Source organism: Rutidosis leptorrhynchoides, chromosome 6 (genome assembly GCF_046630445.1).
Source record: "Rutidosis leptorrhynchoides isolate AG116_Rl617_1_P2 chromosome 6, CSIRO_AGI_Rlap_v1, whole genome shotgun sequence".
Lineage (NCBI taxonomy): Eukaryota > Viridiplantae > Streptophyta > Magnoliopsida > Asterales > Asteraceae > Rutidosis > Rutidosis leptorrhynchoides.
In genome coordinates, this window is record NC_092338.1 from 54,019,842 (window position 1) to 54,091,930 (window position 72,089).

Sequence of the window (72,089 nt, forward strand, 5' to 3'; positions counted from 1 at the left end):
TGTCGTTTTTATCTTTCATTTATGAAACTATAAATAATATAAATACAAATAAATAAAACATAAAAAATAAAATGTCACCCTAGAATTTCACTCAAAAGCACAAACGTTAAAAATAGTCTTAGAAATATGTTTGTAATTTAATATTGAAACACTGATTAATTAGTGGTACAAATAGATATTGTCATGTTGATACGGAGTACATAAGTTTATCATCCCTCATGACAACACAACTTGACAAAAGACAACCACCACGATTACTTAAAATTTGAAACCATTGCTTTTAATTTGAACCACTAGCTACATATCTAAAACAACTAATGCTGGCTGGCTGACTGGCTGTTGCATTCATCAGATCATATCATATCATATTCTCCGTTATATTAATATTAATATTAATATTAATTATTAATACACTATTTAAAAGACAAAACCCTGTAGCACTATTCATCAATAGTAATCAGGGGTATTTCGTCATTTCACCTTTTTTTTTGTCTCTAACGATAAAAGAAGCAACTTTCGTAAAAGAACCAACCCTTCAATATTACCAATAGATGTCGAAAAAAATTCTTTTTTACAAAAAAATCAACTATATTTTTTTTTTTTCATCAACGATAAAAGGGGCAACTTTAATCAAAGGAACAACCCTTCAATGCTACCAAAAGATGTCGAAAAACATTCTTTTTTACAAAATAGATCAACTAACTTAAAAAAAAGGAACGCTAAAAGAAGCAAATTTCGCAAAAGGAACAACCCTTCAATGTTAGATGTCGAAAAAAAATTCTTTTTTTTACAAAATAGATTAATACTTTTTTTTTTACTCTCATTCAAAACGGAGCCCCGAAGCGAAGCAAGGGCTCCACAACTAGTTGATTCTGTGTAGGATCCAGCAAATCGTTTTTTATCTTTCAAATTACTATATTTTTATTTTAGAAGAATATGATATTTTTTATTGACATTTAACTATGAATCTTTAAATAAACACGTTTTCTTTTTTATTCTCTGAGAGAATATATTAAAACTTAAGTACAAAGTATTTGTTAACGACAATTCAAATTGTTGGTTACTAAAATGTTTATGTCTGTATTTTTAATACTCGTTAATTTAATTAACTAGAAAGACTAACAAAGACTAATTTTGATAAAATTACGAGATCATTAAATGCATATGAGCATATCAAAACTTATAATTTATTTACTTTTTTGACAACGTGAATGTATAAATAAACAAGCGAAGCTTTCATCATTTTGATGAATGAGCCCCAACAATTAGAACAATTAGAAGGTGAAACATATACACCAACCTACAACATTGATGTCAACCAAAAAACGAACAAGCTAAATTGCTTAACAAATGCATCAAACCATTATGCATCTCGAATCAAAAGTCAAGGTTGTCTCAAGTTAGTAATATACCAATTGTCACAATCATCAAAGCCTCTATATGAACATCCATAATCAGTGGTGAGTTTAGCATGTAAGAGTGTGGTCCTACGAACCCACTAGTGTAATTTTTTTTATTTAAAGAATGTATACTTCAAATTGTGTAGGAGACCACCAATTTTAAGGATATGACCCCATATATTTTGAAAATTTATGATTTTTTAGATAAACAACCACTAAAGTGCCCTTAAAATATAATTAGCTTTGTAAATAATTTCGGAGACCCCATTGGATTTTCATCCTAGATTTGCCGGTGTCCATAATCATAAATAAATCCTCAAAATTATTTTTTTTTCGAAAAGCAAATTTAATTAACACAAGCCCACTTAGGGGGGAAACCCGTACAATAATTCACAATCGACAATCAACTAGAGAGAGCCATCGCATATACAACATGACAAAGACAAGTTGCGGAGAAAACAACTACTAAAGCTATGCTACACTAGACAATACCACGGATCCGAGATCCAACCTAGCCAATCAAGCTTTCGACTTTTAATCCGATTAGAGATTCATTCAAAGGACTTAAGTTGAATTTCCATTAACCCCGTAGAACCGCACCATGAGGAATTAGAGAACACCTTTTGATTGCGATTCTTCCAAATCAAATAACCGCACGTCCACTCGATAGATTGCCATATGCCCGCCCATAGTGGAGATAAGGAACGATTACAATTACCACGAAATAATTCGCTTATGCTCAAGTTAGAAACCGCTCCTAGGCCCCACCATTTGAAAACTCGAACCCAAATATCCATTGCATGACGACAAAAGATCAAAGTATGCTCAATAGTTTCGACATCATCATCACATAAAGGACACCTAACGGAATCCAAGTCTATGCCTCTTTTATCAAGTTCAACACGTACCAGAATCCGTCTTTTTAGCACCCTCCATATGAAGATTGCCACTTTGCTAGGGACCAAACGATTTTTTAAAAATTCTTCAACACGCGCATTCGACCCAATATTAAGAATTTTCTCATCGATGAAACTTGCTAACTTTTTCGTTGTAAATAACCCGTTCCCCGCTAGGTTCCAAGTCCACGAATCTATAGCCTTATCTTGTTTCACATAAGCATTTAGCATTGCATGAAGAGAGTCAAGCTCATTACAAGCACGTCGCGAAACAACCCGTCTCCATCTAAAATTACAAACCACGTATCGATTGCTCCAAGTTACTCTATCATGAACCGTAGCACCCGAATCTTCTTCCAAGTGAAAAAGCCTCGTGAATTTTTGCCTCAAAGGTAAACCGCCAAGCCATGAGTCATCCCAAAATGATGTGTCCGATCCATCACCAATAACTTTCGAAAACGAGGAGGCAAATTCAATGCCCATCTTCTCAATCATAACACCTGCACGTAAAATATTGGACCACACACTACTCGCCCCTACCGACCCGGAAGGGTTAGTAGGGGGAAGTAGCCCGTTAGAACCATAAATGCTCTTAATAAAAGAAACCCAAAGTGATTTAGGCTCGGTTTTAGCACGCCAAAACCACTTCCCCAAAAGTGCAAGATTTTTCGCTCGCAACGACCCAATGTTTAATCCCCCCTCATCATAAGGTAGAAGACACTCATCCCATTTAACCCAAGATAATTTAGAACGCTCACCCGTCCCTCCCCAAAAGAAATTTTTCCTAATCCTCTCAAGACTTTTAATAACACTCAAAGGGGCACGAAATAGGGAGAAATAGTATAGAGGTAAACTACTAAGAACCGACTTAACAAGCGTTAATCTTCCACCATAAGAAATTGATCTTGCTTTCTAATTGGCGAGCTTTGAATTGAATTTTTCAATCACCGTTTTCCAGTTATGCTCTTTGTTCATGTTTTTACCAACCGGGAGACCAAGGTATATGAATGGAAGTTCACCAACTTTGCAACCAACCCTGGAGGCTAAATTAGCAACATCACTGCAAGAAACCCCCAACCTGTAAAGCACACTCTTATGAAAGTTGATCTTAAGACCCGAAAGATTTTCAAAACACTTAAGAGTCTTCATTAGATTGCAGAAATTTTGACGTTGCCAATCACCAAAAAATATCGTATCTTCCGCAAACTGAAGGTGCGATAGATTTATCTTGTCATCCCCAATTTCTACACCTTTAAAAAGACCTTCACAACATGTTCTTTTGACAAAAAGATTTAAACCCTCCGCCGCAATGAGAAAAAGGAAGGGTGAAAGCGGATCCCCTTGCCGTACTCCTCTCTCAATAAGAAATTCATTAGTAGGTGCACCATTAACCAGGATCGAGATCGAAGCCGACTTAAGGCAAGCATGTATCCATTTCCTCCAACGCGAACCAAACCCCATCATACTCATCATATCAAGCAGAAAATCCCAACTTAAACTGTCGAAAGCCTTCTCAAAGTCAACTTTAAAAATAAGGCTTTTCTTCTTTTTTCGCTTTAGAAATTCGATCGCTTCATTTGCAATTAGGGATCCATCAAGAATAAACCTTCCTTTAAGGTAAGCACTTTGCTCGAAACCAATCACCGATGGAAGTACCTTTCTAATACGAATGGAAAGAATCTTCGCGAGGATCTTATAATAACATCCAATAAGGCTTATGGGACGGTACTCATGTAAACCGAGGGGATCAATCTTCTTAGGCACCAACGTAATAAACGAAGCGTTGCAACCTCTCGAAATTTCGCAGTTTTCCCAGAACCAATGGAGTGCCATCATAAGATCATTCTTGATTAGGTCCCAATGTATATTAAAGAATTTGAATTTGAAACCATCGGGACCGGGCGCCTTTGAACAATCACATTCTTTTATTGCATCAAGAACCTCCTTTTCAGTGAATGGTATCTCAATAGCAGCAGCAGATTCAGCACTAATTTTCGAGACATATACCTGATCAGACTCACGGAAGGCAGGAGCATCATTGGGCATAGCAGCCGCGACCCTAGCTTCTGTACCAGCACCCGTTGAATTCACTGTTGGCGTCGAATAGGCAGGAGAATGAAGCTCAAAAACTGGTGTTGTGGGGGCTGTTACACCAGCCTCTGAGCTAACCGTAGCAGCAGGCTGAACAGCAGCAAAATTCCTTGTGGCCGAATTAAGAGGGGCCAAGACGTTGGGGCGTGCAAAACACATTTTGTTAACGTTTCTTTTTTCGTATTGCAGCTTAAAGTGATCGTGAACCGCTTTTTTAACCTCTATAGGGTCTTCACACCAAGTACCATTGATAACTAAACCCCGAATATTCCTCTTCGAGTGTCTTCTTTTGAAAACCAAGTGAAAATATTTGGAGTTTTCGTCCCCGTCTTGAATCCATTTAACCCTCGCTTTTTCTTTTGCCATAATTACCTTGACCTTCTCTTTTTCTATCCATTGTTTCCTAGAATCAATCCACCTTAATCTCTCATCATCACTTAAGACTCTATCCTCCGCAACTAGTTCCCATTCACAAGCTTTCTTTTTGAGGATTTCAATTTCGGCATCTAGACTACCAAAAGTATTCTTGCTCCACTCTTTCGCTTGCTTGACATTTTTTAACTTGTTTCGGAAGACACAATCAAGCCTATTACCATCTACAATGAGATTCCATGCGTCTTCTACAACTTTCTTAGACTCCTCTCCAATTAACCATTCATCAAAGATTTTTGTCGGTTTTGGTCCATAATCAATTACTCTATCTCTTAAAACAAGAGGACAATGATCCGACATCTTCCTTTCAAGGGCTAAAACCGACACATTACCCCACATGTTGACAAATCCTTCGGAGACAAGGAACCTATCTAATTTGCTAAACTTCAACCCATTATCACAAATTCTCGTGAATTTCTTACCTCCTATCGGAACATCAATTAGGTGTGTGTTGTCAATAAATTCGTTGAACCATTTAGCCCGTCTCTCGATGAACTCACAATTTTTCCTCTCGCTTTCATCTCTTACTTCATTAAAATCTCCGCATAGCACCCATTCCGCGTCATGAGAACCTAGAAAAGTTTCGAGACTCGACCACATAATCAACTTGTTAGCATCATCATGAGGGCCATAAATGTTGACAATAAAGGTGAGATCATCCCGCCCTCTCCATCTACCCGCAATCGCAATAAAAAAATCATTAAAGAATTATTGTTCCACCACAAATTCGTTTTTATTCCATATTGTCAAAACCCACCCGAATTCCCGATTTTTTCCTTCTGAATGTAATCAAAATCATTAGAACCACATAAAACACTAATCCACTTGTTATCCACATTATTTAGTCTAGTTTCTTGGAGGGCCACAATACATGGGTTCTCGCGAGATAAAAGTCTCCAACATTCACCAATTTTGCTATGTTTACCCGTCCCAAACCCACGAATATTAAGACATAGAATCTTCATAAGAAAATGATCAAAAACGATAAACACAAACAGGAGATGAAACTTAAACCTGATGGTTGTCGTCCCACACTAAGCCTATGCGATTGCCAAATTCTCCAAGTTCCACACTTCTTTCTGAGCTTTGAGAGTTATCGCCACAACCATCTAAATTCACCGATCTTGTATGCTTCGATTTTACCTTAGAGACTTTAGGACCATTTTTCTTTGAATCTGCTTTTTTCCTCTTTTCCTCTTTGTGTTGGGATCGTGCTAAACACTTAGCTCTCATGATCATGGATGAAGCCCTCCAATTCCCGATTATTGAAGGTTTATCATTAGCCTTGAACTTACTCCTATTAGGTGCCTCAATGTTGATCCCGTCTTCTCTGACTCCCACATAATCATTATCAGAATAGTAGGCTTCTTCGTCACTCGTTACAAATTTTTTCGCCTTCTTTTTCTTTTTCCTGCTTTTAACCGAGTCAACGCTTTGAGTTGAAGAATTTTCATAGATCGATTCTTTTGAATCAGGCACCACTTCAACCTTACTCGTGTCAGTTGTATTGAAAGTGTTTTCTATTGATTTGCTCGATACCCCCTGGAAGTCGAATACGGAATCATTCTCTTCTTCCCTATTACTTTTACCCTTGGCCCTAACCCGTTTAATCTCCCCTGGCCCATTATCGTTCAGTCCACATCCTCCATATGATTTTGAAACTGCAGGCCCAATATCATTTTCAACCAAAGTGTTGTTACAATTGCCTTTGGGCTTTATCTGGCCATTACGGCCCAAACTTGCCCCGTCTGATTCCAAATTCACAGGCCCAGTACTGTTATTAGCCTTTTTATCTGACATTGAATCCACGTATACCCCATCTTCACGGCCGTTACTTTTTAATTTACTAGGGTTTGGGGATTCCAACTTTTGAGCATTGGAACTGCACTCGACAGTTGGCATCCCAAAAACCTTTTGCACGTCTTCACTGCAGAAAACTTTGGAACCTGTGTGAACCTCATGATTACGCCTGTTTTTCCCACTGCTCTCCACGTGAACCGATGCATCCACTTCTCTTGGTTTTTCCGGTGACCCCTGGTCTGCTACCTCCTCCCTCACCGGAATGTTTTCCGGAATATCTTCTTCATTCACATCGGTATCATTATTGATCGAAACAGAAAAGTCAGAACCTTTATCATCTTCATCGTCGTCAACCGACTCACCATCTTCACTCCATTCACTTTCTTGATCGCCATCCATGTCAATTTCAATATAATCACTAATCTCTTCAATGACTTTGACATAGAAGATGCTTCTACCTATTCTGAGTTTTACTGTTTCATTAATCGGACTAATGCCCCACGATTTTATCATGACCCTTCCAGCAATCAAATTCTGATGTCCTTCAAAGGAGCAGTTGCTAGTTTCAAGTATTTGGCCCCACCATCCAGCAATCTTGCGAAAAATTTTCTCCTTCCAATGCTTGACAGGAACTCCTAGGATGTTTAACCATGTAAGCCTGCTTGACACAAGATAGTTACTATCTCCCCCAAATTTTATGTTACTCATCCATTTAGATAAGCAATGGTTTTCGCCATGGACGAATCCATCCACCTTGGCCTTATCGTTGAGCACTATCATCATACTGAGACCCCCCAGATACTTTAGTACAAAGTTTTGTAGCCCTTCACCTTCACAAATCGATCTAAAATTGGCCAAATATTCTAGTTTCTTTACTTCCCCTACGAATGAGTTTTTTAATAAGGAGTTATTGTCTTCTTCATCGAAATCAATAATGACCTCTCTTTCCTTGTCTCTAACAGATTCTTCAGGCTTCCTTTCTTCATTGAATTCCTTATTTTTATTTAGGAATTCACGAAGGTCCTTGCCTTTCATCTTAGAGTTTGCTTCGTTTACCTTGGGCCATTCATCTCTGTTCAAACCATCACCTGAACGACGTTCATCCTTCTCTTTCCAAGCGAATGTTGGTGCAAATCTGCTACTTTGCCCTCTTCCATTCGAGCCATTACCCGTCCCTTTCTTTGAGTGGTTACATCTTGTATCAACCTCCTGACCCCCTATCTTATTCTTCCTGTCAATAGCCTTGAATACCCTAAGCATAATCCCATCGATTCGAATCTCCCTTAGCTTGTTCAACATTCTTTCATCGTCTTCAACACCCCCAAACCTTACGAAAGCGAATCTCCTCCCATTCTTTAGTCGTTTCCTAACCATATACACATCCCTCACTTGGCCATAATTTTTGAACATCCTCCATAATTCTTCAACTTTCCACTCATCCGGGAAATTGAAAAACATGAAAGATTTGAGATGATTTCCGATTGACCTCTTGTTGTTGTCGAGCCCGTTGTAGTTACCACTATAAAAATCTCTAACCCTATTCGTGCCCTTAGATCTTTTTTTCCTCACCTCTTGCCACACTCCCTCACCACTCTCATTTTCTCTCTCCAGACACACTCTCTCTCACACACACACACATAGTTGCCAAGTATTGCATATTGACAAATCCTCAAAATTATACTGAATATTAGTATATATTTTACATTTGTGTTGATTTTACGTTATATTCATTTGTTTTAGATAGCTTATATTGCAAGCTAGAATTTCGATCTAAAGTTGCGATTTACAACGATGTAGTATTATATTTGAGAATTTTGCAATATAAATTTTGCGATATCTACCACACATTCGAAATAATATTATAATTTCGCTAATTTCTTAACTCTTGTGAAACTATGTTACGGAGTATATAGTTTGTGAATTAGGTTGATAACATATAAGAAAAAAATAAAATAATGTTAACCTTATAAAAGTAATTATTATCCCTCATACTAATATGAGCCGGCTCGGTTTTTCTTTGTGTCGGTAACGATTTGGGATTTTCATTATTCGATAAAGATCTCGTTATAGTATTCGTTAATTTTGTGAAAAAAAGAGTTGTAACTGGCATTTATTTTTATTTCTTATTGAATAATAAATAAAAGTAAGTATGGTGATTACTGATTAGGTGGCTAACAGCTGCTTTTGATCTCTTGTTCCACCAACTTGCAACAATTGTAAGTTAACAAAGCGATATGATTGAGGGAGAGAAATTCAATCATATCCTTCCTTTTAATATGGAAATCAGTGACACCTTAACATCCCAAACCATGATTTTTCAGAAAGACAGAAACATAAAATATTCATATGATTTACAATATTTAATTAATATATATCCAACTGGACTCTAACTCTAAGTTGATGGGCCGTATTGTTTGGTAGGATTAAGGATTTCCTCTCTTTTTTTTTTCTTTTTTCTTTTGACATGTTAAATTTTACTGTACTATCGATAATTAGCCTGATTCACGTTCAAAAGATAAATTCATTAATGGACGAGTTTCATTCCGGTCAAGATTCTTCAGGACACCAACATCGGCAACGATGGTTAACCAAAGTGTAAATGAGGTGAAGAATAAAGAGGATTAAAGATGTTTAGTTCAATCTATTGTTATTTACCTGCTGCGAAAATGGAGTCAAGGAGCTGAATTTTAAAAGAAGATAAAAAATGACAATGTTTATGAATGATGGTGTAAAAAGCGTCAGTTGGTTCTGAGCCTGTATCCTTGAAAAAATAGGTGCAAGTTTAAATTTTTGGGAGAGTTTTCTCCAAGGTTGTGCCTCTGGTATCCTTCACTCTGTGCGGGCCAAGCATTCCGAATACGCTTTGCTCGATGAATGCGAGAAGTTTCTTCCTAACAGGGTGTGTGGGTGATAAATGAGAGGATTCAATGCCACAATTGCCGTCGTAAAAAATAGCTAAATTGAACAAATAAAAAAAAAGGAAATAAGGAAATAGTGGGACACGTACGCTAGACGATTTTTTTGATGTTAAAAATAGGATGGATAAAAGAGAAAGAGGGAATGATATGTAAAGCGACCAATTAACCCTCACGTGCGATGCACATATACTAAGTTTTAACGGGCGTTAGTGATAGGCACTACCGGTGTACCAAGTGAAAACACGAGGACCATCCACGTTAAAAGAAAGTATATGGGCAATACTAGTAAATCTGATACAAATTCGCAACAAATCTAGAAGTTTAGGACTTAGAGATCTCAAATATTGTTTCCCAAGGAGATGTTACATGACAGTCATATACTGATACAACCTTAATTTTGGTTACCATAAAATTCATATATGCATAAAACTTCATAACCAAAGTTAATATTGACTCAAAACTTTCGTACAGTTGTACAAAGTATAATACCAGTATCTTCACTAGTTCCTCATATAAACCTCCATGTTAGAAAAATTACAAAAATAGTTTCTCTGTATCTCAAAACCTCATTTTTGTATAGCAATGGTACTACTACTATATTTGTGTATGCATCGAAATTAACCAATCAATCAATAGCAATGATAAGGAAACCGACAGATACATACATGAGCAGAACAGGGTAAAGTGCAAGAGCTTTTCTTCTCGGGTTAACTGCCATGCTTATGAAAGGATATGCAGCCCAAGAGCTCCAAGCCAATGTCACACACACTACAACTATTTTCAGAATCACGTTGTCCTTCAACATGCAAATTAGTGCGCCCACGTCCAGAGGGAATAAACAGTAACCCAGTAGACTCAAACTTTGGAAGAAAATTATATGGCCACCCTACAAAGCAATCAAATTTCATAGTGCTTAGTAACCCAGTTACCCAATATGTCATGTATATGTATGCATACATTATAACATTAATATGTGTTTGTACACTATACAAGAGAGTTAAAAGAAAACTTACCAGCAGTAAGACGTTAAGTGTCAGAATAACAGCACCTGTAGCGAGAAGTGCGAAGGCAACAGCAAAAACTTCAGACTGTATGAAGACAAATACAAGCATATGTAACTACTAACTAGCTTCAATCCAGTAACTTCACTACTAATGAACTTGTTAACACTAGACAGCATAGACTGAAACGCCTTCCTTATTTGCGTATTACAACAATACAAAGCTGAGACTATAATTTATAGTTACTAAATTGGTTTTATAACTGAAAAGAGGAACATATTGTCTGGTTGAAATTGGAGTATTGGGGGGTATTTTCTTAAATCTAAAAAGTGTACAATGAAAAGATCACTTACCCTAAATCATAAAATATGATTATTGGCACATTCTTCTGATAATTTAAAAAAAGGGCAAACAAACAAGTCCTATGACAGATTGGGAGCGATTAATAGAACATAATTTCAACATTTCTATGGAACATGCTTTTGTACTACCCGTCTACCCCTTGATCCTTTTTTTTTTTTTTATCTAGACAACCAAAACTTAACACCCTATAAACTCATAAAGATCATATATGAAAACAAAAGGGTCAAATACTAGTCCTTCAACACATACACCTTGAACTCCCCCTCAGTACTAAAAACCAAAATGGCATCTTTTGCAACATATTTTTTTTTTATACCTAGAATAACATTCGTCCCTAAGTATATGGTAAAGATATCCAGTCGCAATAATGAATTTATATTCACCTAGGTTATTTGATCTGCTTAAAAATAGCTCTACATCAGGTGTCAAGAGGGCCATCAAAGCTTTCTGTATTGATAAAGCACGTAAGATGTATGGGAGAAGCACCACCGTTACAGGATTCTGTTAGCTATAATATACGGAGTATAAATATAAACAAGATATTATGTAAAATGACAATGTAAGTTAAACATAAGTTTTCGTCTTTCAAAGAAGAAAAAGGTTGCACATAAGCAGGCCCGGCCACCGAAAATTACCAAGCCTAACGTAAATAGTAAGACTAGTAGATATAGGCCCAGCTTTTATATTTTGTACATAACAGTCCACGTCTTTAATTTATATATCGTATTTATTTACATCACCACCGATGTGGGATGCATAGATCAACATTAGCTTTTGCTGATATGCGGACCAAACTTCACACATTATTATAAATTGTCTCATAGATTATATTATTCTTTTCTTTTTGTTGAAAAGCAAAATGGTTTCATTAGATAAAACTCAATGACAGTACGCAACCATATACACAAAGATGCATAGGGCCATAGGGGGATTAAGCCAACCCATCATGCACTAGTACACAATGGCGCATGTAGCTTAACAAAAACAAATGGAAACTGGAAAAAAACAGTAGAGATGAGCTGCAGAGGAGGCAACCCAACCCACTGCAATTACACAACATAAATAAAAGGATTCGTAAGTAGTTGATTATTTTGGTTAGTTGTCACATGGATTATAAATATTTTTTTCTCATATATATAATATAATATGGGGTTTAATCGTGACTTGAACTCGTAATATTATTGTTTTTTGTTTAATCCTACTTTTATATATGACATTGGTTGTCGTCATGTAAATAGTTTTTATTATTCGTTAGTGCCTAAAGGTCTTTTTCTTTTACCTCGTTTTAGGTACGAATTGTTAGGGCCTTTTTTTCCGCTTCGTTCAAGGCACTCAATTTCTCGGGACCGGCCCTGCAAATAAGTTTTTATATTTTGATAACAGAAAACCAGCACAACATAGAGTATACATATATGGCTCAAGCATTATTTGTTAAAACTTCACTAAAATACACATTGCATACACAGCACCTTCAAATGGCAATCATGTAGACTACCTTCAGGCTTCAGTAACTCTCAAAGTAAACACCTTCAATTCTGTTCCGTCTTATATCAGCAATGTGCCCATACAACCCCCTAACTAAACTTACGTAATTCAACATTCCAACTGAATGTACAGTCCCGATTCTCAATTATAATGCAAAAATCAAATTGCATTCATTAAAAATTAATAACATGTGCTGCTTACAGCCTACCCCCTTTCTCCCTATTCTTTCTTTTTCAAGATTTCAAGCTACTTACTACATTTCATCAAATTGATAATATGTACATCCTCATTTCAAATACACTTTCCTATTAAATTGAACCCTAACTTCACCTAAGCTATAACTACAAGCTTATAGAATTTTAAGTTTATAATCATAGATACTTAAAAATAATACAATTACAGTTAGAAATTGCAATGTAGTAATATAACATAATAACATAACATATGATTCATTGATAGAAATAAATGCAAATACCTTCTTCACAGAAGCAGACCATGACAATGTGAGTCCTAAAAACACAATAAAGAAAAACGGGCCCCACAGATCCCAATCTCTCAACGCTTTTCCCGGATCTTCACGGTACGGATTCGGAAAAACAACTAGTTTCAAATTACTAACAATTCTCGATAAATCTCGTTTCACCGTATCCCAAACAGGTTCCGTCAACGTATTCGGAGCTGATCCGAAACCGTTCATATTCGAACCTGCATTTGCAGTACGGTTAGGGTTTGATGACGGTGCTGGTGCGGCAGGTACAACAGCTGGTTTCGGCACCGGTGGAGGGAGGTTTGATGATATGAATGGTGACGTAGATACAGGAATTGAAGCAGGTGTCGGTGATGGTGGACGTGCAGGTTGGACTGTGGATGGACCGAATTGAACGCTGGCGGTGATTAGATTTTCGATTTCATCGATGTCGGATTGTGATGAGTTGTGCAGTGGTACGGTGTCTCGTTCGTCGTGAGACATGGTGGTTTGTGACGGTTGCGGTAGATCTGTTGTTTGATACGGTGGCGATATTAGATTTATTGTAAGCAAGGAGGAGGCTGAACGTGATTGTTACAAAACTTGTAAATGTGAAAGAGACAGGAAGTTTAATTTGTTATTTTTGGCGGAAATGGCCCTTTTAATTTGTTACTCCCTCCTCTCTATATCTATGTAAAGTATGTGATATACTTTTTTCCATTATCAATGTTTGTTGTTCACTTTTATAAATTGATACAAATAATATAATATAAAGTTTTTTTATTCTCATATATTATGCATATATAAAATAACAAATTGTGTAAAAAGTAAAAAGGAAGACTTGAAAATAACAAAATGTACATATCACAAACACTTTTTCTTAAACTATGTAGGAGAGTGTAATACGGAATAAAAGTTTATCAAATGACTTAATTGATGCTTCTTGTATTCTTTTTAGCGATAGGGATTGATAGGGATTGACACGCGTATAAATTAGTGAACCTTTTTTTATTTTAAAATTTTCATATTTTGGGTGAGGATTGCTTGGAGGGTGACAATGATGGTGGTGTTTTTTCTTCCGCGACGAGCGTGTTCGGGTCTTCTAAGGCGGTCCGAGGTTTGATAATGAAGAACGTGATGTTTCGTTTAAGTATGTGGAAGGAAAATTTATTAATCCGAAAGAAATAAGTAAAAAAATCATTATTCCGGGTTCGAAGTTGAAGCAGTTTTGTTCCTACATGAATGGGTTGAAAGAGGGCGACACAAATGCTTCTTTTTAGGTGTTCTTCTATGTTCATTGTGATTTTCTAGGTGTTTTGATGGTGGTCTCATTTGGCCTTTATATTTGTTGGCTTTATTTTGTGTTGTTTCTTTAGGTTATGTTTGATCCTTTTGTTTCGTGTGTTGTTTCGGTCTTATCCGTGTAATCGTTTGTTCTCCATTTTGGAATCTCATCGTTTTGATGAGTTGCTTTTTAATATATGTTCGGTTTTTACTAAAAAAAAGAACTTTCACATTTCTTGAATCCATTCTAACTTATTTATAAAAACATCGACTCCAATAAATTATTAACATGTGCCACAGGTTTACGTTGTAGCAAAGCCCTTACTAAATAACATCTGAAATATCAAATTAATCAGTTGGTCAATACTCTACGATGATGTATCTAATGTGGCATTCGACGCGTGACGTGGCATTCGACGCTTGACATTGTCCATGTTTATTAATCATTCGAAACTTTATCTATCAACTCATTTTGACTTCAAAGCAATGTCATTTACCATTTTAGCAACAATGTTCGCTAGTAAAATTATTAAAGTCTCCGCCACCGCTCCTTGTGCGAACAAAGATTAAAACTGTGACAATGAACTACATAACACACATATGTGTGTATGTGTTTAGGGATAGAAAAGTGAAATTCATATTCTTTTCTAGCAGCATTCAAAAATTGAAAAACTTATGTGAACGCAAAACAGATAATTCTTATTTCACATGGTCACAAGACACCTTTGCCACTTGTGTAGTCAATTACACACATTTCTTTTTTCAGGGGTTTATATTCATACATGTTCCGACTCGTCGATCATTATGGATTTATTGGCCATGGCAGGGCAAAAGATAAAGGGGAAGGAGGAGCACCTACGAAGCTTTGTAGACTCGACAAGTCTATAGTTCATTCGAAAAATGAGTGTTTTCGTTAATAACTTAATTTACCTGTATAGCCACAAAGTCTTCATATTAAAAGGTCAACATTTGACCAAAACGTTCATATATTGGCCTTGAATAACAAGCAGATGGATCTGGACGACTAAGCTCAACTACGGTGCACGGTAGCTTTCCACACCGCCAACGAATATCGAGAGTGCCACTGGCACCAGAGATACATGTATCTTCAATTTCACACAAAACGAACACCCTATTTCGAAAGAGACCTCATCCGCGCATCTGTCTCAACAAATAATCTGCGCATTTCTTCATATTAATTCTTGTTGTTCATCTCCCGCTGTCTTCCGTGTGTCTATGTGAGTAAATTTCTTCATTATATATATCATATATATATAGTTAGTAGTTTTAATTCGGTGTGATTACTAGACGCATGTTCATATGATATATGCGTTGTTGAAATACGGTGATTGAATTGAGTAGTCTGAATATTATAATTAACTTATTGCTGGTTTTTAGGTATTGTTCGATTTATTTCGTAATTACTTCGATGATAGTGATGATAACAATGCTTGTTGAGTGGTCTAGGTTAGCCTCAGAAGTGCTAGGGTTTGAAAGGAAGAAAATGCATATTGTTAATTGTAGTATAACACTTTGGGTGTTTGAATAATGTAAACTACATCACACTGATTTTGTTAGATTAGTGCGCACATATCTGAAAAGGACATCCCACTCTAAAGATCATGTACAGACCTCCTCATTGTTTCAGCATACATACATGACACATGTATTTTAAATTGTTATTATTTATGAAGTAGGAAAAACATTTTAAATGCGGTTTAGTTGCATCAGCTCGATTCTTGTTTTCGGGAACATATGACTTGACCTGTCTCTTGGTTATTTATTATTCTGTTAAAGTTTTGGTTTTCAAGCTTCAATGTTCGAGTTTCAAGAGTAAAACAATGTGTACAATAATTAGGATATATTGCGGAGAGTGTGGGTTTAAGACAAGACATTTACATTCCGACTATCTAAGATTACATTGTTCTTTTTTTACCTATCTTAAAGTTATGATTGATCGGACTTACTTATCCCTTCTGCTTTTTTTTTTTATGTATCTCCTTGTTGTTTCGGTTGTTTTTCTTTTTTATATTTTTATTTTGTTTCTGCTGATTTTTTATCAATTTCTTTTGATCATGTCTGTGTTGTTTGTAGTGTGTGGGTCAGTGTAGAGTTTCATGGATTGTTTGCAATCAGTTGTCATACTCGATTAGTTGATTATGTGTGTTTTGTATTCCCAATTTATCATCCAACTGCATAAAACATCAGCGCATTGCATCTGTATTTCTCTTTTATTTTATGATGTTGAACCTAATCCCTGTACAAGCCTTCTGCTTCCATAGTCCCATGCATCCTTGGTGCTCATCGGCTCATTGCTCTATGGATTACGACTCGTTCTTTAGTGCCTTTGTTTCTTCGAGATCATAAAATGCTATTAATCATGCATATGTGGATGTAGTTACAGCTATGTTGCATTAACTTATTTGCATGCACTTTTTATATCCAAAACTTGTCTTCAATCATGAATCATGCGTAAAAGGTTGAATACTCTTGACAGTTTTGCTTTTAAGATAGTTTTTTTTATTTTTATCAAATGTTTGCGTGATGGTCCATTGACGCGTGGTGTGCTTCTCAGGCTGTGATTGGATGCTGGGAGTTGTAAGCTGTATTATAGTTCAGTAATATACAATGGGTAACGGTCCAGCACCCTTCTCAGACATTGGCAAAAGAGCCAAAGGTAAGTTTCATTCATCTAGTTATACGGTTAGCTTAATGATGTTACATATGTGATACTCTCTATAGAAAATGACTAGCGTTGCTCTTGATAAACTATCTCTTTCCAGAGCTGCCAAAATGCCCAAAGAAATACATTTTGCTATAAACTGAAACTAGCAATGCCATGAGGTTTATCTTATAGAACTATTGAAAAACCCAACTCTGTAGTGGTTGATGTTACAATAATGGTTCACAGGTAGATAATGCTGTCAATGATACGAACTACTGAAAAAGGAGGTCTGTGTGGTATGCATTTAGGGACATTATAATAGATCCGTAAGATTTGTGTGAAATGTGAACTTCCATTTAGACGATATATGAAGTTGTCCACGGATCAGCCATTCCAATGCACGTGGATTCTTATTTCTATTTAATGCCCTTCCTAGAATGGTTATTATGCTTTATCGAAGGCTAAAAGTTACCTTCTAGTTACTATAACTGCAAATTTAGCAATTTTATTGTTCTTTGGTTTATGTAGATCCGGTGCTTTATGTTTTATGTAAACTTTGTATGTAAATATGCATGAAAGTTATAGAACTTGTGTTCCTGTAAACATGATGTCTGATGTAGTGCCTATGCTTATATCTATTTATGTAAAGTGGAGTTACTAGTTGCTCTAGATAAAAGTGATGGTGACCATTGTTCTTGCTTAATGCAGATCTGTTGACCAAAGATTACAACTATGACCACAAGTTTGTATTGTCAGTTCCTGGATCAACTCCTATGGTATGGGCATGGTTATTTTATCTAATTCATATCTATCTCATCGTACATGGTTCATCTAATGTATATAGTTTGTATCTTGATTAAGTATGGAGGTAAGCTTGGAAACATGTTTAATGATATGTTTAATTTAAGAACTTTTACTATGCAGTTATCTACTAAATGTCTGTACTTAAAATTTTTCCTGTTACTTAATAACTGTTGTTAGTTTAGACACCTTAACTTTTTGGTAGTGATTCTTACACTTACCTTTTTGATACTTGCACCACATAACCTGCACTACATGTTTTTTTGCATTGATGGAGTAATTTTGTAGTTTAAGCATAAAAAATGGGAGTGTAAGAATCAACCGACTTAATTTATATGGAATGCAATTTAAGCATAAAAGACTTAGGTTATTTAATACTTTTGAAACGATAACCTAAATTTTTACTGGTCATAATATGCTACCTGTATTCACCTTGTAGGCTCATCGTTGTGACATGGTGAATTAATTATAACTGTGCTTCTTATCTAAGCATAAAATCTGGCTCCATATCATTCGTCATTCTGAGTAGGCTTTAAATGTGAAACGGAAAGGCTGCAGTAATTTTGCTCATACTCAATGGAAACCTCATTAATTTCATATACTCCGTAGTTCATATTTCAACTAGCTTTTGGTGTGATTCACATGTGTTTTTTTTAACTAAAACTTTTTACAGGGGCTGATGGCTACTGGTTTGAAAAAAGATCAAATCTTTCTTGGGGATATATGTGCTCAGTACAAGAGTGGCAGGACCATTGTAGATGTAAAAGTTGATACATATTCAAATGTAAGAACTGATGGGTTTTCTGCCAGAATGTAGTGCTACGTTTCTTTTTGTATTGCTTCTGATAGAAAATATTGGTCGACTGTATTAAGAAGTCCAACCTTTTTAAATTACTTAATTAGATGGTGTGTCAGACTTTTGAGTTTTTATCATTTTGCAGGTGTCAACCAAAGTAACTGTTAATGATGTAATGCCATGTGCAATAGCAGTATTAAGCTTTGATGTTCCTGATCATAAGTCTGGAAAGGTAAGTGGTTTTCAATTGTAAAGTATAATCCTTTGTATAATTTTTATGCTGTATTTGGTGACTTACTTTTCCAGTTACCATTGAAGTAAAATACTATAGTAATTCAATTCGTGTTTCAGACTTTTGAATTTTATAATGAGACTTTCGATGGATTGAAAAATAACGTTAACTTGCGTGTAAACTAGAGGTGCAGTTCTTATATCAAACATTCTAGAGGGTCTTTATTATTTTTGCGCTATTTGGTGATTTTAAGGGAATTTTTATTTCTTCAACATGATCAACTGGGCTATACTGTTATACACGTTTTGTAGTGTTTGCGTTCACATAATGCTTCTTGAATGGGTTTGTTTACAAGTATTTATTGGCTGGAAAATTTATTTTATAAGTTCACTAAGTCAGTTATACATATGAGTGATATCTTCTTTGTTGTTGATAATACCCCAACTTGTAAATTTCAGGTATTCATCATATAAGCATATAAAAATACTAATATGAGCTGTTTCTACTTGCTTTCAGCTTGATGTTCAGTACCTTCATCCTCGAGTTGTCATTGATTCGAGTATCGGACTGAACCCGTCTCCACTTTTAAATGTTGCTGCAGCAGTTGGTCATGAGGACATACTTATCGGTGGTAAAGTTGGGTTTGATACCGCCTCGGCTTCTTTTACCAAATACACTGCTGGGATAAGCTTTAACAAACCGGACCTCTCTGTTGCCCTTATACTGTATGTATAACCAAACTCAATTTTGCTTGGTAAATTCACATCAGTTGTGTTGCTTTCCATTGATGATGCCATGATGGTCTTGTTTATTGTTCATGTGAATGAGTATCTGTATATTTACAAGATGTAGAGCTATTCGAAATCAAATTCTCAAATTTTCACTAAATTAGCACATATGAATTGAGTTTTTGGAATTGGCTTGTTTGAGGTACATGCAATCTGGATTGAGTCTTTTTTTAAATGAATCTGTTGAAATTGCTACCCGTACCATTTCTTTTTGATGTAATTAGCCTTTTAATGATACAAATGCAGGGCAGATAAAGGGCAAACATTGAAAGCATCATATGTACACTCTGTGGATGCCTCAAACAATACTCAAGTTGTTGCTGAAATGACACGTGGATTATCTACATTACAAAACAGTTTTACAATTGGAAGTGCTCATGTTCTTGACCGTTACAACACAGTCAAAACCAGGTTCTCTGACAATGGAAAAGTAGCCATGCTGTGCCAACGAGAATGGCGACCAAAATCATTGATTACCTTTTCAGTAGAATCCGACACCAAGAAAACTGATCCGGCTCCCAAGTGGGGTCTGGCACTTGTTCTGAAGCCTTGATACTTTCCTCAGGTGGATCACTTTAATTTGTTAAATAAAATCTTGGATATATTGTTAGAAGCCCACATTTTACATAAGGCTTGATAAAATGATTTTGGAATATTCTGACATTCAAAAGCATATATTGATGATAAATTTCATTTGGGGAAATTTACCCAATTTTGTTAACATTCATGTTCATGTAATGGGGAACCCATGCAATATGTTAGATTGTATAATGGGGAGTTGGGGACACATAAGTTGTCCCATAAATCATACTTTTCAGCTTAATAATCCAATGATCATTTTCTTTTATTCCCCACATGCATTTTTCTCTTTGCAAAATTGCGTTTGTGCTATATGATTACTTTCTTCACTGTTTTTTGGTAATGTTCTTATTGATAATTGCATAATTGTCTCATCTGACGATTGATTGCTGCAAATAATTGACTTAACTCTCTGTGATGGTGTGAATGTGTTTTAAGATTTGAGACCAACGCGCTAACATGCTTACTTTGATCATTTGATGTTCTTTAACCCCCTCTTGTTGTACCAGTCTAAAGAAAACAAATTTCATATGTAATGTGGGCATCATGATTGTACACATTTACATGTATGTTTTGAAATTTCATTGTTAAAATTCCATGTATTTTGGGATCCAAATTACACATATAATAGATTATAGTACTCTTATTGTTTATATCAAAAAAATTATCAAAAAATGTATTATATATCACCATCATTAACTAAGGTATATGATACAATTTTGAAGGTTTCAGATCTCGCGTAACATTGAAATACTCCAATGTTCGAATCCACTTCTCTTGAGTCTTCAAACGGTGTACTGCTACTGTCTCCGGCCAAAGCTCGTGTGTAGATCTTGTAGGCGGGTCAGGATAGTCATACATATATCCCTTAGCATCATACCTATTTTTCGCACGTCGTCCGTCTCTAAGCCACTCTCCAAAAATTTTATCTTCGGGCCCCACAAAATGTTCTTTCGGAATATCCGAATCTTTAATCCACTCGACTATATCCCACGATACCAAATATCCCATTCCGGACATGTAATGCACACAACGGTCCTTATTAGGACACGGAACTAAATACCCAAAGTACAAGTCTTCTCTCGGTAATGGCCTCAACGTCTCCACCAGTTTCGGTAACCGGAAATAAGTATCATCGTCACCCTTTATAACATAATGGTACGGCGGGTTGACCGAGTCAAACTCATCTTTCATCATATCGGGTAAGCTTGAGAAGTATGTGTAAGTTTTGCCTTTATCCATGTTCTCTTGACAGTTCAATATTATGATATCGTTGTATTGCATTATCTCGAGTGCTATTAAAATCCTTTGGTCTTCTTTTGTTAGGTTGCAGAAGACAAACTTTAAGTCGATTTTTGCGCCGACGACTGGCTGGGTCCCATAAATGAGGCGGAGGAAGTGGCGACGTTGGTAGTTGTCTGCCATTGTTGGTATTCCAAGGAGGATTCGTATTTCGTCTTCTGCTGATGTGATTTTAAGTGAAGAGATGTTTGAAGAAGGTGAGGAGATGGCACATTTGCCGAAGTTTGATACATTTTCGAATCGAATTTCGTTTACGGAAGCTAAAGTGATCAAGAACACGATGAATATGAAAGATGTGATGATGATTTTGATTCGATTTCCAGGATTTGATGCATTCTTCATATTGAATAAGGTTGATTAAGAAAATGAGGTATGAGATTTGTTTAGATATAAAGACTTTGTGATGTCAATTTCGCATTCATGAAGATTAGTGTTGGATGAAAAAGTCGCATTTGCCCCCTTGGGATGTATGGAGATGCAGCCTGAGTTGACTATTTTCTGGGGTATTATTGGTATTTTGCAAGGGGAAACAAATGTGGTGATCTTGAGCCTAACTTGAAGTATACACAAGGTGGTATTAGTAATACATAGTTGCTTGACTAGTGCCTAAAGGTAAACTCACTTTTTGAATTATACACTTAGCGTGCTAATGGACGATTGTGCCCTTGGGTCTAATAGATATATGAGCTTGAGCTGACCAGTTTTTTATATAATTATAGTTGAAGATTTTTTGTACAAATTAATGATGCAGGGGTGGTGGTTTTGACTCTTTTTTTTTTTTTTGTGAGCCTAACTTTATTTCCAAACTAATTTAGGGTATGAAAAGACGATTGTGTCCTTGGAATTTAAAGATAAAAATTTGATAAAACCTGAGTTGACCTGCTTCTGATAACCAAAGATATATTATTATTTGCTTAAAGTAAACTCAAATTTGTCTAAGACCTTTGAGTAATTATCAGGCATATATGCAAGAACATGTGTAGACTGCTTGAGTTACACATTACATTACAGACCTTTTTAAGTTTATATTACCTTAAATTTTGTATTTCCTGTCAAATAATACTGCGATGCCCTATTGACAATTGGCGTTGCTATCAGGCTGTGACCAGAGTCGAATGAGCAAAACTGCAACATGTAAGACTTATTCATCATCTTATAATATTGGTGTCCAAAGATTTTTGTTTATGGTATAACTGATGCTAGCAGTTATAAGAGGTTGAGCCTCTCATCCTGATATCTAATTAATTTTATGGTGTATTAGCGTCTTTTTACTTCCCTCTTATAATCTATTTCTGTACAACTCTTAATTCAGTAAGTAAAATTACTGAATATTTTTTCGACAGTTCTGAAATTGTGTATTCCTTTCTAACTATACCGACATAAAGCTGTGTAATGATGCATGTTTGGAGATTTTAAACTTATTTCGCAGTCAAGTGTATGTACCGGATCACTTGATGCTTCTCTTACACTTCCTTTTCTTACATTAATCTCATTCAAACACATTTCATTTGTAGTGTGTAGATTATGAATAGCCATTTTCAATATTCATGTGCACATTTTGAAAGTTCATTGTTATAATTTTCATTTAGTTTAGGATAAACAAATGACAAAAATCCAAATTAAGCCATACATCCGAATAGAGTACTAATTGTACCAAAATCATACTATATATAGGGTCAAGATCCTCATAGAACTTTGCATAGGAGAGAATCCAAAGAACTCATTGTATTTTACACAGGCTCAGTCTACCACAGACTAAGCTTCAATCTGCCGACTGATGTCTGTATGTGGTTCTTTGAGTTCTCTACTATGAAAAGTTCTGTATGTATCCTCTCACTATATATATAATAACTAATATGGATAGTATGTATGTATTAAGGAAATCATAAACGGATCGATCGAGTGAAACCCTAGCTAGGGTATATGATAGAGTTTTGAAGGTTTCAGATCTCGTGTTACATTGAAAAACTCCAATGCCCGAATCCACCTGTCTTGTGTCTTGAGATTATGTACTAGCATTGTATGATTATCTGGCCGAAGATCAGGATAATCATACATATAACCCGTATCATTATACCATAATTTCGATCGGTGTCCTTCTCTAATCCAGTCTCCAAAAGTTATATCTTCAGGTCCTGTAAGATGTTTTTTTGGAATATCCGAATCTTTAATCCACTCGACTATATCCCACGATACCAAATATCCCATTCCGGTCATGAAATCCACACAATACTCCGGAACAGGACACGAGACAAAGAGCCCAAAGTATAAGCCTTGTCTCGGTAATGGTCTTAAGATCTCCACCAGTTTAGGAAACCGTAAATAAGAATCATCATCACACTTCATAACATAATCGTACGGTGGGTTGACCGAGTCAAACTCATTTTTCAGCATATCTGGCAAGCTTGAGAAATAGGCGTAAGTCTTGCCTTCGTTCATGTTCTCTTGACAGTTCAATATTATGGTATCGTTGTATTGCATTATCTCGAGTGATATTAAAATCCTCTGTTCTTCGTTTGTTAGGTTGCAGATGACAAACTTATAATCGATTTTTGCACCTACGACAACTGGCTGGGTCCCATAAATGAGGCGGAGCAAGTGGCGACGTTCGTATTTGTCTGCCACTGTTGGTATTCCAATGAAGATTCGTATGTCGATTTCTTCTGCTGATGGTATAATGGGAAGTGAATAGGTGATGTTTGAAGAAGGTGAAGAGATAGCACATTTGCTGAAGTTTGATATATTTTCGAAACGAATTTCATATACGTAAGCTAAAGTGAACAAGGATACAATGAATATGATAGATGTAACGATGACTATGATTCGATTTCCAGGAAATGATACGTTATCCATATTGAATCATATGGTTTACGAGGTTGATTAAACAAAAGGAGGTATGAGATTTGTTAAATATAAAGACACTTTGATGTACGTTAATTTCACATTAATGAAGATAAGTGTACTGTTGGATGAAAACTTGGTTATCGTAATTAAGGATGTTTTGCTTAAAGTAAACTCAAATTGGTCTAATTAACCTTTAAAGTCGATTAACGTAAGGAGATTTATTTTGCTTAAGCTTAATTAAGGATAATAATAATAATTTGGTTAACGTAAGGATATTTTGTTTAAGTGATCATTACTTTATTAGACATATATGTAAGAACATGTACGTGTAGACTGCTTCAGTACTTACACATTATTGACCTTTTAAAGTTTATACTACTTGTAAAGTTTATACTATCAGGCTGTGACTGGAATCGAACGAGGAAAAGGTAAGACTTATTTTGTTTTTTTTTTTTCTTTTTTTAACTGCAAATATATTAAAGCACAAAATTTACAAGATTCGTTACAAGATGCCTAGCACTATGATACCGAGCTAGAATCGGATGCTATCACCTAGTAACTACTCAATATAGACTCGAGACCATTATGATTACAAAATACAAAAGGTAAGACTTATTCATCATCTTCGACAGTAAAGTGGAAAGTTGCACTAGCACGTGGCTTCCTTTCTAGTTATGTAGCTAATTCAGGAATAATCAGAATGGGTGGACACATTAATTGAATAAACAATTAAAATGTTTAGGCTCCGTTTGACTCACGGAATCCAATGAGATTCCGGCGGAATTAGAATTGAATTTAAACATGCGTCGTGTCTAAATTCAATTCAGATTCCGCCGGAATCCCATTGAATTCCGTCAGCCAAACGGGGCCTTAGGGTTTAGGCCTCAACACTCGATTCACCATTCTTTCCGTTCTGCTCCAAAAGTTAGTTTAGTCCATTCACTATTAATATGTGAGTTGTAAAGTCAAGCTTCCTTGCTATCCAAAGTTGCCTTGCTTTAGACTTGAACTAGCTACCTTATTTACTTATGTTAGATGTGTCATATAGGCATGCAAAAATTAAAATGCACTTAATGTGATGAGGTACAGAAAGCGAATGCATGCAACTAAAGAATCCTCTCTAGCAATTTTTTAACATGATTGGTCATGTTATAGAGGAAAAATAGGAAGTCACCATTTATTATAATTATTTATTTAATTTAATTCTTATATATTTACGCATAAAAAGTACTCCGTAACTTGATCAATTATGGTTTTTTATCATATAAGTTCATGAATTTCACGGTACTCTAAAATCAATTGGTGATAGAGAGAGGTTCCCTAACTTATAAACATACATTTATCTCTTTCATTTTCTGATATAGAAAACAATTAACCAATTAGCTCGAACGTTGACCACTTAAAATTATGCCTATTGTTGGCCTTACTAAATGTTTTTTAAGATTATTCGAATCTTTAAACCGCTTGAATATATCCCTCGATACTAAAAGTATCCCATTCGAGAGGTAGGTGTAATGGACAAACATATCCATATATACTAGGACAAGAGGCTACACATACCCAAAGTACAAGTCACTTTGAATTACACATTACCAGGTGTGAATAGACAATTGTGCCCTTGGTGGACGGTTCTAAAGAAATGTATGCAGCATGAGTTGAAGATCAGTTTTGCAAATTGTCAACAGAAAGGATGCATAGGTGGTGGTTCTTAGCCTAATTTGTAGTACTATTCCACAATAAGATTATAAATAGACCATTATGTCCTTGGAATTTATGAAATAAAGCCTGAGTTGACCAGCTTGGTCAAGGATACTTTGGTCAATTGCTATTTGTAGCGGTATAGACATTTTCCTTCTTCACAGACTCATTGCCCGAGCTCGTCATGACCTTAACACGTAGATGATCAAGATGGGTACGAGCTTGACTTGTACCTCAATGCGGTGCGTTAGCTAGGATGACTTTGGTCACTTTTACTTACGAAACCGATTTCCCGACATAAATGATCATAGGTAATTAACGACTTCAACAAGAAACAAATTGAGGTTTAGGTTAAAAACTTAGAACAATATTGCAAGTGTGTCATTATATATTTAGCAAAGTTCAGAAATGCTATAGAGAGATGATTCATTTTATGTTGAAAGTTGTGGTACTAAAGTAGTGATGGTTATTTGTTAATTAGTTGATGCATATTTTGTCCATTTTTATGACATTCTTTAAGAGTTGTCGTTAACAAGTCGAGAAGTATCTAAGTTATTACTTATGCTTATATCGATAATAGTTGTACATCAAAATAACATGCTGATCTCATTAAACACATTAGCATTTGCTATGGATGTTACACAGATTTTTTTTTTCTTTTAGCTAAAATAACAAATAGTACTCCGTATTAAAATAGGGTACCCTCATCTTCATCGAATAATGAATATTAGATCGATAATCAAACGAAGAAGTACACTCATTTATTTGATCAAAGCCTAAGAGATAAGTCAAGCTGATGAAAATCTTCTTGAACACTCTCACCTCTATAATAATGATCCATTTCTCTCCTATCAACATTTTGTCCCTGATTCATAAAGGGTGGGTGCACCCAAAGTTTAACTCCCGCGTCATGGCTTGAACCATCAGAACCAGAACCTGATGTCTGGTTCCAAAGTTTAACTCCCGCGTTCAAGAATCTACTCTTCTTGGTTAACATCCTTTCGAACTTGTGAGCATTTTGGTGTCCACCAAGTGCTTGTGAACTATAAAATTTTCTCCTACAATATTTGCATGAAAAAACTCGTTGCTCGGGGTTGCTACCTAATGAAGAAGAAGAAACAGAAGAATCATGCAAGAGGTCTAACACACAATCGCTTTCGGGTAGGTTTAAATCGAAGAAACTCATAATTATAAAGGATGAAATTTAGAGAATAAATTAAGCTTATATAAATGGTTGCTAGTTTGCTACTTTGAAGTTAAGTGGACCTCTATCGTTGAAGGCTTGTTTAGATGTGATTATGAGAATATATAATTACTCACTTACTCCTTCCTATTTATATAGGAGTATTTATATTTAAATTTATTTATGTTGAATGAGAGAAAGGTAAAGGAATGGGCAATCGAATTGTTGTCGCCTCCATTAATGACAGGACCAAGTTACATGTCGGTGTATGAAATGTTAATTGAAATCTTATATATTTAGAATTAGATTAGATGACGGATTGTTAAACAATTATTACATGATTGGTGAACATCTTCCTCGGTCGGCAATGAATTTTTTTTTTTTTTTTTTTTTTTAACGATGGAAACCCTCCTATGAACGAGCACATTGGCTCCCCATAGAAGGTAAAATCTCGGGTAATTAAGTCTCCCGAGCGTGAGACCTGCCAACTTAAATAAAATATATATTTTTATTAGACATAACGTAGTCCAGTGGCAGATCTAATAATCCAATTTACATGTGTCACTAGTTTAAAACTCATAAAATGTACACTATTCAATGGTGTCACACAAAAAAATTAACATTGTCCAGTGGTATCACTAGTTTAAAACCCAAAAAAATTCCATTGTATCGCATATTTCAGTGATAACTTGTGCTACCACTGGATATAGACTAGGTCCGCCCCTTACGTAGTGAAACAACAATATATAAAGTCTTGTTGTGTAGCGACCCGACAAAATCATCATTGACGGCGCCGTCTACTTAGGTCCCGTTACGTGGTCATAAGTCTTTAAAACAACGTTTGACCAAAAATATGTCGCATTCATTTCAAATGTAAAGATTGTTTCAAAGTTTACAAGAATATTTCAACCACAAGTTACGTTACAACGTTAAAAGTACAAATGAAACCTATGCGACACAATTTAAAGGTAGCCAAAAGACGCTCCATGTATGCATGTATACTCGACATCCAAATGCAAGTATCAAAATAATGAGCGGAAGCATGTATCACAAAACGTTCAAGGACCTGAGAAAAACATAGAAATCTGTCAACGAAAACGTTGGTGAAATCATAGGTTTAAGTAAGTAAGTAAATACAAATGAACCACAAGATTTATATCATTGAAATAATAGTAAACCATTCTAAAATTTGTTATCACGAGCACCCAATTATCAAGGCTTAACTTTACATCCATAGAACCCCATCACAATAGTGTTAGAACATACACTGTTTCTCGAAAATATATTTCATCCGAATAACGGTAGCGAACCGTCCGAATGAGGGTTTGTCAAACCCATATGGCCATACAACATAAGTTCTCGCTTACACCCGGCAAGTGTAACTAATGATAATCGAATTGAGGATTTTGTTCTAACTCGTATGTAGAATGTTTGTTTTCGTACTTGTGTTCACTTTGTAAAATGAAACGTTTATGTTTTCTCATCCCAAATGTAAGTTTAAAAGAGTAAAGGTGGGACTATGATCTCACCTTGAGTGCACGAGTAAAAAGGTACTTCACAAGTAAACGTGTGCAAGGACAATTGCTAGTCTTGACCTAAACAAGTAGGTTGTATCAATAACGGTAAACACGATGGGTCAAAGTTGTTCAATTAGTTTTATGGCTCGTTACGACTCGATTACATATAGCATGTGAATCACGTTGCCAAGTTTCATGCATGATTCAAATATAAAAGCATGTTAGGATGATTGCATAAGTATATGGTTAAGTTTAAACAAAAGTCAACTTTGGTCAAGTCAAAGTCAACGAAAAAGTCAACACGTTCGGGTCGGGTCCCGAACTATTTTTCTGAGGTTTTTAATCATATATAAGCATGTTAGAACAAGTTACATGTTAATCGGAGGTGCGTAGCATAGTTATAATTAAACGGTAAATAACCTAGTGGATCAGTCCCTGCTAGTTCATTTGGACGGCGTCCAGATGTGAAAGGCTGGACGGCGTCCAGATGGTTGGACGGCGTCCAAATCAGTATACAGATCCTGCTTGCTGAAATTACCCAAGTGCACGAACCAAAACTCAAACAATCCCAATTTATGATCCGCAAACAATCATAACATGTATCTTATATCATCGGAAAGGTGTTTTGACGAGGAAAACAACTAAACACATTTCATCAATCAATTCAACATTTTCAACAACTAAAATCGCATTAAATGCCCATCATTTATTACATTCAAGTTCATTAAATGCATTTCATGATTCGGTAATCCAATTTACACATATGATATGTCGTTTCGAAGGTAATTAAACACACATTGCAACTAAACACTTACCAACAACATTTCATAGCATTTGGTGCATCAAAAGTTCATTTTACCTCTATCAAACCCTAACTCAAAATCATAAATTCAATAATCATGTTAGTGATGTTTTCTTAATCAACCTACACATCAAAATGAAGCTAGTAACACATTTAATACATGCACTTTTAACATCTAACAACATTTAAGCAACCAAATCACAAGATCAAACACACCAAATTTCAAGTTCATGCTAGTTACACTAAAACAACAAGATCGAGCATACAAATCATATATTCATGTTAGACTTGAGCCATAGACACTAATTAACACTTTTATAAGTTAAAAACATCAAGAACAAAGAATCTAGTGATTTTAGAAAGTTACCCAAACTTGATGAAATCGGTACGGAATTGAAGAGGAAGATGCAAGGATTCCAAATATGTAATCTGTTTTGATGTTTGATTGCTAGATTGGAAATGGATGATGAATCTTTGAATTGGTGTTTGAGAGAAAAAGTTGAAGTATTGAAAGAGAGAAGGAGGTGAATGAATGGATGAGAGTTCATGGTTGACTAGTTGACCTAGTCAAGAGTTTGGTCTCTTGGCAAGTTTAGTCCCTCGACTTTAAAGGCGGGTGCGTGAATTACCTAAACGAGATATTTTAAAACGCGATTTAACGGAAGATGTTATAATCATATAACGGACTTTAAATAAATAAACGGAAAGTAAACGGAAAAAGGCGGGATGTTACATGTTGTCTCGTATATATGAAGCTAGTCACGGACGGAAAAATATATGAGTGGGGAGGGACATTGGCCTCGCAATAAAAATGAAATTTAGTCATTTCAGTTACGAGCGTTTGAGCTATTGAATCACTTAAACCGTAGCTTGTATAAGAACTTGCTAAATGTGTAATATCAATTACAAATTCATCTTTCTCATCGCTCTGACATAAAAATAAATTATAAACTAAATAAGTATCGAAAGTTTATGGTACAATGATCTTAGCTTACCATGGACAAATTTAAACTTCAATGCTTAAGGTAGCCATGCTTAGTTATTATTATTTTTATTATTATTATTTTTTTGAAACCGCAAAATTTCATGAAGAACACCCGCTAGCAAGAAGCTAGAATCGGGCTAAAAACCAACCATTACAAAGAATCTAAGAGCCAAATGTTATGACTCGGCACTTGTTTACCTCTATACGCTTAAGCTAGCCATGCTTAGTTATGAAAAAATTAGATATATTAAAAAAATTGATCCATGCAAAATACATAAATTCAAAGGCTCAAATAAGCGACAATTCGACAACCAAACTCATATATTATGTACTATCATAAATATATACAAAATACAATAAAAATAAATATAAGAAAAGTTTCTTTGGGGCCTTTAATTAAATGTTATAGTTACACTGATCGGACACTTGTCCAATGTATAATAGTTTATTATACTATATAAATATCTCATACGGTGATACGGAAGGTCACATGGAAAATGGCAGATAATGAAATGGATGTATGGATGCGTATCTTGGAGACATAAATAAAAAAGGCGTACTTCAAATTTGGGAATATTATTAAGCATTTGGTTGTAGACATGTTTGTCAGGTGTCGGATTCAGTACACACACAAGGTATGTCCAAATTGATTGATGAATCTGCAGCTTGAATAAGAAAAATAAATCTAATGGCTTAACATACATTCAAACATGTTATGTGTCGGATTTTATATATTTAAATCAACATATTCATCGCCACAAATAGCATCTCTGATTTATTAAAGATAAATACGACCAAAAAACTATAACAAATACAGATCAATAATAATGGGTGATGAAAGGGTTAAAATAAGCAGGAAGCAAAGCTTATAGAAAACACATTGTTTTACTTCTAAAGTTATCATTACACCAGAACAATTCTTCCCTGGTTTTCAATAACACATTTTTTTCACAAACCAAACAAATTATACAAGAAAAAAGTGAAAGAATAAGCATATGTATCCATATCTTCTTTGAAGAAGTTTGCTACATTGTACTTCTTACTGTACATGCAAAAAGCCAAAATACTGAAACCCCCTACAATTTACTGCGGAGTGAAGTCATTAGTGACAGTTTAAACCAATTTTTACTGTCGATTTTCATTCATCGTCATCTAACTCTACAATCTGTGCGCGTCTTTCAGCAGCTTTCTTCCTGACAAAAAAACCCCAACGCATAGCCGCCTTTATCTTCAACCACCCAACTACCGCCTTCCCAGAGCGGCTCCGGTCATCATCAAAGTCGAAATTTGGCGCCGGCGACGGCATAAACGGCGGAAACGAGAACCCATCTTCCGCCACGTTACTTGCATGACCACCGCCCATGCTAAACAGTCGAAGAAGTTGTTGCATATCGTCATTCTCAAGCATTTCGTGACTTCTCATGCGAATTTCCTCCTCTGACATAAAGTCGTTACCGACCCCTTTGTTGTTCTCGTTGTTGTGAGACCAGTCATTAAAGGGATTATTCATATTTGGTTGCTGAACAGATGAATTAGTGGGCTGAAACGATAATGATGATGAAGATTGTGGTGGACCAAGCTCTAGACTGGATCGATTATCGTACCCGTTGTTTTGTATCTGATGAGAATTTGGAATATGGGTTCGACCATTTGAAGAATAACCCATGTCGTATTGACCATGTGTATTGGTGTTCATAACTTGTGGCCCGGTTTGATACACACTATCCATATTGTCATTATAACCTGAAACCAAGTGAAATAAAGAGTATCCAACATGGTAGATTAGTATCCCAGTTAAGAGAGTAATAAATTTTAATAGAAAATGAAATTTTGGGCATATTTGTTATGGTCAATTAGTGTCCTATGTTACAAGGAAGCATGATTAACAAAAAAGGGTACGGTTTACCACCTAATAACAGGTTTGAATCAACGGAGAGAGACTCGGAGGAACCAACCACGGGCCCACGTGGTGGAATTAGCTGATTATTCGAAGATCTTTGATACTCAATCGACCCAACCGAATAATCATTCCGAGATACACCCGACGACCTCTTATTAGGTTGCTTAAAGCTCATAAGTGACTTGCCATCATACTCCACAACTTGATTCCAATTATCGTATGCTTTCTTAACCAATGTGTCCACATATACCTGCAAGAAAAAAAGCCAAATAAATTAATAATATATGTAATGTAATATGTAATATGTAATACTCCGTATGTAATATGTAATAATGTGATATAGCCGATGTAGCAAAAACCTTTTGGGAATCAGAAAGAGAATCAGCTGGTTGATATTGGTCACCAGCAATAAGACCACTTAGCTCATAGATATTGTTGAAAACAACACCAACGTTTCGGTTATCATCCGAATAATACACATAAAGCTTCCCACTCAAGACGCATGTTTTAGCATGCTCTAATAGAGCCTCCCACATCTTATTTGACATGCCACTTCCAAGAGTCTAAAAAAATAAAAAGAATTAAACAATAAAACAACACACTATAATGCAATATATAAATCTTGTATCTTGTATAATATATAATATATATATATACACTTACTGTACGTAGTTTCTGGGGATCCCTAACAACAAGACGTAAAAAATCTTCAACTGAAAAGATCCCTGCTGCATTTAGCCTCTTGTGAAATGATCCATCCTTGCCAATTTTCTCTAATCTCCATACTTCGTCATTTAAAGCAGGCGGGTAGTGTTTCTTGTACACTGTCCATATGAAGGATAATTTAAAAAAACATAAAAAATAAAAAACTTCTTGAAATTGAAATAAAACAAATTGAATTGAATTGATTTGAACTAAAACATACATTCTCCTCTATGATCTTTAACAGTGAAAGCTTCAGTCTTTGCTTCACGTACACGTACGCCCTCACAGAATCCCGACGCAACCTTCAAACCAAGCCTAAACTTTCTGCTCCTGATCCAACTCGAGTTATCAGTAAAAGTCAACTCACCTAATGTTCCAACACCTTCTTTGAGCATGACCTGTAAATCTCCAGTCAACAATGGACGTTTCCCTTCACGTTCTTTTACAACATGGCTATCGAATTCTTCTTGAGTCCAGCCATCACCGTCTTCATTGTTGAAATCACCTTCCAATACAACAACATCTAGTTTTATTGATGATTCGGGTCCTGATGTGACAACATGCCCGGTGTTAGCATCAATCAAGACAATATGAATAGCAGCACCCTGCTCCCCTTCAACTTTGCCTCCTGTGAAGAGGGGTAACGACATCCTGGATCTGAAGTGAAGTTGCAGGTTTCTGCCATCTGGTCCTTCGATACGCTTAGGTGAAGCCCTGAATAGTTAAAAGATGAAGAAATTATCTGCTTAATTTAAAGTGATACTTTGCTTAAAAATAGATTCATGTGTTATATACACAGTCCGAAATAATGTTTAGTTAGCTCTGGGATCGCTCAGTCGAATGTCCAACTCTACAAAGAAGATAAGCAGGGGAGAAAAAGGCTATTTAGAGGGAGAGAGTTGAGGCTTTGAAATTGTAAGGACATAGTAGAAATTTTCTTTTTTCAAGCACAGGTATCAGTGGATAAATACATATGTTACCCAGTAAGGGTTATAAAAACTGAAAGCAAAATCCAGTTACTCTTCTAAAATGGTGGGGGGGGGAAATGATATAATGGTTATTTTTGAATTTTTACCAGCCCAATCTGAGTGTCGATGACGCATGGCTCATTGTGCTCAACTTAGTATTTAGGGATATGCAAGTCTTGGTCATCTAATGGGATTCAGAATGTATACAGCAGTACTAACACAACATTACCACGCGATCATTGTGGCCACTACTAACTTATTTATGCAATTTTAGTCCTTAAAAAACAATCACGAACCTTTCATTAGTTAGGCGAGCTGGTCCCAGTTTTGCTAAAGCTCTTTCTACTTCCTCACTAACCTGTTCACGAAATTGGCATGTGAACTGATCAAAGGCTAAAAAAGTTACAGTATAAACTCTATGTGACTTGTAATGGGATTTGCAACATGTAAAAAATTGGAAACAGGGCCATCTTTAGTTCCCTTACTTCAAATAGTTAAAGTTATTAATCGTAGTAAAAACAGAGTATTAAAAGTAAACTTTGATACTATAATTAAAACTAGAATACAACAGCATTACATGGATAATCAGAATATATAATTTGATACAGATTTCTACTCTATTGCCTTATAGCAATAGTCCATATAAATAAACCGATGAATAAGAAAAAGTAAACTAGTAGGATGCAATAATTAGAAAGGGGAAATACATAAAGTGACATCTTACAACTCTACGAAGAATAGGTTCCAAGGATGAACAAAGCTTCTGGAGACTATCCACCTTCAAAGCTTCCACAATTACACTGCACCAATAATTTTATAGGTCAATAGTGGAATCCCTAAAATGTTTTACAACAAGACAGTTATTTAATTATCAAAACGGAAGCTCGAGATAAGCTTTTCACGAAAAGATGAACGGGCAAACAAACTTTAAGGACACTGATCCAAAGTAATTCCATTATCTTCAATATGTACACTCCAAATACAAATTAAAAAAAAAAAATATTCACATAACAAAAAATCTAATTATAAATTATAAACAGGATCTCAATCACAAAACTGCAACAAAATAAAAATAAAATAAGATAAATTTCAAAACGAATCGACTAGCACACTCAAATTATTACCTAGCTAAAGCCGGCCGTTTACGCTCCGGTTGCTGCTGCTGGTCATCTTCCACATCCAAACCTCTTTTGCCCCTCTCCCTAATCGAATTCTTCCTCTCCATATTCCTAGTCTGCATTTCTTCAAACCCTAATCACTATCTACAACCCTAAAATACACCAATTAAAAACAGAAATCGAAACCCTAAATATTATTTTATCACGTCCGAGATCCACTGTATCTAGAGAAAAACCCTAATAATAAAATAAATAATCTGGAAATTGAAATCATAAAACAGTATATTACATTTACAAATCAACAATAATTGTAGACAACTACGGAGTAATAAATAAATGAAAAATAAATTAAATAAATAAGAATGAAAGTAAAATATATACCTGGTGTGAAATTGAAGTCTAATGAAATTCTCTAACTGAAACACAGTGAATACTACGGGTCGTCTATGACGACTAGCGAGTGTCGTAAGCTGCTAAAGGTTTTGGTTTTATTTACATCTTGTTTCGGATTTGGATTTGTTTTAACCGTTGGATCCGATGAGATGATCCGTACAATGCCACGTCAGATTTGGTTGCTAGACTCCAAAGTTCGGGTTGAGTTGCATCTCACGGACCTTTTCCTCTTTGGTTACATCATTCGTAACGGTCGGTGGCGTGAGTTGTTTTTTTGTACTTTTTTAATAACTAGGATGTGTGAGTTGTTTTTGTGAAGTAGTGGTTGTGTGGGTTTTTGGTGTGGGTTGAGAGTATTGTGATGATGTGTTAAAATATAATTGGGTTAAGTATTAAAAAGGGGTATAAAATAATATTTTAAATTAATAAAAAATTAAAATAATTGAACCACGGGTGTGGGTTGCTTCGTTGCAGAGCCACGGCCAAGCCCACTTTTACCATTGGCCACGCCTTGATACTTCAAGTGGGGTGGCGTTTCTCCTTGCCACATCATCCCCACGGCGTCACCAAGATACCGTTACAAGTCGTCTTATAAAAAAAATTATATGAACCTATTACGGATTGTTACTTTTTTACAGTAATGTTTATAAAATTTAACCTTTTTTTTTTTTTGAAAGGCAAGAAATTTATATATAAAAAACTAGCGAGAAGCTAGATAATACACGAAATAACACAAGGAACACGACCCAAAAACCTACACTACACGAAACCAACTCCAAAAACACAAGAGACCACGATGACAACACCCACGATATAGCACAACGAGCTACGAAACAAAACAAGACCTACAAAACTACATCGAGCCTTGATAGCCAAACAAAACCTATGAGCCACGAAACATAATTACGCCATTGTCAGCATTTTCCAAACTTGCGATCACCCTTTTAATTATAGCCTGCTCGAACCATCTACATTGATCATGATCATTTTTTCTTTTCTTACGCTTTTTGTCCATGATGTAGTTATATAGGTGGTGTTTAAATATTAATAATTTTTTTCTTTTACAACGAAAGGGGGTTGAAGACTTTAAATTAACATCGTTAAATGCTCTTCTCGAATTGTTACACAAAAGAATCATTTTTTACTTTTGGGACATCACTATTATGATTCGAAGAGTCCCTTTAGTCCCCAAATAACTCCACCTTGGGTACAGGGCCTGATAATTTAGAAGTCCCAGCAGAATCATTTTTGGAGCCACGTTCAATGCCAACATCACGCGCCTCCTTTTTAGAACCAACCTCAACATCGAAAATACCATGCACTTTATTTCCACTCGAAACCCCACTAGAATTTATGCCATGCGACGTTTGAATTTCCTCGACCTTATCACCGGTGACAGAATCCATCGCCGGAAAATCATCCGAAGAACCATAGTTCTAGTCACAATCCTCACCATTGATTATCTCCTGAATTATGACCTCATTAGAACTTTCATTACTATGAACTTCGGTTAATGGAGAATTTCCATTTATACTACTATCTGACATTTTATTAAAAGGCTCATTAGAAGCATCAGAGTGACCCTCATGACCAAAAGAGTGATTTCACATCTTCAAACATGGGTTCATGTTCACAGAACACAGTACCCCCAACGATGGCTCCTTAGAATTCATATTTGAATATTTGCTAGCTTCATTAATTACTTCGGGGACTTCAATCAAGGTCTAAGACATTCGATTTTTATTGAAGTTAAACACGAAGTTATGGTTACTTACCGATTCAGGGAGATTAAAAACAAGAAGCATATCACCAACCTTAATTTCAATGGGGGTGGTAGTTCCGCAAGCTTCACGTGAATTGCAAGCCTTATGAATCCCATCTGGAATTTGACACCCATAATTTATTAGGATTAGATTATCCCCTGTAACGACATTGAAAAAAGAGCCACCACCCCACTTTGGTAACATTGGAGAGACGAAACTCGAGTTTGAACAACTCTGGGGGACATCTCTCTTAACGCTTTTCTGATTATCCACATCAAGACTAGATCGGACGTTGCTAACCTTTTTCCTCTCCAAGGCTTTATAGACACGAATCCCCCTTCCTTTTACTTGAATGGAGTTCAGGATTTTAGCGAAAGAATCGACGTCACGAATACTATCAAATCTAACGAAACCAAACCGTTGACCGCTCCATAATCTTTTCCTAGCTAGATACACGTCTTTAACTACACCATATTGATCGAATAATGTCCAACAATCATTACGAATCCAATTATCTGGAAAGTTGAAAAACAAAAACGAAGTTACACGAATACCACACGAATCGATATTACAGTGTCCATCCTTCCTCGACGTAAAAAATCCTCCCTCGCACTCCCTATTAACCATGATGTAAAAGAGATCACCTCACATCATCGAGCATTTAGGAGAGACGAAGGCTTAGGAAAAAAAATGATGGAAATTTTAATTACTCGTATTTTACATTGCACTTTGAAAGTGAAGAAGACAAATACATTTTGCCACCAAGGATGAAGAGAAATATCTCACAAATCGCTTTTTTCTTATAAAATTTAACTTTTATTTTATATGGAAATGATAAAATGCATTAAAAAATGTACAATTCAATAACCTTCATTGACAAAAGTTAGAATTTTAGATCACCGGTGGCACAAAATAATAGAAAGATAAATGGAGTGCACCTTGCTAAGTGGTATATTAAGATTTCATAACGTCTTGCTTTCGAACCTCATTAGGGGTTTTCTCAGTTGGCTGCGTTACTTTTTGTGTGGGTGTGACGATCGCTCCAAATCCATATGGACAATACGCCATTCGTTGATTTCATTGCGAGGTATTTGACCTCTATATGATACGTTTTGTAAACATTGCATTCTTTTGAAAAGGCACACCATAAATGAATATTTAAATCAAAGGTTTTCGACATCTGATGATTTCTACATATAGACAATCACCGTAAATAATAGTTTACAATAGTACTTTCGTTGACAATGCAGTCAAAATAAGATACATGGTGATGATTTGGTAAATGCAACGTTTCCTTGAAAAGTATGTCATGTAAGACTCCATGCACATAGCTTATCTAACATATAAGCAACAGCGGAAGACTTCTAGTAAACCTGAGAATAAACATGCTAATAAGTGTCAACACAAAGGTTGGTGAGTTCATAGTTTTATTGTTTCGTATAATCTGTATGTAAATGTGAATCACAAGTTTTCAGTTGTTTCATCCAGAAACGTTTATCAAAATATTCTACGAAATTGAGCACCCTGGTAACTAAACTTAACGTATATATATTTTATACCCTTTGTATAATCATCTTAATAATACACGCAAACCAACGTGTACGCTTCTCAAATAGCATACGTCCGTTAAAAGGCTAGCGCTCTAGCTCGGATGGGGATATCAAGCCCTATGGATCCATATACTACTACTCGCGCCCACCAGTTCTTATAACTGGCAGTTACTAGTTACCAAAGCTAAGGGATTTTCGGTTCAAACTCAGTGTAGAATTTAGTATGTACTTGTATCCATTGTTTTTAAAATAAAGTGCATGTATTCTCAGCTCAAAAATATAGATTGCAAAAGCAATTAAAAAGGGAGCATATGAAACTCACCTTAGCAGCACATAAAGTTGTTCATCGTAATGTGACCGAAACTCGGATTACCAAATAATCGTAGATCTCAACCTAGAGAACATATGTTGGTCAATAAATGTCTATCAAGCTAGGTCAGGTTATAGTGTATCACAATCCTAATGCTCTATATCGACATACAAAAGTTATCCAATGTTGTTTCAAAAAGTCAATTTTGACAATAGTTTAACAAAACGAGACGTACCTTATATAAGAATTCATTTACTCGGTTGGTAATATCCAAAAATCCATTTTATCAATCTTATAAACAAGTTGTTTAAATCTTAATTGCAGATTCAAAAGCAATTTCAATTAACGTCAATCATAATTCAGTTGATCATATCTTTTAATACGTTCATCGAAACTATTCGGTATCTAAATGAAAAGTTATTGATTTTTCGCCAGCTTTCCAAAAACATGTATATCATATACCTTTTACCAGTAATATATGTATTTAATTCGTGATTCATTATAAACTGTTTAACGACGAAATTTAGCATACAAGCATGTATAAATATATATACTCGAGCACTAGACATGGATACACAATTAATATATAAAAGATAAGATATGAATACTCACGTATCAATATTGTGATTCAATATTGCAGGAAAGTACGTAGACGCAACAGAGATGATAAACACTAGGTTTGATTTGCAAACAATACTCATGAACATTACCCATAACCTCCATAGCTATAACCCATAGTTTTCTTAACTCTATCCCGCTCAAAAACCCATTTTGAAAGTGACATGCTCATGACCTCGTCGTAGTATTTTATGTATAATACTAATTAATAATATTACTACTAATAATATTAAGATTAATAATAATATTAATAATAATAATAATAATAATAATAATAATAATAATAATAATAATAATAATAATAATAATAATAATAATAATAATAATAAATATAATTGAGAGACAGAGAGATTTGAGAAGAAAAAAAATATATATAAATTCGAACAAAACTGCGAGCTTTATAGACCTGGCCTGATTTCCACTGCCATGCGATCGCATGGCTGGGCAGTGTAATTCCCATGCGATCGCATGGGAAACTTTTCCAGCTCACAATGTTTTGGTAACTAGCTCGTCGACATATTTTTATAATATATATAATATATAATTTAAATTAATTAATTATATATTATATTTTATTCTCGTGCATAGTTGATTTGTAATTTTTATTTCGATAAGTCGTACGTCGTCACTCGACTTATGTCCCAGTTCCGGTTTTTCGAATGTCCCTTCGTACGCTGAGAAAACTTGTACATTACATTTTGGGACACGTACCTTAGTCAAAATATAGCCTTAAATTATCCCTAAATTATATCACTCAAAATATAACTTATACATTTGAGTGTTTTGGTCATTTACTTCTATAAATCATCGTCTCGCTATTTGTTAAAATACATTTTAAAATAGTGTTTACTGTAGCAAATAGTGATTTTCGAAAACACTGTAGCATTTTGGGTACTGTAGCAATTTGAAAATACTGTAGCAAATTAGTGTTTTACTGGTTCATCTTAAACGCTTTAGTTAACTTATCTGAATATCAATCGAATCAATAAACGAATGTTACTATCGTTTACTAAATAACTTGAAATTATATATATGTATATATCTTTTTAATATACATAAATCAGTTTTTAAATACACATTGGAAGTTATTTATAAATAAATTTTAAAAATAAATATTTCAACTTATCATATATATTCAAATAGATATCTAAACCAATAAGTTTAATGTACGGTATCAAACAATTAATACATTGTTACCTTTTCAAGTTATAGTATATATGTATCTATTTACATATAATTGTTCCCAGGTAATCTGGCTGATCTGTTCCTTGGGTAAATATGCAGTAATAGAATCCCACCATTCCATTGCTTCACCCTTGAGAAGTCTACTTGCAAACAGTACCATAGATTCAGGCTCACAGAAACATGCATCCAACGCTCGTTCTACTTCTCTTAACCAATTGAGTGTCGCTGTAGGGTTTGTGTGACCATGATATTCTGGAGGTTTGCAATCAATAAACTGTTTATAGGTACACTTCTTTTTCGTCTCGGGAACTTGAAATGGGTATATCATTTGATTTGGAAATGCCTGGTTAAACGGGAATTGCATTTGGAGATTTTGGTAAGTATTTTGTGGAAACTGGGATTGGGTACTGCCACCGGCTCGGGTATAAAGGTTTGACGGAAAAGTTGTGTTTAACGCGGTGGTAGGGTTCCATTGCGCCCGTTCTTGTTCCAATTCTTTGATTTTCTCCTGAGCTTCTAGTAACCGACTTTGAAGTTCTATTACTTCTTGAGAAGTTTCTTCTTCTGAAGACACATGTCCATCTTCGTGTAACACCGGCCATTTTTTTTTAAACACACAGCGGAAGACTTTATTTACAAACACTATATATGTCACGTCATTACATTAATCCGTGTAATTACATTTAAGTTTACACAACGGTGTTACGTTATTACAAAACATTATTTATACAAAAGTCCACATCAGAGTTGGGTTGTCAAATATGTCTTCTGCATCAACACCCATCCCGACTAGCAGTACCTAAACCTGCAAGGGGAGAATATGTGGGGGAATTAGCGCACCGCTAAGTGAATGGAATCTATCTAACAGATATAGCTTAAGCCACACACAAGCTATATACAAACAACAATACATACTAACCACCAACTAGCATACGATAAGACAATACGAGGATCGGCGGCTTGTACGAGCACACGACTCCCAGCTGATCGGGCCTGAGTCTACCGATAGTCCCTGCTACTCAATTAACAGTATAGTTATCCAGATGCAGGGGATGCATCGTTCACACTATACTCCACAATCAGTAGCCTATGGACCCAACCTCCCCTAGGCACGGTTGACCTCATACGGACTCTAACCTCTCCTAGGCACGGTCTCGAGTCCCCAGTCTCCCTAGGCCCGACTGGTGCCATTCACACAGTGTACACATAATTCACATACAACATCAGGCAAACGATATTATTCTATCATGGCAATTCCTACACTATGCATGGTAAAAGAGTCAACCACAGTAGCATGATATGCTACTTAAACTCTATCCGTAGATAGACCCACTCACCAATTACCAGCAACTGCTCAGTTATTATTTCTGAGCTTCCTCCTTGTCCTTATCTCCTGAGAACAGCAAAAACCAAGTTAGAATAGTGTTCCCATCAAGATTAGACACACTGACAGCGAATTATAGCAAATTAGTGAAAATTTGCGTCCGCTAAAATTTTCATGCTTAACACTTATGCACTTTCAAAGCACTTTCAAAATTTACATCATGAACACTAAAATACAAACGGGCAGCATAACGGCTAGAATTCCACACTTAGTAAGAATTTCACTGCCTAAGACCATCGGTCGATGGTCCCATCCATCGGCCGATCGTCAACACACCATCGGTCGATGGTCACACCCAATCGGCCGATCGTCAAAATTTCATCAGCTGGTCAGAAGTCATACACCATCGGTCGATGGTCCTGTCCACCGGCCGATCGTCCCTCACCATCGGTCGATGGTCAACTACCATCGGCCGAAGGTAGTTCATCAGCTGCAATAGCAGCAAAGTGACGGGTTTCAACCCAAAATCACCAAATCTCGACCTATGACTCGTTTAAGACCCCAAAACCGAACACATCTTTTACACTAAACATTTAGAGACATAAACCCACAACTTTTATGCTCAAACAACATCAATTTAAGTACTTTTGACTCAAAAATCACTTTTAACAAAACTCACCTTCAAACTCAATTTACACACTGATTTGGACATGAAATTTGACAAATCTTACCTTGATAAACTCACAACAACACAAAGAATCAGTTTCTTGACTCAATTTAAGAACCAAATCGAGAGTAAGTGATTAGGGTTTTTGAAGAGGTGAAACTTAGGTACGGGAGTGATGAAGTGAATTTTCTGGAAACATCAAAAATGAGCTGGTCAAGGCTTTTATATTTGTGTTAAAACACAATACCCCATCACACACGGGTACTTACCAGTTATCTGAAATCTTTCGCTCACGATTAGGTAACCCCAACGAGGTCCAATTAAAATAAACAAACATGTTCTGGGACCCTTGTCACAAGCTGGTCACAACACAATTATAATAAAACACTAATAAAATAATTAAAATAAAAGCACTTAAGACTTAGAACAAACCCTAAGGGCAAAATAGTCCACTTACAACTAGCCCGGGTTTCGGTCTGTTACAAATCCACCCCCCTTAAGGAGATTCCGTCCTCGGAATCTGGTCTTGGTCAAACAAATGAGGGTAGCGGTTTCTCATCAACTCTTCCGTTTCCCACGTAAGATTAGAACCCAAACTGTGTTTCCACTCAATCAACACCATCGGTATCTCTTTATATCTCAACTTAGTCACCTTTCGGTCAACTACACGGACCGGCTCTTCCACCAATTTCTTATTCAAATCGACCCTTAAATCTTCTAAAGGAAGAAGTTGCGTTTCATCATCGACTTTACACTTACGAAGATAACACACGTTAAATGTATTATGAATACCGGCTAACTCTGGCGGAAGATCTAACACCACAGTCTGATCATTCAACACTTCACTGATCTGGAAAGGACCAATAAATCTCGGTGCTAACTTACCATGTTTACCGAATCTGATAACCCCTTTCCACGACGAAACTTTCAGATACACTCGTTCACCCACATTAAAGGTTACCGGACGTCTACGCGGATCAGCATACATTTTCTGCCTATCTCTAGCGGCTTTCAACTTTTCTCTCGCAATTGCAACTTTTTCGGCTGTCATTTGAACAATTTTAGGACCTGCAAACTGCTTCTCCCCGGCTTCTAACCAACAAGTCGGAGTTCTGCAACGACGACCGTACAACATTTCATAGGGCGGCATTCCTATACTCGAATGATATGAATTATTATACGCGAATTCGACCAACGGTAAATGTGTATCCCACGAACCACCGTATTCTAACACACAAGCCCTTAACATATCCTCCAAAGTCTGTATCGTTCTTTCACTCTGACCATCTGTCTGAGGATGATAAGCTGTACTTAAATTCACACGTGTACCCAAATTTTGTTGAAGACTGTTCCAAAAATTCGACACAAATCTGGAATCTCTGTCTGAAACGATCGATAACGGCACACCATGTCGACTAACTATTTCTTTCACATACAAATCGGCTAACTCACTTAACGAAGCTGTCTCACGAGTAGCAAGAAAATGAGCACTTTTAGTTAGACGATCCACTATTACCCAAATCATATCATGTCGTTTCTGAGTTCGAGGTAATTTGGTCACAAAATCCATCGTTATATGTTCCCATTTCCACTCTGGAATCTGTAACTGACGTAGCGAACCATAAGGTTTCTGATGTTCTGCCTTCACTTGAGCACAAATATGGCACTTTTCGACATATCGAGCGATATCTGTTTTCATTGTCGGCCACCAATACACTGCTTTCAAATCATGATACATCTTATTACTACCCGGATGTACTGTCAATCTGGATTTGTGAGCTTCCGTCATGATTAAATCCCTCAAATCTCCAAGCTTAGGCACCCAAACACGATTGTTTAAGGTCTTTAGTCCACGTGAGTCATCAATTAAGTCCACTTTTTGTTTGGTCATTTGTTCAGATTTAATATGTTCGTCCTCTAAAGCACCGGCCTGAATGGTTTTTAAGCTGTTAATCAAATCTGAAGTTATATTCAAACTAAGAAATTTCACATTTTCACTTGACTTTTTACGACTTAGCGCATCTGCAACAACATTTGCCTTACCCGGATGGTATTTAATTTCACAGTCGTAATCTTTGATCAACTCTTGCCATCGTCTCTGACGCATATTCAATTCTTTCTGTGAGAAGATATACTGTAAACTCTTGTGATCTGTACATATAACACAATGGGTTCCATACAAATAGTGTCTCCACAGTTTCAAAGCAAACACCATTGCAGCCATTTCAAGATCATGCACTGGATAATTCTTCTCATGAACTTTCAACTGTCGCGAGGCATAGGCGATTACTTTATCTCTTTGCATTAATACACAACCCAACCCGGCATAGGATGCATCACAGTATACCACGAAGTCGTCTGAACCTTCTGGTAAAGCTAACACTGGTGCCTGACACAGTAGCTGTTTCAAAATCTGAAAAGCCTTTTCCTGTTCATCAGTCCATCGAAAGGCTACATCTTTACGAGTCAACTTAGTCAACGGACCCGCTAATTTAGAAAAATCTTTGATAAACCTGCGATAATACCCAGCCAATCCCAGAAAACTCTTAATCTCAGTCGGAGTCTTCGAAGAATTCCAATTCATTACCGCTTCTATCTTTGTCGGATCAACTTTTATACCCTCGGTACAAATCACATGACCCAAAAACTGCACTTCACGTAACCAAAATTCACACTTTGAAAATTTTGCAAATAGTTGCTCACGTTTCAACAAGTTCAAAACCAACCTCAGATGTTCAGCATGTTCACTCTCTGTTTTCGAATACACCAATATGTCATCAATAAACACAATCACAAACTTATCTAAGAATGGACGACACACTCTATTCATTAGATCCATGAAGACTGCTGGCGCATTCGTCAACCCAAAAGGCATGACAAGAAATTCATAATGACCATACCTTGTTCTGAACGCTGTTTTCGGTATATCTGATTCAGCAACACGAACCTGATGATATCTGGATCGTAAGTCTATCTTAGAAAAGAATGAAGCACCCTGTAACTGATCGAACAAATCATCTATCCGAGGTAACGGATACTTATTCTTCACTGTTCTTTTGTTCAATTCACGATAATCAATACACATACGCATTGACCCATCTTTCTTTTTAACAAACAATACTGGAGCACCCCACGGTGAAGAACTCGGTCGGATAAACCCACGATCTAATAGTTCTTGAATCTGTGACATCATTTCACGGATTTCAGATGGCGCTAATCGGTATGGAGCTTTTGCAACTGGAGTTGTTCCAGGAACCAATTCAATCTTATATTCAACTTCCCTTACCGGCGGCAGACCTGGTAACTCATCTGGGAACACTTCGGGAAATTCTGATACTATCGGAATATCGGCCACTGTTTTCTTTTCTTTCTTCGCATCAATCACATACGCAAGAAATGAATCACAACCCTTTTCCATCGACTTTTTCGCTTTCATCATGGTTATCAACGGAAAATTATACCCTCCCGGCTCCCCTCGGGCCACAACACGGGTTCCATCGGTCGAACGAAAGGTAATCATTTTCCTATCACACTTAATATTAGCCCTAAGCGAGCTCAACCAATCCATTCCTAGTACTACATCAAAGCTAGGAATAGGTAACACTAAACAAGTCACCGGGAACGACTTCCCTTCGATCTCTATACAAACCCCAGTCACATAGGTTGTGACGGGTGTGGTCTTACCATCAGCTACTTCTACACTAACCGGCTTGGGTAACACAGTAGCTGGTAAATTCAACTTAGCACAGAAATCTAGGGACATAAAACACCTATTGGCACCACAATCAAACAATACGCGAGCAGGTATTGAGTTGATTAGAAACATACCGGTGATTACTTCGTCGGTTGCCACAGCATTTTCCACCGACATCTGAAAAGCTCTAGCCTCTGCTGTTGGAGGGTTCTTCCTCTTCTGCCCACTCGAGGCAGTTGACCCTCCAGCTGATGCTGAACGCGCCCCTGACCCTGACCCTGCCCCGGAACTACCACTCTTCGACGGACAACTAATTGCACGATGCCCTGGTTTGTGACAACTCCAACATACTGTAGTGACCCGAACTTTTCCATGTTTATATATATTAATTGAGATTGATATTTACATGATTAAATGTTTCCAACATGTTAAGCAATTAAACTTGTTAAGACTTGATTAATTGAAATATGTTTCATATAGACAATTGACCACCCAAGTTGACCGGCGATTCACGAACGTTAAAACTTGTAAAAATGACATGACGATATATATATGGATATACATATGGTTAACATGAGATTATGATAAGTAAGTATCTCCATAAGTATATTAACAATGAGTTACATACATATAAACAAGACTACTAACTTAAGGATTTCGAAACGAGACATATATGTAACGATTATCGTTGTAACGACATTTAAATGAATATATATCATATTAAGATATATTAATATATCATAATATCATGATAATATAATAATTTAAAATCTCATTTGATATTATAAACATTGGGTTAACAACATTTAACAAGATCGTTAACCTAAAGGTTTCAAAACAACACTTACATGTAACGACTAACGATGACTTAACGACTCAGTTAAAATGTATATACATGTAGTGTTTTAATATGTATTTATACACTTTTGAAAGACTTCAATACACTTATCAAAATACTTCTACTTAACAAAAATGCTTACAATTACATCCTCGTTCAGTTTCATCAACAATTCTACTCGTATGCACCCGTATTCGTACTCGTACAATACACAGGTTTTAGATGTATGTACTATTGGTATATACACTCTAATGATCAGCTCTTAGCAGCCCATGTGAGTCACCTAACACATGTGGGAACCATCATTTGGCAACTAGCATGAAATATCTCATAAAATTACAAAAATATGAGTAATCATTCATGACTTATTTACATGAAAACAAAATTACATATCCTTTATATCTAATCCATACACCAACGACCAAAAACACCTACAAACACTTTCATTCTTCAATTTTCTTCATCTAATTGATCTCTCTCAAGTTCTATCTTCAAGTTCTAAGTGTTCTTCATAAATTCCAAAAGTTCTAGTTTCATAAAATCAAGAATACTTTCAAGTTTGCTAGCTCACTTCCAATCTTGTAAGGTGATCATCCAACCTCAAGAAATCTTTGTTTCTTACAGTAGGTTATCATTCTAATACAAGGTAATAATCATATTCAAACTTTGGTTCAATTTCTATAACTATAACAATCTTATTTCAAGTGATGATCTTACTTGAACTTGTTTTCGTGTCATGATTCTGCTTCAAGAACTTTGAGCCATCCAAGGATCCATTGAAGCTAGATCCATTTTTCTCTTTTCCAGTAGGTTTATCCAAAGAACTTAAGGTAGTAATGATGTTCATAACATCATTCGATTCATACATATAAAGCTATCTTATTCGAAGGTTTAAACTTGTAATCACTAGAACATAGTTTAGTTAATTCTAAACTTGTTCGCAAACAAAAGTTAATCCTTCTAACTTGACTTTTAAAATCAACTAAACACATGTTCTATATCTATATGATATGCTAACTTAATGATTTAAAACCTGGAAACACGAAAAACACCGTAAAACCGGATTTACGCCGTCGTAGTAACACCGCGGGCTGTTTTGGGTTAGTTAATTAAAAACTATGATAAACTTTGATTTAAAAGTTGTTATTCTGAGAAAATGATTTTTATTATGAACATGAAACTATATCCAAAAATTATGGTTAAACTCAAAGTGGAAGTATGTTTTCTAAAATGGTCATCTAGACGTCGTTCTTTCGACTGAAATGACTACCTTTACAAAAACGACTTGTAACTTATTTTTCCGACTAGAAACCTATACTTTTTTTGTTTAGATTCATAAAATAGAGTTCAATATGAAACCATAGCAATTTGATTCACTCAAAACGGATTTAAAATGAAGAAGTTATGGGTAAAACAAGATTGGATAATTTTTCTCATTTTAGCTACGTGAAAATTGGTAACAAATCTATTCCAACCATAACTTAATCAACTTGTATTATATATTATGTAATCTTGAGATACCATAGACACGTATACAATGTTTCGACCTATCATGTCGACACATCTATATATATTTCGGAACAACCATAGACACTCTATATGTGAATGTTGGAGTTAGCTATACAGGGTTGAGGTTGATTCCAAAATATATATAGTTTGAGTTGTGATCAATACTGAGATACGTATACACTGGGTCGTGGATTGATTCAAGATAATATTTATCGATTTATTTCTGTACATCTAACTGTGGACAACTAGTTGTAGGTTACTAACGAGGACAGCTGACTTAATAAACTTAAAACATCAAAATATATTAAAAGTGTTGTAAATATATTTTGAACATACTTTGATATATATGTATATATTGTTATAGGTTCGTGAATCAACCAGTGGCCAAGTCTTACTTCCCGACGAAGTAAAAATCTGTGAAAGTGAGTTATAGTCCCACTTTTAAAATCTAATATTTTTGGGATGAGAATACATGCAAGTTTTATAAATGATTTACAAAATAGACACAAGTACGTGAAACTACATTCTATGGTTGAATTATCGAAATCGAATATGCCCCTTTTTATTAAGTCTGGTAATCTAAGAATTAGGGAACAGACACCCTAATTGACGCGAATCCTAAAGATAGATCTATTGGGTCTAACAAACCCCATCCAAAGTACCGGATGCTTTAGTACTTCGAAATTTATATCATATCCGAAGGGTGTCCCGGAATGATGGGGATATTCTTATATATGCATCTTGTTATTGTCGGTTACCAGGTGTTCACCATATGAATGATTTTTATCTCTATGTATGGGATGTGTATTGAAATATGAAATCTTGTGGTCTATTGTTACGATTTGATATATATAGGTTAAACCTATAACTCACCAACATTTTTGTTGACGTTTTAAGCATGTTTATTCTCAGGTGATTATTAAGAGCTTCCGCTGTCGCATACTTAAATAAGGACAAGATTTGGAGTCCATGCTTGTATGATATTGTGTAAAAACTGCATTCAAGAAACTTATTTTGTTGTAACATATTTGTATTGTAAACCATTATGTAATGGTCGTGTGTAAACAGGATATTTTAGATTATCATTATTTGATAATCTACGTAAAGCTTTTTAAACCTTTATTGATGAAATAATGGTTATGGTTTGTTTAAAAATGAATGCAGTCTTTGAAAAACGTCTCATATAGAGGTCAAAACCTCGCAACGAAATCAATTAATATGGAACGTTTTTAATCAATAAGAACGGGACATTTCAGTTGGTATCAGAGCGTTGGTCTTAGAGAACCAGAATTTTGCATTAGTGTGTCTTATCGAGTTTGTTAGGATGCATTAGTGAGTCTGGACTCCGACCGTGTTTACTTGAAAAATGATTGCTTAACATTTTTGTTGGAAACTATATATTTTTAACATATGAATATTATGTGATATATTAATCTCTTAACGTGTTTGATATTATGTGATAGATGTCTACCTCTAGAACAAGTCCCATTGACTCACCTAATAATAATGAAGAGTCAAATGTAAATTGGAATGATTTGTGGACTGATTCACAAGTTCCCGAAGAGGAACCGGAAGAAGAGTCGGAACCGGAAGAAGAATCGGAACCGGAAGAAGAATCGGAACCGGATGAAGAAATAGAACCGGTGGGGGAAATAATAAAACGGTTAAGTAAAAGAAAATCCTCAACCAACCGACCAAAGTTAATTATGGTCAATGGTGTTTCCGCCAAGGAAGCAAAATATTGGGAGGATTACCAATTCTCCGATGAATCGGATTCCGACGAGAATTCCGATGATGTTATAGAAATTACCCCAACTGAATTTAAAAAGGCAAAAGAAAATAATAAGGGAAAGGGCATAAAAATAGAGAAATCTAATTCCAACCCCGATGAACTTTATATGTATCGTCAACCCCCGAAGTCCTTAAGTTGTAACAATGACCCGGGAACCTCTAAACCACCAGGTTTTTCTAAACCAATGTGGACAACGACGGCTCGTATTAGGGGAACATCATATATCCCTAGAAACTTGGCAAAACGAACCAAAACCGAAGAAGAAGAAACGAGCGAGTCGGAATAAGATAGTTGTATTCGTGTGGTGTAATATATGGAATATAGTGTTCTTATGCTTTATGATATATGTAAAAATTGCTTGTATTAATAAGTATTTTTTTTATGAATCTAACTCTTGTCTATTTTACAGTTTAAAAACACAAAATGGATAGACAACCCAATATTTTAAGAGACCTACCCGGAGACATGATTGATGAAATCTTGTCTAGAGTCGGCCAGAATTCTTCGGCACAACTATTTAAGGCGAGATCAGTTTGTAAGACATTCGAAGAACGTTCCAAGAATGTCTTGGTTTATAAGAGACTTTCGTTTGAAAGATGGGGGATATCACATTGGGAAACCCATAAGTTACGATGTGTTTACTTTGACGCATATATTGCGGGGAACCCAAATGCTATTTTACGCAACGGGTTAAGAAATTATTTTGACTCAATATATCCGAATATTGGACTTCGTGATTTAGAAAAAGCGGCTAACATGCAACATAAAGAAGCATGTTATGCTTACGGATTAGTAATGTTCGCTTCTCACCAAAGTGAGAACAAGAACATCGGGCTACAACTATTAAACAAAACGTTTCCACAAGTGACGGAGTCGGTAATTGGGGAAATGGCACCGACTACTCGACACACTGTGAATATGAATGAAGAGGAATTCCGTAATTTTCTAGCTTCAAACATAGCCGCAGTACAGGCTGCGCTACATACCAACAATAACCTTGGATCTAGCAGTACAGGAAATCGTGTAGGATGCACCTACAAAGAATTCACTGCCTGCAAACCTTTGGAATTTGATGGAACCGAAGGACCGATCGGATTGAAACGGTGGACCGAGAAGGTTGAATCGGTGTTTGCCATAAGTAAGTGTACTGAAGAGGACAAAGTGAAGTACGCTACGCATACCTTCACAGGTTCTGCGTTAACATGGTGGAATACCTATCTAGAGCAAGTGGGACAAGATGATGCGTACGCACTACCGTGGTCAGCATTCAAGCACTTGATGAACGAGAAGTACCGTCCCAGAACCGAGGTCAATAAGCTCAAGACAGAACTTAGAGGGTTACGAACCCAAGGATTTGATATTACCACGTACGAAAGACGATTCACAGAATTGTGCCTATTGTGTCCGGGAGCATTCGAAGATGAGGAAGAGAAGATCGACGCGTTTGTGAAAGGATTACCGGAAAGAATCCAAGAAGATATAAGTTCACACGAGCCCGCCTCCATACAACAGGCATGTAGAATGGCTCACAAACTCGTGAACCAAATTGAAGAAAGAATTAAAGAACAGACTGCTGAAGAGGCCAATGTGAAGCAAGTCAAAAGAAAGTGGGAGGAAAACGGTGATAAGAATCACCAATACAACAACAGCAATTACAACAATAATCGCAACAATTATCCCAACAATCGCAACATCAATCGCAACTACAACAAACGGCCCAACAACAACAACAACAGCAACTACAACAATCATCCCAACAACAATAATAACCGCAACAACAACAACAATCAGAAGCAGCTATGCCAAAGGTGTGAAAAGAATCACTCGGGGTTCTGCACCAAATTTTGCAACAAGTGTAAAAGAAATGGTCATAGCGCGGCGAAGTGTGAGGTCTACGGACCAGGGGTTAATAGAACGAAAGGAACAAATGGTGTCGGAACGAGTAATGGCGGAGCAAGTAGTGTCGGAGCAAGTTATGCCAATGTAGTTTGTTATAAATGTGGAAAACCAGGCCACATTATTAGAAATTGCCCGAACCAGGAGAACACGAATGGACAAGGCCGTGGAATAGTTTTCAATATTAATGCGGTAGAGGCACAGGAAGACCCGGAGCTTGTTACGGGTACGTTTCTTATTGACAATAAATCTGCTTACGTTTTATTTGATTCGGGTACGGATAGAAGCTATATGAGTAGAGATTTTTGTGCTAAATTAAGTTGTCCATTGACGCCTTTGGATAGTAAATTTTTACTCGAATTAGCAAATGGTAAATTAATTTCAGCAGATAATATATGTCGGAATCGAGAAATTAAACTGGTTAGCGAAACATTTAAGATTGATTTGATACCAGTAGATTTAGGGAGTTTTGATGTGATAATCGGTATGGACTGGTTGAAAGAAGTGAAAGCGGAGATCGTTTGTTACAAAAATGCAATTCGCATTATACGAGAAAAAGGAAAACCCTTAATGGTGTACGGAGAAAAGGGCAACACGAAGCTACATCTTATTAGTAATTTGAAGGCACAAAAACTAATAAGAAAAGGTTGCTATGCTGTTCTAGCACACGTCGAGAAAGTACAAACTGAAGAAAAGAGCATCAATGATGTTCCCATTGCAAAAGAATTTCCCGATGTATTTCCGAAAGAATTACCGGGATTACCCCCACATCGATCCGTTGAATTTCAAATAGATCTTGTACCAGGAGCTGCACCAATAGCTCGTGCTCCTTACAGACTCGCACCCAGCGAGATGAAAGAACTGCAAAGCCAATTACAAGAACTTTTAGAGCGTGGTTTCATTCGACCAAGCACATCACCGTGGGGAACTCCTGTTTTGTTTGTCAAGAAGAAAGATGGTACATTCAGGTTGTGTATCGACTACCGAGAGTTGAACAAACTTACCATCAAGAACCGCTACCCACTACCGAGAATCGACGACTTATTTGATCAACTACAAGGCTCGTCTGTTTATTCAAAGATTGACTTACGTTCCGGGTATCATCAAATGCGGGTGAAAGAAGATGATATTCCAAAGACTGCTTTCAGAACACATTACGGTCATTACGAGTTTATGGTCATGCCGTTTGGTTTAACTAATGCACCAGCTTTGTTCATGGACCTTATGAACCGAGTGTGTGGACCATACCTTGACAAGTTTGTCATTGTTTTCATTGATGACATACTTATTTACTCAAAGAATGACCAAGAACACGGTGAACATTTGAGAAAGGTGTTAGAAGTATTGAGGAAGGAAGAATTGTACGCTAAGTTTTCAAAGTGTGCACTTTGGTTGGAAGAAGTTCAATTCCTCGGTCACATAGTGAACAAAGAAGGTATTAAGGTGGATCCGGCAAAGATAGAAACTGTTGAAAAGTGGGAAACCCCGAAAACTCCGAAACACATACGCCAGTTTTTAGGACTAGCTGGTTACTACAGAAGGTTCATCCAAGACTTTTCCAGAATAGCAAAACCCTTGACTGCATAAACGCATAAAGGGAAGAAATTTGAATGGAATGATGAACAAGAGAAAGCGTTTCAGTTATTGAAGAAAAAGCTAACTATGGCACCTATATTGTCATTGCCTGAAGGGAATGATGATTTTGTGATTTATTGTGATGCATCAAAGCAAGGTCTCGGTTGTGTATTAATGCAACGAACGAAGGTGATTGCTTATGCATCTAGACAATTGAAGATTCACGAACAAAATTATACGACGCATGATTTGGAATTAGGCGCGGTTGTTTTTGCATTAAAGACTTGGAGGCACTACTTATATGGGGTCAAAAGTATTATATATACCGACCACAAAAGTCTTCAACACATATTTAATCAGAAACAACTGAATATGAGGCAGCGTAGGTGGATTGAATTATTGAATGATTACAACTTTGAGATTCGTTACCACCCGGGGAAGGCAAATGTGGTAGCCGATGCCTTGAGCAGGAAGGACAGAGAACCCATTCGAGTAAAATCTATGAATATAATGATTCATAATAACCTTACTACTCAAATAAAGGAGGCGCAACAAGGAGTTTTAAAAGAGGGAAATTTAAAGGATGAAATACCCAAAGGATCGGAGAAGCATCTTAATATTCGGGAAGACGGAACCCGGTATAGGGCTGAAAGGATTTGGGTACCAAAATTTGGAGATATGAGAGAAATGGTACTTAGAGAAGCTCATAAAACCAGATACTCAATACATCCTGGAACGGGGAAGATGTACAAGGATCTCAAGAAACATTTTTGGTGGCCGGGTATGAAAGCCGATGTTGCTAAATACGTAGGAGAATGTTTGACGTGTTCTAAGGTCAAAGCTGAGCATCAGAAACCATCAGGTCTACTTCAACAACCCGAAATCCCGGAATGGAAATGGGAAAACATTACCATGGATTTCATCACTAAATTGCCAAGGACTGCAAGTGGTTTTGATACTATTTGGGTAATAGTTGATCGTCTCACCAAATCAGCACACTTCCTACCAATAAGAGAAGATGACAAGATGGAGAAGTTAGCACGACTGTATTTGAAGGAAGTCGTCTCCAGACATGGAATACCAATCTCTATTATCTCTGATAGGGATGGCAGATTTATTTCAAGATTCTGGCAGACATTACAGCAAGCATTAGGAACTCGTCTAGACATGAGTACTGCCTATCATCCACAAACTGATGGGCAGAGCGAAAGGACGATACAAACGCTTGAAGACATACTACGAGCATGTGTTATTGATTTCGGAAACAGTTGGGATCGACATCTACCGTTAGCAGAATTTTCCTACAACAACAGCTACCATTCAAGCATTGAGATGGCGCCGTTTGAAGCACTTTATGGTAGAAAGTGCAGGTCTCCGATTTGTTGGAGTGAAGTGGGGGATAGACAGATTACGGGTCCGGAGATTATACAAGAAACTACCGAGAAGATCATCCAAATTCAACAACGGTTGAAAACCGCCCAAAGTCGACAAAAGAGCTACGCTGATATTAAAAGAAAAGATATAGAATTTGAAATTGGAGAGATGGTCATGCTTAAAGTTGCACCTTGGAAAGGCGTTGTTCGATTTGGTAAAGGAGGGAAATTAAATCCAAGGTATATTGGACCATTCAAGATTATTGATCGTATCGGACCAGTAGCTTACCGACTAGAGTTAGCTCAACAACTCGCGGCTGTACATAACACTTTCCACGTCTCGAATTTAAAGAAATGTTTTGCTAAAGAAGATCTCACTATTCCGTTAGATGAAATCCAAATCAACGAAAAACTTCAATTCATCGAAGAACCCGTCGAAATAATGGATCGTGAGGTTAAAAGACTTAAGCAAAACAAGATACCAATTGTTAAGGTTCGATGGAATGCTCGTAGAGGACCCGAGTTCACCTGGGAGCGTGAAGATCAGATGAAGAATAAATACCCGCATCTATTTCCAGAAGATTCGTCAACACCTTCAACAGCTTAAAATTTCGGGACGAAATTTATTTAACGGGTAGGTACTGTAGTGACCCGAACTTTTCCATGTTTATATATATTAATTGAGATTGATATTTACATGATTAAATGTTTCCAACATGTTAAGCAATTAAACTTGTTAAGACTTGATTAATTGAAATATGTTTCATATAGACAATTGACCACCCAAGTTGACCGGCGATTCACGAACGTTAAAACTTGTAAAAATGACATGACGATATATATATGGATATACATATGGTTAACATGAGATTATGATAAGTAAGTATCTCCATAAGTATATTAACAATGAGTTACATACATATAAACAAGACTACTAACTTAAGGATTTCGAAACGAGACATATATGTAACGATTATCGTTGTAACGACATTTAAATGAATATATATCATATTAAGATATATTAATATATCATAATATCATGATAATATAATAATTTAAAATCTCATTTGATATTATAAACATTGGGTTAACAACATTTAACAAGATCGTTAACCTAAAGGTTTCAAAACAACACTTACATGTAACGACTAACGATGACTTAACGACTCAGTTAAAATGTATATACATGTAGTGTTTTAATATGTATTTATACACTTTTGAAAGACTTCAATACACTTATCAAAATACTTCTACTTAACAAAAATGCTTACAATTACATCCTCGTTCAGTTTCATCAACAATTCTACTCGTATGCACCCGTATTCGTACTCGTACAATACACAGGTTTTAGATGTATGTACTATTGGTATATACACTCTAATGATCAGCTCTTAGCAGCCCATGTGAGTCACCTAACACATGTGGGAACCATCATTTGGCAACTAGCATGAAATATCTCATAAAATTACAAAAATATGAGTAATCATTCATGACTTATTTACATGAAAACAAAATTACATATCCTTTATATCTAATCCATACACCAACGACCAAAAACACCTACAAACACTTTCATTCTTCAATTTTCTTCATCTAATTGATCTCTCTCAAGTTCTATCTTCAAGTTCTAAGTGTTCTTCATAAATTCCAAAAGTTCTAGTTTCATAAAATCAAGAATACTTTCAAGTTTGCTAGCTCACTTCCAATCTTGTAAGGTGATCATCCAACCTCAAGAAATCTTTGTTTCTTACAGTAGGTTATCATTCTAATACAAGGTAATAATCATATTCAAACTTTGGTTCAATTTCTATAACTATAACAATCTTATTTCAAGTGATGATCTTACTTGAACTTGTTTTCGTGTCATGATTCTGCTTCAAGAACTTTGAGCCATCCAAGGATCCATTGAAGCTAGATCCATTTTTCTCTTTTCCAGTAGGTTTATCCAAAGAACTTAAGGTAGTAATGATGTTCATAACATCATTCGATTCATACATATAAAGCTATCTTATTCGAAGGTTTAAACTTGTAATCACTAGAACATAGTTTAGTTAATTCTAAACTTGTTCGCAAACAAAAGTTAATCCTTCTAACTTGACTTTTAAAATCAACTAAACACATGTTCTATATCTATATGATATGCTAACTTAATGATTTAAAACCTGGAAACACGAAAAACACCGTAAAACCGGATTTACGCCGTCGTAGTAACACCGCGGGCTGTTTTGGGTTAGTTAATTAAAAACTATGATAAACTTTGATTTAAAAGTTGTTATTCTGAGAAAATGATTTTTATTATGAACATGAAACTATATCCAAAAATTATGGTTAAACTCAAAGTGGAAGTATGTTTTCTAAAATGGTCATCTAGACGTCGTTCTTTCGACTGAAATGACTACCTTTACAAAAACGACTTGTAACTTATTTTTCCGACTAGAAACCTATACTTTTTTTGTTTAGATTCATAAAATAGAGTTCAATATGAAACCATAGCAATTTGATTCACTCAAAACGGATTTAAAATGAAGAAGTTATGGGTAAAACAAGATTGGATAATTTTTCTCATTTTAGCTACGTGAAAATTGGTAACAAATCTATTCCAACCATAACTTAATCAACTTGTATTATATATTATGTAATCTTGAGATACCATAGACACGTATACAATGTTTCGACCTATCATGTCGACACATCTATATATATTTCGGAACAACCATAGACACTCTATATGTGAATGTTGGAGTTAGCTATACAGGGTTGAGGTTGATTCCAAAATATATATAGTTTGAGTTGTGATCAATACTGAGATACGTATACACTGGGTCGTGGATTGATTCAAGATAATATTTATCGATTTATTTCTGTACATCTAACTGTGGACAACTAGTTGTAGGTTACTAACGAGGACAGCTGACTTAATAAACTTAAAACATCAAAATATATTAAAAGTGTTGTAAATATATTTTGAACATACTTTGATATATATGTATATATTGTTATAGGTTCGTGAATCAACCAGTGGCCAAGTCTTACTTCCCGACGAAGTAAAAATCTGTGAAAGTGAGTTATAGTCCCACTTTTAAAATCTAATATTTTTGGGATGAGAATACATGCAAGTTTTATAAATGATTTACAAAATAGACACAAGTACGTGAAACTACATTCTATGGTTGAATTATCGAAATCGAATATGCCCCTTTTTATTAAGTCTGGTAATCTAAGAATTAGGGAACAGACACCCTAATTGACGCGAATCCTAAAGATAGATCTATTGGGTCTAACAAACCCCATCCAAAGTACCGGATGCTTTAGTACTTCGAAATTTATATCATATCCGAAGGGTGTCCCGGAATGATGGGGATATTCTTATATATGCATCTTGTTATTGTCGGTTACCAGGTGTTCACCATATGAATGATTTTTATCTCTATGTATGGGATGTGTATTGAAATATGAAATCTTGTGGTCTATTGTTACGATTTGATATATATAGGTTAAACCTATAACTCACCAACATTTTTGTTGACGTTTTAAGCATGTTTATTCTCAGGTGATTATTAAGAGCTTCCGCTGTCGCATACTTAAATAAGGACAAGATTTGGAGTCCATGCTTGTATGATATTGTGTAAAAACTGCATTCAAGAAACTTATTTTGTTGTAACATATTTGTATTGTAAACCATTATGTAATGGTCGTGTGTAAACAGGATATTTTAGATTATCATTATTTGATAATCTACGTAAAGCTTTTTAAACCTTTATTGATGAAATAATGGTTATGGTTTGTTTAAAAATGAATGCAGTCTTTGAAAAACGTCTCATATAGAGGTCAAAACCTCGCAACGAAATCAATTAATATGGAACGTTTTTAATCAATAAGAACGGGACATTTCACATACACTATTCGGATATGGGCATGCTGAAGACTCATGCCCAACAACACCACACTTTAAGCATCTTCTTGTAGCCTCGGAACACTGACCACTGTGAGAAGATCGACACGTGTGACACCAATTCCCTTTACCTGATCCAGATCCAGAACTATTCTGACCACTTTTAACCTTCGATTTAAACCCACTAGACTTCTTGGATTTAGATCCTGATTGACCAGATACTTGCCCACCTTGTTGTAGCACATTACCAAACATTCTGTTTCTGGCGGCCTGAACATCACTTTCTACCATCTTAGCCATCACAACCGCTTGAGACAACGACGTAGCCGTTCTAACAAAAGTTCGGTACTCTGGCAAAATGATATTAACAAAATGTTGTATACGAGACGCTTCGTATGGCACCCACTGTTGTACAAACCTTAGTTTATCCATATACTTCTCTACTACCTCGTCGATCGTCATTTGAGGTGTCATCTTCATTTCAAGAAACTCAGTCTTGATTCGGTTCATATCAAAAGGATTACAATACTGTTCACACACCTTCCCATGAAACTGCTCCCATGTGATCATACTCACTTGTTCTTTTGGTATACTGGAAATCAAGGAATCCCACCAAATCATAGCCCTACCTTTCAACATTCGACTTGCATATGTCACTTTCAGCTCGGGTTCACACTGGCATGCTTCAAATACCCTTTCAATTTCTCGCAACCAATTGAGAGTTACAGTCGGATCAGTACTTCCAGAGAACTCAGAGGGTTTGCAATCACGGAAGTTCTTATAAGTACACTTTTTGGGTGGTTGCATGTAAGGTTGTTGGAACATTTGCATTTGGTATGGATTCATCATCATGGGATTTTGGTAAGTAAAAGTGTTTTGCGGTGGCATATAATATTGGTTAGGTATTTGATTCTGAAACTGGTTCTGGTGCACATTAGGTATCGTTTGGGATTGCGCGGTTGGGAATCCAGGTGGTGTATCATCATTTCCAGAATGCCTTGCCAATTCAAGCTCATTAATTTTGTCCTCGGCCTCTTTTAGCTTGCTTTCTAACTGAAGGATGTAACTACTCTGATCATCATCAGACTCAACACCCTCTTCTGGTGCTCTGAATGTTCCGGGGTTAGATGGGCCAGTTGCGTTTCTATCGGACATACCTGTGCTACAAAACAGCTCACACAAAAGCTTAGTGGATAACAGTTAGTTCAATCACAACTAACACACGTATATCCTATTTTCACTTAGCCCCCACTCCCACAGACATGTTTGACTTGCCTCAGGGTTTGGGAACAAAATACGCGCACGTATTTGCTGCCAAACCATGCTCTGATACCAACTTGTAACACCGGCCATTTTTTTTTTAAACACACAGCGGAAGACTTTATTTACAAACACTATATATGTCACGTCATTACATTAATCCGTGTAATTACATTTAAGTTTACACAACGGTGTTACGTTATTACAAAACATTATTTATACAAAAGTCCACATCAGAGTTGGGTTGTCAAATATGTCTTCTGCATCAACACCCATCCCGACTAGCAGTACCTAAACCTGCAAGGGGAGAATATGTGGGGGAATTAGCGCACCGCTAAGTGAATGGAATCTATCTAACAGATATAGCTTAAGCCACACACAAGCTATATACAAACAACAATACATACTAACCACCAACTAGCATACGATAAGACAATACGAGGATCGGCGGCTTGTACGAGCACACGACTCCCAGCTGATCGGGCCTGAGTCTACCGATAGTCCCTGCTACTCAATTAACAGTATAGTTATCCAGATGCAGGGGGTGCATCGTTCACACTATACTCCACAATCAGTAGCCTATGGACCCAACCTCCCCTAGGCACGGTTGACCTCATACGGACTCTAACCTCTCCTAGGCACGGTCTCGAGTCCCCAGTCTCCCTAGGCCCGACTGGTGCCATTCACACAGTGTACACATAATTCACATACAACATCAGGCAAACGATATTATTCTATCATGGCAATTCCTACACTATGCATGGTAAAAGAGTCAACCACAGTAGCATGATATGCTACTTAAACTCTATCCGTAGATAGACCCACTCACCAATTACCAGCAACTGCTCAGTTATTATTTCTGAGCTTCCTCCTTGTCCTTATCTCTTGAGAACAGCAAAAACCAAGTTAGAATAGTGTTCCCATCAAGATTAGACACACTGACAGCGAATTATAGCAAATTAGTAAAAATTTGCGTCCGCTAAAATTTTCATGCTTAACACTTATGCACTTTCAAAGCACTTTCAAAATTTACATCATGAACACTAAAATACAAACGGGCAGCATAACGGCTAGAATTCCACACTTAGTAAGAATTTCACTGCCTAAGACCATCGGTCGATGGTCCCATCCATCGGCCGATCGTCAACACACCATCGGTCGATGGTCACACCCAATCGGCCGATCGTCAAAATTTCATCAGCTGGTCAGAAGTCATACACCATCAGTCGATGGTCCTGTCCACCGGCCGATCGTCCCTCACCATCGGTCGATGGTCAACTACCATCGGCCGAAGGTAGTTCATCAGCTGCAATAGCAGCAAAGTGACGGGTTTCAACCCAAAATCACTAAATCTCGACCTATGACTCGTTTAAGACCCCAAAACCGAACACATCTTTTACACTAAACATTTAGAGACATAAACCCACAACTTTTATGCTCAAACAACATCAATTTAAGTACTTTTGACTCAAAAATCACTTTTAACAAAACTCACCTTCAAACTCAATTTACACACTGATTTGGACATGAAATTTGACAAATCTTACCTTGATAAACTCACAACAACACAAAGAATCAGTTTCTTGACTCAATTTAAGAACCAAATCGAGAGTAAGTGATTAGGGTTTTTGAAGAGGTGAAACTTAGGTACGGGAGTGATGAAGTGAATTTTCTGGAAACATCAAAAATGAGCTGGTCAAGGCTTTTATATTTGTGTTAAAACACAATACCCCATCACACACGGGTACTTACCAGTTATCTGAAATCTTTCGCTCACGATTAGGTAACCCCAACGAGGTCCAATTAAAATAAACAAACATGTTCTGGGACCCTTGTCACAAGCTGGTCACAACACAATTATAATAAAACACTAATAAAATAATTAAAATAAAATCACTTAAGACTTAGAACAAACCCTAAGGGCAAAATAGTCCACTTACAACTAGCCCGGGTTTCGGTCTGTTACACTTCGTCAGGGGCTCTAAAAGTACCAGTTCCAGGGACAGTAGGGCCAGTAGCGTTAGCTTCGTTATCTTCCATTACTGCACTACCACAACACTCACACTAAAGCTTAGTCTAAACTTTGTTAGTACTAACAACTAACACATAACCTGTCCTAGTACTCACTTAACCCATCCCAAACATGTTATGTTTGACATGACTCTTCTAAGTTTGGGAACATGACATTTAGATCACAATGCACATGCTGCCAAACTCAGCTCTGATACCAACTTGTGACACCGCTATTTTTTTTTTATACATACGTGGCGGAAGCATTAACATTAATTAAACCATTATAATAACATAACCGTATTTACATATCCAAATTATCTGGAAACTAGCATTAAACTAATACATCTGGTGTCACGTGACATTATAACAAAATTCAGTTTTGACGGAAAAGACACATCAGAGTTTATTCATTGTCAAACATGACATCACTATGCCCGTCTTCTCCCAAAAGGCACTATCTACAAAAGCTAATAACCTGCAAGAGAGGAGATGGACTGGAATTAGCACGAAGCTAAGTGAGTACAACTAACTACGGGCTATAGCATACATAAGTGTTATACTAATCATGTCACTTAGTCTAACACACAAACATCACCCAAGTGCCGCCTACAGAGACTCTGGCGGCTCGGCCAAAACCATTAACCACCAGCTGATCGGACTGGGGCTTACCAGAAGTTCCTCCACCACCGTATGTATATACATAATCCACACGCGACGGACGCGTCATTCACATATATATACACCACGGCTGTCTAGGCCACCACATGAGGAACCCAACCCGCAGGTTGATCTCTCCTACCGAGGCCACCACACAATAGGGACGCACTGGGCTCCAGCAGACAAGCATCAACCAACATGCAGTCATCACAAGTACTAACTAACCACAACAATAAGTATATCTAACAAGCATGGCAATCATAATATAACATGCTTCTATATACTATATTCTCCAGTTAGTCCCACTCACCGATTACCATCAAACGAGAAGGTGTTCAGTTGTCTAATCACTGAACCTTCTCTTTCTCCTTTTCTCATGAGAAATACATATACACGAGTTAGTTTATGTCCATAAACACAAAATAACACAATACAGAAAATTTTGTCAGAAAACTGTCCGCTAAAAATTTTCTCCTTAACACTTGTGCACTTTCAAAATTTACATCATAAACAACAAAATACAAACGGACAGCATAATGGCTAAAAATCAACACTTTGGTAAAATATTCTGCCCTGGAGACTCAGTCGGTCGACTAACACTGACAGTCGGTCGACTGTCTACACAATCGGTCGACTGACCTTCTCATTCGGTCGACTCACTTGGTATTACATCAATCGGCCGAATGTAAATCTCAGTCGGTCGGTTGTCTTCGTTAATCGGCCGGTTCAACCCTCAGTCGGTCGACTGTCGACCGACAGTCGATCGACTGTGTTCATCTTCATCAGAAACTGAACAAAGGCTACGGACTTCAAGCTAAATTCACCAAATCTTGATCTAGAGCTCATTTTCGACACCAAAACTTGCCACAACTCAATTACTACATGTTATAGACTATAAACCCACAAAGTTTTGACCATAACAACATCAAATCCATGGATTTTGACACAAAATCAAGCTTTTTACAAAACTTACACAAAACTATGAATTTAACCATGAATTGAACACAAAAACACATGTTTCTTACCTTGTTAGAATCAGTAGACAACAAGGAACAAGATTCCAAGATCAATTTGAGCTCAAGAACAAGTTTTGATGATTAGGGTTTCAAAGGAGAAAGAATTAGGTACGGGGTATTATTTTGGGAAGGATCTGGAAAGTGCAAGAAATGCACTGCACAAGTCATCAAAAGTGGGTTAAAATTCCACACTGTGTGACACACGGGTATTTACCAGTTATCTGATATCTTTCGTACATCATTTGGCAACCCAAACGAGGTCCAAATTAAATAAACAAACCTGTTCTGTGACCCTTGTCACAAACTGGTCCTAACCTCAACATTAAATAATAATAAACAATAAATAAAAATAAAAGCATATAATAACACCATACTAACTTAAGGGCAAAATAGTAATCTTACAACTAGGCCCGATTGAGGATGTTACAAATCTACCCCCCTTAAGAAGATTCTGTCCTCAGAATATGGTCTAGGTCAAACAACTGGGGATAGCACACTCTCATTAACTCCTTGGTTTCTCACGTCAAGTTAGAACCTAAACTGTGCCGCCACTCCACTAATACCATTGAGATCTGTTTCTTCCTTAACTTGGTGACTTTCCTGTCCACTATTCTAACCGGTTCTTCTACTAGTTTCTTAGTTAAATCAACTTTCAAGTCTTTCAATGGAAGAATCTGACTTTCATCGTCTACTTTGCACTTTCTCAAATAGCACACGTTGAATGTGTTGTGAATTCCTGCTAACTTTGATGGAAGACCTAAAACAACAGTCTGATCATTTAAAATTTCTTTGATCAGAAATGGCCCAATAAACCTCGGAGCTAGTTTATCACATTTGCCAAATCTGATCACCCCTTTCCACGGTGAAACTTTCAAATACACACAATCACCTACATTAAATGTCACCGTACGTCTGCGCGGATCAGCATACATCTTTTGTCGATCTCTAGCTGCTTTTAACTTTTCACGTGCAATTTCGACTTTTTCTGCGGTTATCTGAACAATTTCGGGACCTGCAAATTGTTTCTCACCTGCTTCTAACCAACACGCAGGAGTTCTGCATTTTCGACCATACAACATTTCATACAGTGGCATTCCGATACTCGAATGATATGAGTTGTTGTAAGCAAACTCTATCAATGGAAGATGCGAATCCCAAGAACCACCATACTCTAAGACACATGCTCTTAACATATCTTCTAATGTCTGAATCGTCCGTTCACTCTGACCGTCTGTCTGTGGATGATATGCTGTACTCAGATTTACACGTGCACCCAAATTCTGTTGTAAACTGTTCCAGAAGTTCGATACAAACCTAGTATCTCTATCGGAAACTATTGACAACGGTATACCATGTCGAATAGCGATCTCTTTCAAGTACAATTCTGCCAAATCACTTAACGAAGCTGTTTCACGAGTAGCTAAAAAGTGAGCACTCTTTGTTAAACGATCCACAATCACCCAGATCATGTCGTGTCCTTTCTGGGTTCGAGGTAACTTGGTTACAAAATCCATCGTTATATGATCCCATTTCCACTAAGGAATTTCTAACTGTCTTAGAGATCCATACGGTTTCTGATGTTCTGCCTTAAATTGCGCACAAATATGACATTTTTCGACAAAATTTGCAACATCTGTCTTCATTGTCGGCCACAAATACAATGTTTTCAAGTCTCTATACATCTTTGTACTACCTGTATGCACTAATAATCTCGATTTATGCGCTTCAGTAAGGATTAAATCCCTCAAATCTCCAAGCATAGGCACCCAAATTCGATCTTTATAGGTTTTTAATCCTCTAGAATCATTGCATAGGTCAAATTTTCTTTTAGTCATTTGTTCAGTCTTTAGGTTTTCGTCATTCAAAGCTACTAACTGAACGGTTTTCAATCGATCAATTAAGTCTGAAACTATTTCAATTCTCATAAATCTAACATTTTCAATGGTTTTCTTGCGACTCAGAGCATCTGCGACCACATTTGCTTTACCCGGATGGTACTTAATCTCACAATCGTAGTCTTTAATCAATTCTAAACATCGACGTTTACGCATATTTAATTCTTTCTGCGAAAAGATATATTGAAGACTCTTATGATCGGTATAGAATTCACAATGCGTACCATACAAATAGTGTCTCCAAAGCTTCAAGGCAAACACAACTGCAGTTAACTCTAAATCATGAGTAGGTTAATTTCGTTCATGATTCTTCAACTGTCGTGAAGCATACGCTATAACTTTATTTCTTTGCATCAAAACACAACCTAGACCTGCGTGTGACGCATCGCAGTAAACCACAAAATCTCCTGTTCCCTCTGGTAAAGCTAGAACCGGCGCTTGACATAACAACTGTTTGAGAGTCTGAAAAGCCTTTTCTTGTTCATCAGTCCATCGAAAGGCTACATCTTTTCTGGTTAACTTATTCAACGGACCTGCTATTTTAGAAAAATCTTTAATAAATCTGCGGTAATAACCTGCTAAACCCAGAAAACTCTTAATTTCTGTCGGCATTTTCGGCGAGTTCCAATTCATTACAGCTTATATCTTAGACTGATCTACTTTGATACCCTGTTCACAAATCACATGACCCAGAAACTGTACTTCCCGCAGCCAAAATTCACATTTAGAAAACTTAGCGTACAACTGTTCCTGTTTCAGGAGCTCTAACACCAACCTCAGATGCATAGCATGATCTTTCTCGGTTTTTGAATATATCAAGATATCATCTATGAAGACAATCACAAACTTGTCAAGATATTGACGACATACCCTGTTCATTAAATCCATAAACACTGCTAGCGCGTTTGTTAACCCAAATGGCATAACTAAAAATTCATAATGACCATATCTAGTTCTGAACGCTGTTTTCGGTATATCATTCTCTGCAACACATACTTGATGATACCCTGAACGTAAATCAATCTTTGAAAAGTAGGAAGCACCCTGCAACTGATCAAATAAATCATCTATTCTTGGTAACGGATACTTATTTTTGATTGTTCTCTTATTCAAATCGCGGTAATCTATACACATTCTAAGCGACCCATCTTTCTTTTTCACAAACAAAACAGGAGCACCCCACGGTGAAGAACTTGGTCAAATAAACCCCTTATCTAACAGTTCCTGAATCTGAGACATCATTTCTCGGATTTCTGACGGAGCTAATCTGTAAGGAGCTTTTGCAACTGGTGTAGCACCTGGAACCAAATCAATTTTATACTCTACTTCACGTACTGGAGGTAACCCTGGTAGATCATCTGGAAACACTTCGGGAAATTCTGACAGAACAGGAATATCGGTCACCTGCTTCTTTTCTTTCTTAACATCGATCACATAGGCTAAGAATGAATCACACCCTTTCGTTATTGCCTTCTGAGCTTTCATTAGGGAAACCATAGGGAAGTTAAGTCCACTGCGCTCTCCCCTAGCTATCACTCGGGATCCGTCGGCCAAATGGAAAGAAATCATCTTCTTATCACACTTAATATTGGCCCTATTAGCTCTTAACCAATTCATGCCTATGACTACATCAAAGCTAGGTATAGGCATCAACAAACAGGTTAAAGGGAAGGAATGGCCGTCGATTTCGATCGTAATTCCAGACACAGATGATGTGAATGGAACCCTCTTACCATCAGCTACTTCTATTCCCAAAGGTTCATCTAACATCCTAACAGGCAACTTCAACTTATCACAAAAGCCTAAGGACATAAAAGAACGATTCGCTCCAGAATCAAATAACACACGAGCTGGCAAGGAATTAACCAAGAACATACCGGTAATGACGTCATCGGTAGCGGTTGCAGCGCCTACCGTCATCTAAAAAGCCCTTGCCTCTGCTGTTGGAGGATTCTTTCTCTTCTGCCCGGCAGTAGAAGCAGAAGATCCCCCAGAAGTAACCGACCTCGCCCCTGACCCTGCCCCAGAACCGGCTCTTGACGCAGATGGACAATTTGCAGATCTATGCCCCTCTTGATGGCAACTCCAACAAACATTTGACTTAAATGAACAAGCTGTTGATTCATGACCTAACACTCCACATTTCAAACACCTTCTGGTCATTGGAGAACACGGACCGACATGGGTCGACTTACAAACATTACACCACCCGGACTGACTTGAACCCGATCCACTGATATCAGACTTACATTTCTGTTTAAACCCACCTGACTTCTTACCACGAAAACCAGATTGTTTACTCGACTGTTGAGTCGACTGTCCACCTAATTGACCTCCTGATTTCCCCCCAAAAGATCCACCTTGTGAACTTTCTCTTTTTACTGCCATTACATCACCTTCAGTAACCTTAGCCATCTCATGAGCTTGCACCAAGGTTGTTGCAAATCTCGCAACGGTTCTATACTCTGGCTTAATCACCCGCATAAAATGCTGGATCTTATCCTTCTCAGTCGGTACCCATTGTTGAACAAACCTTAACTTCGATGTGAAATCTCTGAAAACTTCATCAATCGTCATACTTTCTGTCATCTTCAAACTCATAAACTCAGTTTTCAATCTTTCCATCTCATACTCAGAACAATACTGCTCACGAACCTTAGCAGCAAATTGTTCCCAGGTAATCTGGCTGATCTGTTCCTTGGGTAAATATGCAGTAATAGAATCCCACCATTCCATTGCTTCACCCTTGAAAAGTCTACTTGCAAACAGTACCATAGATTCAGGCTCACAGAAACATGCATCCAACGCTCGTTCTACTTCTCTTAACCAATTGAGTGTCACTGTAGGGTTTGTGTGACCATGATATTCTGGAGGTTTGCAATCAATAAACTGTTTATAGGTACACTTATTTTTTGTCTCGGGAACTTGAAATGGGTATATCATTTGATTTGGAAATGCCTGGTTAAACGGGAATTGCATTTGGAGATTTTGGTAAGTATTTTGTGGAAACTGGAATTGGGTACTGCCACCGGCTCGGGTATAAAGGTTTGACGGAAAAGTTGTGTTTAACGCGGTGGTATTAGGGTTCCATTGCGCCCGTTCTTGTTCCAATTCTTTGATTTTCTCCTGAGCTTCTAGTAACCGACTTTGAAGTTCTATTACTTCTTGAGAAGTTTCTTCTTCTGAAGACACATGTCCATCTTCGTCAGGGGCTCTAAAAGTACCAGTTCCAGGGACAGTAGGGCCAGTAGAGTTAGCTTCGTTATCTGCCATTACTGCACTACCACAACACTCACACTAAAGCTTAGTATAAACTCTGTTAGTACTAACAACTAACACATAAACTGTCCTAGTACTCACTTAACCCATCCCAAACATGTTATGTTTGACATGACTCTTCTAAGTTTGGGAACATAACATTTAGATCACAATGCACATGCTGCCAAACTCAGCTCTGATACCAACTTGTGACACCGCTATTTTTTTTTATACATACGTGGCGGAAGCATTAACATTAATTAAACCATTATAATAATATAACCGTATTTACATATCCAAATTATCTGGAAACTAGCATTAAACTAATACATCTGGTGTCACGTGACATTATAACAAAATTCAGTTTTGACGAAAAAGACACATCAGAGTTTCTTCATTGTCAAACATGACATCACTATGTCCGTCTTCTCCCAAAAGGCACTATCTACAAAAGCTAATAACCTGCAAGAGAGGAGATGGAGGGGAATTAGCACGAAGCTAAGTGAGTACAACTAACTACGGGCTATAGCATACATAAGTGTTATACTAATCATGTCACTTAGTCTAACACACAAACATCACCCAAGTGCCGTCTACAGAGACTCTGGCGGCTCGGCCAAAACCATTAACCACCAGCTGATCGGACTGGGGCTTACCAGAAGTTCCTCCACCACCGTATGTATATACATAATCCACACGCGACGGACGCGTCATTCACATATATATACACCACGGCTGTCTAGGCCACCACATGAGGAACCCAACCCGCAGGTTGATCTCTCCTACCGAGGCCACCACACAATAGGGACGCACTGGGCTCCAGCAGACAAGCATCAACCAACATGCAGTCATCACAAGTATTAACTAACCACAACAATAAGTATATCTAATAAGCATGGCAATCATAATATAACATGCTTCTATATACTATATTCTCCAGTTAGTCCCACTCACCGATTACCAGCAAACGAGAAGGTGTTCAGTTGTCTAATCACTGAACCTTCTCTTTCTCCTTTTCTCCTGAGAAATACATATACACGAGTTAGTTTATGTCCATAAACACAAAATAACACAATACAGAAAATTTTGTCAGAAAACTGTCCGCTAAAAATTTTCTCCTTAACACTTGTGCACTTTCAAAATTTACATCATAAACATCAAAATACAAACGGACAGCATAACAGCTAAAAATCAACACTTTGGTAAAATATTCTGCCCTGGAGACTCAGTCGGTCGACTGACACTGACAGTCGGTCGACTGTCTACACAATCGGTCGACTGACCTTCTCAGTCGGTCGACTCACTTGGTATTACATCAATCGGCCGAATGTAAATCTCAGTCGATCGGTTGTCTTCGTTAATCAGCCGGTTCAACCCTCAGTCGGTCGACTGTCGACCGACAGTCGGCCGACTGTGTTCATCTTCATCAGAAACTGAACAAAGGCTACGGACTTCAAGCTAAATTCACCAAATCTTGATCTAGAGCTCGTTTTCGACACCAAAACTTGCCACAACTCAATTACTACATGTTATAGACTATAAACCCACAAAGTTTTGACCATAACAACATCAAATCCATGGATTTTGACACAAAATCAAGCTTTTTACAAAACTTACACAAAACTATGAATTTAACCATGAATTGAACACAAAAACACATGTTTCTTACCTTGTTAGAATCAGTAGACAACAAGGAACAAGATTCCAAGATCAATTTGAGCTCAAGAACAAGTGTTGATGATTAGGGTTTCAAAGGAGAAAGAATTAGGTACGGGGTATTATTTTGGGAAGGATCTGGAAAGTGCAAGAAATGCACTGCACAAGTCATCAAAAGTGGGTTAAAATTCCACACTGTGTGACACACGGGTATTTACCAGTTATCTGATATCTTTCGTACATCATTTGGCAACCCAAACGAGGTCCAAATTAAATAAAAAAACCTGTTCTGTGACCCTTGTCACAAACTGGTCCTAACCTCAACATTAAATAATAATAAACAATAAATAAAAATAAAAGCATATAATAACACCATACTAACTTAAGGGCAAAATAGTAATCTTACAACTAGGCCCGATTGAGGATGTTACATTCTTTCTAATCGGCTTATTTTTAGATGTAAAATATATTAAATAAAAACATTGTTAATTTCTTCTCATTTCCTTTTGTTTTCCTTTTATTTCTTTAGTGTTTCCTTTCATTTGAAAAGTCAACAAATAAATTTGGCATTGCCAATTTATTAGAGGAAGGGACCTGCTCGAAATCCAGATGTGACAACTTCTCTTGAGAGATATAAAAAGATGTTTCCTTGAAGTGTTTTCACACAGAGCTAACTGAGTTCGGAATTTCTCTATCTGAAACACATCGAATATCTGGGTCATCTATGACGACTAGCGAGGGTCGTAAGCTGGTAAAGGTTTTGCTTTTATTTACATTTTTTTTCGGATTTGGATTTGTTTTAACCATTGGATCCGTTGGGATGATCCGTACAATGCCACGTCAGATTTGGTTGCTTTCGGTCTCGCTAGGCGCTAAAGTTCGGGTTGAGTACTTGAGTTACATCACACAGACCTTTTCCTCTTTGGTTATAAAAAT

At 36.6% G+C, this 72,089-nt stretch overlaps 6 protein-coding genes across 8 annotated transcripts; 1 reads left to right on the forward strand and 5 right to left on the reverse strand.

Annotated features, from left to right (window-relative positions):
• Positions 1-9,996: 9,996 nt before the first annotated feature.
• On the reverse strand, positions 9,997-13,484 carry LOC139853189 (protein YIP4b-like). Its single transcript, XM_071842570.1, has 3 exons — positions 12,862-13,484; positions 10,551-10,625; positions 9,997-10,423 (listed from the first exon to the last, which is right to left on the reverse strand). Exons 1-3 carry the CDS (start codon positions 13,354-13,356, stop codon positions 10,163-10,165), a joined length of 831 nt encoding a protein of 276 aa, XP_071698671.1. The 5' UTR covers positions 13,357-13,484; the 3' UTR covers positions 9,997-10,162.
• A 1,657-nt stretch (positions 13,485-15,141) lies between these two features.
• LOC139852657 (mitochondrial outer membrane protein porin 4-like) lies at positions 15,142-20,130 on the forward strand. 2 transcript variants are annotated; one of them, XM_071841977.1, is made up of 7 exons: positions 15,142-15,374; positions 16,712-16,813; positions 17,510-17,577; positions 18,276-18,386; positions 18,544-18,630; positions 19,147-19,355; positions 19,665-20,130. In XM_071841977.1, the coding sequence occupies exons 2-7, from the start codon at positions 16,765-16,767 to the stop codon at positions 19,969-19,971; spliced, it is 831 nt and encodes a 276-aa protein (XP_071698078.1). In that variant the 5' UTR covers positions 15,142-15,374; positions 16,712-16,764; the 3' UTR covers positions 19,972-20,130. The 2 variants fall into 2 exon arrangements, with proteins under 2 accessions (XP_071698078.1, XP_071698080.1); XM_071841979.1 differs by lacking the exon at positions 15,142-15,374 and adding an exon at positions 18,042-18,159 and having other exon boundaries at positions 16,749-16,813.
• A 566-nt stretch (positions 20,131-20,696) lies between these two features.
• LOC139851453 (beta-1,3-galactosyltransferase pvg3-like) lies at positions 20,697-21,641 on the reverse strand. Its single transcript, XM_071840496.1, has one exon. It carries the CDS (start codon positions 21,639-21,641, stop codon positions 20,697-20,699), a length of 945 nt encoding a protein of 314 aa, XP_071696597.1.
• Positions 21,642-23,213: 1,572 nt separating this feature from the next.
• On the reverse strand, positions 23,214-24,152 carry LOC139853644 (beta-1,3-galactosyltransferase pvg3-like). Its single transcript, XM_071843022.1, has one exon. The coding sequence runs from the start codon at positions 24,150-24,152 to the stop codon at positions 23,214-23,216; it is 939 nt and encodes a 312-aa protein (XP_071699123.1).
• A 2,458-nt stretch (positions 24,153-26,610) lies between these two features.
• LOC139853645 (zinc finger protein 3-like) lies at positions 26,611-27,027 on the reverse strand. Its single transcript, XM_071843023.1, has one exon. It carries the CDS (start codon positions 27,025-27,027, stop codon positions 26,611-26,613), a length of 417 nt encoding a protein of 138 aa, XP_071699124.1.
• A 4,157-nt stretch (positions 27,028-31,184) lies between these two features.
• On the reverse strand, positions 31,185-35,471 carry LOC139856074 (calmodulin-binding protein 60 D-like). Of its 2 annotated transcripts, none has more exons than XM_071845310.1 (9): positions 35,401-35,471; positions 35,026-35,171; positions 34,626-34,701; positions 34,198-34,259; positions 33,154-33,647; positions 32,892-33,052; positions 32,588-32,791; positions 32,238-32,478; positions 31,185-32,071 (listed from the first exon to the last, which is right to left on the reverse strand). In XM_071845310.1, the coding sequence occupies exons 2-9, from the start codon at positions 35,139-35,141 to the stop codon at positions 31,467-31,469; spliced, it is 1,959 nt and encodes a 652-aa protein (XP_071701411.1). In that variant the 5' UTR covers positions 35,142-35,171; positions 35,401-35,471; the 3' UTR covers positions 31,185-31,466. The 2 variants fall into 2 exon arrangements, with proteins under 2 accessions (XP_071701411.1, XP_071701412.1); XM_071845311.1 differs by having other exon boundaries at positions 35,026-35,163; positions 35,401-35,441.
• Positions 35,472-72,089: the final 36,618 nt, after the last annotated feature.

What these genes read in the sequence shown, in the direction of transcription:
- LOC139853189 (XM_071842570.1), bottom strand. Translation starts at nt 13,356, where the DNA reads ATGTCTCACGACGAACGAGACACCGTACCACTGCACAACTCATCACAA. An exon ending in GGTCTGCTTCTGTGAAGAAG is followed by an intron (nt 10,626 to 12,861) that starts GTATTTGCATTT and finishes GTCTTCATACAG; the next exon opens with TCTGAAGTTTTTGCTGTTGC. An exon ending in CACTTAACGTCTTACTGCTG is followed by an intron (nt 10,424 to 10,550) that starts GTAAGTTTTCTT and finishes ATTGCTTTGTAG; the next exon opens with GGTGGCCATATAATTTTCTT.
- LOC139852657 (XM_071841977.1), top strand. Translation starts at nt 16,765, where the DNA reads ATGGGTAACGGTCCAGCACCCTTCTCAGACATTGGCAAAAGAGCCAAA. An exon ending in CTGATCATAAGTCTGGAAAG is followed by an intron (nt 18,631 to 19,146) that starts GTAAGTGGTTTT and finishes ACTTGCTTTCAG; the next exon opens with CTTGATGTTCAGTACCTTCA. An exon ending in CTCTCTGTTGCCCTTATACT is followed by an intron (nt 19,356 to 19,664) that starts GTATGTATAACC and finishes ATACAAATGCAG; the next exon opens with GGCAGATAAAGGGCAAACAT.
- LOC139851453 (XM_071840496.1), bottom strand. Translation starts at nt 21,641, where the DNA reads ATGAAGAATGCATCAAATCCTGGAAATCGAATCAAAATCATCATCACA.
- LOC139853644 (XM_071843022.1), bottom strand. Translation starts at nt 24,152, where the DNA reads ATGGATAACGTATCATTTCCTGGAAATCGAATCATAGTCATCGTTACA.
- LOC139853645 (XM_071843023.1), bottom strand. Translation starts at nt 27,027, where the DNA reads ATGAGTTTCTTCGATTTAAACCTACCCGAAAGCGATTGTGTGTTAGAC.
- LOC139856074 (XM_071845310.1), bottom strand. Translation starts at nt 35,141, where the DNA reads ATGCAGACTAGGAATATGGAGAGGAAGAATTCGATTAGGGAGAGGGGC. An exon ending in AACCTATTCTTCGTAGAGTT is followed by an intron (nt 34,260 to 34,625) that starts GTAAGATGTCAC and finishes TTTCGTGAACAG; the next exon opens with GTTAGTGAGGAAGTAGAAAG. An exon ending in GCTCGCCTAACTAATGAAAG is followed by an intron (nt 33,648 to 34,197) that starts GTTCGTGATTGT and finishes TTAACTATTCAG; the next exon opens with GGCTTCACCTAAGCGTATCG.